Source organism: Cryptomeria japonica, chromosome 11 (genome assembly GCF_030272615.1).
Source record: "Cryptomeria japonica chromosome 11, Sugi_1.0, whole genome shotgun sequence".
In the NCBI taxonomy this organism is placed as follows: Eukaryota; Viridiplantae; Streptophyta; class Pinopsida; order Cupressales; family Cupressaceae; genus Cryptomeria; species Cryptomeria japonica.
Window position 1 is genome coordinate 33,461,997 of NC_081415.1, and position 72,089 is coordinate 33,534,085.

Consider the following 72,089-nt stretch of genomic DNA (forward strand, 5'->3'; position numbering starts at 1 on the left):
ATAGGTCGGCCCCAAGAATGAAAGGAAATTCCTCCAGAAAAGAAAAACCAAGGAGCGTTGATCAATAGGAATATCAACCAAGGACTCAATATCATCAAGCAAGACCCCAAATAGATCCACACAACAAGATATTGCTCTGCACAAGAAGAAATCAACAAATTATCCGTTAAGCTCAAAAAGTACTCTCGGAACCAAAACAGTCAAACCAGAAGAAACGTCTCATCGAAAAAGAATCCAAATGGAATGATAATCTAGAATTAAGCATCAGAACACGCCCGAAGACCAAAAATCTAATTCGCAACGAAAAGCAACCAGCTACCGCAAGAACATAGAACCTAAAACATAAAACTTAAATAGAACAAAACTGAAAGAAAATATTTTTGGTTGATGCAAGATTGCTCATTGACTGGGGATACTCCTGCATCAATTGGACCAGTTGTCTTATGCTATTCTTATTTTATATAGTCATTATACAACAAGAGCTTGGGTATTGTCTTGAACATAAATAACATGATATAATTTGTTTCACACACTATTGTTATTCGGCTGAGGTATGTGAGGAGCTTGATTTAATACATGAAATATCATGCAAAGAGTAGAAAAGAGTTGTTGTGGCATGCTGGAAAGTGTAGTTGATAATTCAATATTGGCTTGTTTTGTGGATGTAGGAACTTTGTTTCTTCTTAGTGTTATATTTCCTTTTTATGGCAAGGGTAGCCATCTAAGAACCTCCTCAAGCAAGACCCATTTATAGAAACAATATTTAAAGAGGATTAACGAAATGGTATATAAACCTTGAAAATAATATGCTTCAATTTGCTTGAATTTCACTACATATGTATATGGTTTAAAATATCAATGATATATGTGAATTACAATCATTGGCTAGCTCATTAAATATAAAATTCCAGAATGTTTGGTTAGCCATTATTGAACCAAAAGTTTTTAACTTTTCTTGGTGTATTCTTTACAAGGACTTTTTTATTTATTCTAGATTAATATGTTTGGTAGGTGAAAATATTCACCATCCTTTTTGTATACATCAAGAAACTCTCAAGAAACTTCTCTAGTTTTACACTATAGCATAATACACTTGGAATTACATCTATGATTTATTTAAGTGTTTTAGACATGCTTATTTTTATTCGCGTATGAATATTTTGGGAGATCTGTTCAAATTCATTTTGAATTGTATCCACATATGACATTATTGTAGAGAAGAAATCTTGTTCAACATTTAGAAAGATCAAAATCTTCCCCTCCTTTTAGAAATTTTTGTTTGTATTTGTTTCTCTATCCATAATAAATTCATTATTTAATCTAACATTATCATTCAAATTATTAAGTGTAAGGGAATAATTTTTTTCTGTTTTTCCATATTTTTAGACAACAACTTCAGAGATAGATGATATAATGTTTAGGCATTATGATAACATCCTTGATAGCTTTCATATATTCTTCTATTTATCCTTCCAAATTTATCTTTCTAGCTTTGTACTTTAGATTATAAGGTAGAATCAAAATATGTGAGCTGCATTTACCAAATCAAATCTTCTGATTCAATCTATGAAGTCAGAATCATTATAAAAAATTAATATTGTTGTTAGTGGCAAGAATCATGAGTCTCATTTGGGTAGAAGCCAAGTATGTGAGCTGGAATTAGCAAATTAAACCTTGCGATTAAACCTAAAAAGTTAAAATTATTATAAAAACTTAATTTTGTCATTGTAACAAGCATGAGAATCATGAGTCTCGTTTGAAGAGTTTCCCAAAAAATTTAAAATAAAAACAATCTTTCCCACTATTTTCTGATAACATAATATATATCTTCTATAATATATTTAGGAGGCGAAACTATTCACTATCCTTTTTATATACATCAAGAAACTGTCAATTGACTCCTCTAGTTTTACACTACAACACAATCCACTGGAATTACATCTAAGACTTATTTAAGTGTTTTAGACATGCTCATTTTTCTTCATGTATAAATATTTTGGGATATTTTTCCAAACTCATTTTGAATTTTATCCATATATGACATTATTGTACAGTAGAAATATTGTTCAACATTAGAAAGATAAAAATATTTCCTTGTTTTAGGAATTTTTTTTTATATTTGTTATTCTATACATACTCAATTGATTATTTAATCTAACATTATCATGCAAATACTTGAATATAAGACAATAAAATTTCTCACCAATATAAATCATTGTTGAGAATTAGGGGATACATCTTATATGCTTATTGAAATTTTTTTAACTTTTTGCTTTGAAAAGGGTTAGTCCCCTCCTCAAGGATATCAACATGGTCATAGTCACATGCTTGTAGGTATGGTTCTTGAGATTCTCAAGATTCTCACTATAATGAAAAGTTATGTATAATTGAAATCTCATATTATGTTTTGGATTCACTTTACTATCTATCTCTCCTAGTCCATTTTTAGTTTCATTTTACACTTTGTCTTATCATTTCCCCACATAGTGTGAAGGTCTTTCTCTTTGTTGTCATTTCTATCAAAACTAATCTTGTGTGTATCTTAACCTTGTACCTTTCTTATGTTTGGACATTTCCAGTGAAAAAATATTTAGACGCTAGCATAATGCAAACACATCCAATGTTTATGCTATCTTTCCATAAAAATTTATTGTTCAACACCTATTTTTGAGCATTTTCCTACGTATGTTGGTTGTAGCTATAATATTTATGGTTGTTGAACTTCAACAATTTCCCTTCTTTTACTCGTTATGAATCATAATTTTTAATTACACATCCAAAATCTCTTACTCCCATTCACTCTTTGAATCTCTCATACTCTCAAGCTATCTATAATACTCTTTATATCATCATACCAACTTAGTTGAGCATTGATTTCTCCATGTGATTACTTAATCCCTACTACAACAAGCTTCTAGAGGTGACATTGTTTTAGTTTTAATAACTGACAACCTCTCGACTTTATTATTGTTATTATAGGATCCTTCTATAGTTCCCATGGAAGCTTGGTATCCCATATCCTTGTTGAATCACTTGCATTTTACACTCTACCTTTTATTGTCACTACTATTTCTATTCCTGAGACACTTAGGTTATGAGCAAAAACTTTATATCATTTTATTATAAATCTTGGCTTCTTATAGTGGTCAAAAAACCTAAAGAGTGCTTTGACCATTTTTTACAAGCTCCTTCACAACACCAATACTATCTCTTTCAACTGTAAGTTTATCAAGGATCAATTCATAGTTTTTGTATTCTCCATACGGTTTGTTGTATAAGTGAGCTCAAAATCTAGTAAAAAATTTCTATTTTGCATATTTGTAGACAACAACTTGAAAGTTGGATGACAAAATGTTCAGACATTATGATAACATCCATGATAGCTTCCATATATTCTTCTATTTATCCTTCTAAATTTATATTTTCTAGCTTTTTAATTTAGATTATAGATTATAAGATAGAATCCAAATATGTGAACTGTATTTCCCAAATTAAATCTTGGGATTTAACCTAAGAAGTCAAAATCATAATATAAATTTAATATTTTTGTTAGTAACATTATGATTAATCCTATGAAATGAAAATTATTATTAAAATTTAATTTTGCGTGGGACAAGAATGAGAATCGTGAGTTCATTTGAAGAGTTTCCCAGAGGTTTATAAATAAAAACAACGCTTCCCACTATTCTCAGATAAGATAATAAGCTTCGTTACTTTTTCAATTTCCATCCCCATTAATTTCCATTGCCGTTTCAGATTCCTCTTCCAAACACATCAAACAAAAGCCCTAAATTCTTCCCAGCGTAAACAGCTGGCCCAAACACTGCACGAGGAAATTATTATTTCATATATTTGTCCTACCTTATCTTGAACAAAACGTCTCAATACACTTATTTAAGCACAGCATACACTGTTATTCAATGACTCGCCAAACAAAAATGGGTGCAAAGAAATTAGCAGTCATGCAGTTTGCGAAGAAGTTTTTAATACTCATAATGTTGGTTGTGATATTTGAAGGCGTGAGAATGGTTTCAGCGCAGTGCGGCACCGATGGCGAGTGTCGTAGCCAGGATGACTGTGCTCCTGGCTACGTTTGCTGCCCTTGGGTGATTTCACGCTGCCCAGATGGTGCAGGCACTTGTGCCAGAAACTGTGCCTGACCACCATATCATATTTCCACTAAAAATAAAAACTACTGACGATCTCTATCTTCATTGGTTATCAGTGGAGAGGGACTATATATTCGCAGATATAATAAATAAACAAGTAGTATGTATTAGTCTCTAACTAAACGTAGAAGAGCCACGAAATAGTCTCAGGCTCCAAGACTGTTGAACATTGCAGACAGTAGTGTTATTTTCGGGGGAAATTTTCATATGATCGCGAAATTTTTTTTTTAAATGAGGAAAAAATTATTTTGTATTGGTGATTTTTTTCTAGGGTGCGAAAATGTCATAAATTTCTAGCGAATAATACCTTGTTCTATGGGGAAAATATTTATTGTGGGAGGCGAATAATTATTGTTAAAAGGAACAAATATATAATTGTATGAACGAAAAATTTTACTCCGAAGAAAAAATTATTTAAATGTATTGGCGATTTTTATCCACCACTTCAAAATTATTTAAATGTATTGGCGATTTTTATCCACTGCTTGAAAATTATTTAATTTGTTTTGGCGAATATTTTGTTATTTATGGTACAATATATAGTTCATTGGCAATTTCATAAATTCATTGTCATTAATAGACAAGGCACACCACATCACATCACATAATACATTGAGTCTGGACTCTGCACGATGTATCAAATAGCGTGGCCTCTTTGACATATAAAGGGTGACACATACCTAAAATCTATCAATGATTTTAAACCGTTCGATGATCGTAGATCAATGGCTGAAGTTTTATTTCGGCCCAATTTTCTAAAGAGAACATAGCTCACCAGAAAGTGCTCGGAATGGAATTAGATTCAATAGACACGTATCAAATGTCACGAATCACGATCGATAATTTTGTTCATTTAATATATATCTATTCACTTACATCAATCCACTCTGTCCCCACGACTTCCAATGTGATACATGGCAATTTGGTACTGGTTCATAACTGTTTCCAATTTTGCATACTCATGCATTTATGGGAAAGATTTGCAGAGATACGAAAGATTCAAAAAACTTTATAGCAGTTAATATTGTTAAAGAAGTAATTATTACAATCAAGAGCTTCAACAATTTATATACGATCTCTGCTTCTTTCATCTTCAATTAGCCTTTGCCATTTGGTAGATAAATAGTCAGAGCTCACGGTATTTTAGGTTTATAGGCTCATTGCTCAGGTTGTTTAATTTGTTAATCTTTTTTCTCAAGATGGACACTCCCATCCGCTTGAGAAGCATTTCTGTAGAGGACCAGAGGGCCTTTCTAGGCTCCGTTAGAGACCCAACCCTCCAATCAGTCTACAAGGAGGTTGGGTCATTCACCAATGAGGTTGTATGGATGGTGTTGGGCAGAGAATTTCTGCAAAATGAAAATAGGTATCGTGTTAACACGAACCTTACATCCCGCTTCTTAGCGTCTCTTCTGGACCTGGGAGGAGACAAGGTGGATATGTTGATGCTGTTGAGGAAGGTTTTTAAGGAAGACTTCCTCGGAGATGATATTACTCTTGTTGTTCTTACAGAAGTAGGGATGGGGATCCCTTGGGCGAGTGATTTATCCAAGCTTCTCCTCCCTGACCAAACACTATCAGTGGTCAGGCAACCATTTCTCCTAAACCTAAATGCGAAGCAGCTGACGCATCACAGAAAATGGGCGCGGATTGGCAAGGACTTCGTCTATAAATGGTTCCTCCTGGATGACTTTCCAAACTACATGTGGATTGAAGAATTCTCTCAGCTTATGCTGTTTGAAGAATTCTACATGGAAGGAGGGCTAGATTCTTAGGGCAAAATTGTAAACAATTCCACTACCTGTGCCCTAGCCCCGCCCCCCTGTAGTTATTTTTTCCTATGTCCTTGAACACTAACAGGCTACCAGTGGCTCACTCATTTTGGCTTTTAAGTTTTTGGCGAACTCAAGTCTAAGACGAAAAAATTGTAAATTTCAAAAGCATAAATATTAATGATAATTTTTCAAATTCTAGTTTGTTTCACTTTGCCTCTTACAGTCTTATGGATATAAAAATGCTTTCTCTAATTCTATTTCATTTTTATTAATTAATTTCTTTCAAATGTTTTTTGTATATGAGCTACATTATTTCAATTATTTGTTAAACAATGGAAATAAATTTAATACCGTGATCTTTTTATGTAATGCTATAAAATAAAAATTCAATTTGTTCCATTAATTATTTCTACATTGATTATGGTTGATTATAATTTTATAAATATATACTATATAGTCATTCAAAATACAAAATTTCAAAAGTTGCAAGATACAAAAGTTTATCAGTAAAGGTTTTTTCATTCAATTAATTGAAAAGTTTCAAGATACAAAATTTGCCCACAGCTTATAGTAAGCAAACAAAAAACCTAGTTCATTGCCAATAGGCCACTCACTCAGTCTCACTATCTCCCTGGGTCGCCTCCTCCCAGTCCCTTCCCTCCTCGGAGATCGATGCTTTGGCTTTCCCTTTTGCCACTTCAGCTTTCATTTTTGGAATGCAGTTAAGTAACCCGAAGTCGGGGTCGCCCTCCAAGCTTGCCAGTAGCTATATGGCCCTTCCTTCTTCAGCCCTATCTCTCAATGCCCTACCAACCTCCATCCTTGCCACCACATGCAAAGCATTCAGGACTTCATCCACCCTTCTTAATTTAACAAAAAGTTTCATCGCTTCCTACCCCACTCGGGCTCGTTCATGGCACTGGTATTTGGTTTCATCCTCTGGGCCACGAATAAAAGGAAGCAATTCCTCCTGGTCATCCCTTTCCTTAATTCGAATGCCAACTCCTGACACCACCCACTCCAAGATTGAATCCAAGTTAATCAAAAACTCCCCATCAATCAATTTGACCAATGTGAATTTTACCTTTTCCACTTCCGGTTCAAATTTACAGGCCCATGCCATAATCAGAGAGTAAACCTCCATGTTAGTGGAAATTAAGTTTTTGATGTTTGTCAAAAAGGGGGAGTGATACTATATTTGGGTAGTAATATCTTACAGTACTAGGGGAGTGATACAATCTTAATACAGTTTTGGGAGAATGAAATAGTATTTGGAGTATAGTATACAGGGGGAGTATACCGAGGAGTGTAAGCAGAGTATCCAAGAGCAGTAAACCAAGCAGTATACAAAATAGTAAGCAAAGAATAGGAACAGATCACCAAGCATGCAAAATCAGATTTATGTACAGTATATTGATAAGGGGAGTATATCTGATATATTATTTTATTGACTATTGTATATACTATCAGTATAGTCAAATTTTTCAAGTATATAGATTATTGAGTTATAACTTTGAAAGTAGTTTTTGTCAAAAATCTCAACTAATGTCAAAAGGGAAGATTTTACTACTTATCAGATTGCCATTAGTTTTATGTCAAAGTTATACTATATACTCTAGTCAGTTATCTATTACCAAAATATTCAGTCGGTATGTACAGTCTAGTTGGTTACAGAAGAAAGCAGTCACAGAATGCAGTATACACCGAGTTTTCTACCGAGTATCTTTACATGTCTACCGAGCAGCAAAGATGACACACCAAGTTGATTTACACCGAGTTAAACATGTTCCCAGATTCATTGAACCTGGACATGCATATGAAAACTTGTTACAAGATCGAGGCACATCTAACCGTTATCACATTGGAAATTGCACTTAAAGATTATGTATGATTTTGATGTCATCTAACCAATAAAATATTTTGCGTGGTTATTCATTCAATAAATCATGTTTGTAAGATCGAAGCAATTAATTGGATCACCGTCATAAGAGATCTATTTATACAACATGAGTTAAAGAGTTAAAGGTGTTTGCATGAGTGTAAGAAGACTATTACAAAGACACAAAGGTCACCGAGAAGTTTTCAGAGAACAGTCGAAGAATAGAGTAAACAGAAGAGTTTACCGAGTTACTATATGGGTTACCGAGGTATGCTATACGCAAGATAATCTATTCTGAGCACATAGAATCTTCTATAACATTCCAAATGTAAAGTTGCAGATATTTGTAATGATTTTATTGTAATATTGTGAAGTTGTAAGAGAAACCTTTAATAGGGTAAAAGACTCTAATCAAGTCTATAAATTGTAAGGCCCCTAACCAGGTGCAGCATTTAGATGAAGTGTTGTAAAATCCTTTAGCAAGGTAGATCTAACAGATCTTGTTACTCTTAACAGGGTAAGCTATCAGAAATAGCTAAACATGTAGCTCTAACCAAGCACTCTTTATTATTGCAGTAGTGAAGTTGTGGGTGCCATCCCCGCCACATTTTTTCTCTCTAACCAAGAGTTTCTGCATAATCAAAATATATGTGTTATGGAGTGAATCATGTATGATTGTTATCTATTTGTTTTAGTTTTATATTATGTTACTGCACTATTCGGTTTATGCATAATAGTAAAGATATTGTTGAAGAAATGTTTTAAAGTACTGATTCACCCCTCCCCTCTCAGGACATTAGCTTTCCATATTGGGCGTAACAATGTTATGTTTTTCTTCTCATTGGCAGTTGTTAAAGGTTGACTGGTTTAAAGTCTCTTTTGTTCTGTTTAATATTTATGGTCCGACTTCTTCTTCAGATAAAACTGACTTATGGGATTTCTTATCTGAATTGTTTTTATGATATGATGATTTTTTTATTGTGCTTAGGGGTGATTTTAATGCTCTCCTTTCCTCAGATGAAAAAAGAGAGGGTAATCCTATAGCTCAAAAGGTTATTGATGACTTTTCTTCCTTTGTTCAAAACAGTGCATTATTTGATATTTTCCCTTCTAATGATTCTTTCACTTGGACTAATAGGAGATCTAAATGCCAAATTGCATCTCTCCTTGACATATTTCTTATTTCCCTAAACTTATATTTGAACAATTTTTCCTTTTCTTCTGAGATTCTTACCTCCTCATATTCTGACCATTTCTCAATTTTGCTCAATTTTGACAAATTGGATCATGTTTCCTCTGTTAGACCTTCTTTTAAGTTTGAGAAAATGTGATTCACTCATCCTCATTTTCTTTCTTTATTAAAGCAATGGTGGATAAGTGCTCTGTTTTGCAAAGGTACTAAGATGTTTCAATTTTATTCCAAACTGAAATTTGTGAAATCTCAAATTATGGCTTGGAATAAATTGGTCTTTAAGAATATTTTTCAAGAAAAAGAGGTTGTTGCCAATGATTTGAAGGTTGTGAATGAAGAGATTATTAGACATGGAACTAATTCCTCCACTAATGATGCTCAAAATAAATTGCAAGCTTACTGGGAGATCCTTTGCTCCCGGGTTGAAATCTATTGGCAGCAAAAGTCTCGTGAGGTTTGGCTTAAAGAAGGTGACAAGAATACTACCTTCTTTCAAGCTGCAGCCAAACTTAAACAGGTTGCTTCTACAATTTTTAGTATTAAATATTCTAATTTTGGTTATGTCCTTAATTCAGATCAACAAATTAGAGAGGAGGGGGTGTCTTTTTTTAACGAACTGTTATCTCCTCCCTTTTCTTCTTCCTCTATGGATCATCATGTGGAGTTTCTTTTAGATTCTATCACCTCCCTTGTTTCTCATGAGGGTATTGAATTTCTTATGAGGCCTTTTTCTTTAGATGAGCTTCATTCCGTTATTTTTTTTATGTCCCCTAACAAAGTTTCGAGTCCTGATAGGTTTACTATCTTGTTCTTTCAGAAATGTTGGGATTTTATTGGTTTTGAGTTATTAATGGCTTTGGAAGAGTCTAGGAGGGGTGGGTATATCCTTAAAAATTTTAACATCACTTATATTGCCCTTATCCTGAAATTTAAGAATCCCCAAACTTTTGTTGAATTTAGACCCATTTCTTTGTGCAACTCTATTTACAAAATCTTCGTGAAGCCTATTTATTTAAAACTTAAAATTATCCTTCCTTTTATCATCTCTCCTCAACAAGGAGGTTTTGTTCCAGGTCAGGAAACTCACAAGGGAGCAATTTCTGCTCATGAAACTTTACATTCCATAAATTCATCCAATATCCCACCTTTTGTGGTCAAACTTGATATGATGAAGGCTTATGATAAAGTTTGCTGGGCTTTTTTGCTCAAAGTTTTGAGAAAATTTGGTTTCTCTGAAAGCTGGTCTAAATTGATCAAGAGTTATATTTCTACTGCTTCATTTTTTGTCATCATTAATGGAGCTCCCTCTGGATACATTTCTTCAACCCAGGGTGTTAGACAAGTAGATCCTTTATCTTCTTTCTTATTTATCATTATGGCAAAATCATTTAGTCATTTGGTTATTAAGAAAAGGAATCTGGGGTTTTGGCAAGGGGTGTTAATTCCTAATCTTGATATTTTAGTCACTCATAACCTTTTTGCTGATGATACACTTTTATTTGGGTCTTCTTCTATTCAAGAGCCTACTGATATTAAATTTATTCTGGATACTTATACTGCTGGATCTGGCCAATAGATTAGCCCCCATAAATCCAAGATCTTCATTTTTAATACTCCTCAGTTGGTGGCTGATAGACTTGTGAATATCTTAGGTTACCTTGTAGACTCTCTTCCTTCTACCTATTTGGGGATTCCTTTCTTTATGGGATCTGCTAAGTCTTCTTTTTGGAATTTGGTTATTGAGAGACTTAAATCTCATATTTTTGCTTGGAAGGCTAGGTGGTTGTCTCTTTCAGGTAGGATACTTCTTATTAAAATGATCCTATCTACCATTCCTAATTGCTATATCTCAGTTCTTCAAGCTCCCAAATCAGTCATCTCCCAATTTGAAAAGATTATTGGATCTTTTCTTTGGAAAAATAACATGACAGAAGATAAAAAGATTCCATTGATTTTTTTGACCAAGATGTCTCTTTCCAAACAAGTTGGTGGGGCTGGGATTCAAGACTTATCTAAAAGAAATAGGGCTTTTGGGGGCAAACTAGTTTGGTCTATGTATACTAAGCCCCTATCTTTGTGGTGCCAAATTATGCAAGCTAAGTATTTGGATTCCCAGAATCCTGCTAGGATCTTCACAATTTCTAATCCTCCACAAGGGTCTCCTATTTGGAACTTTATGATCTCATATAGGGAAGTGGTCTCTAATTTTCTCTCCTGGCAGGTCCATTCGGGGGAGGATATTATTTTTTGGAAAGACTCCTGGAATGGCTTTCCCCCTCTTTCGCATCATGATTCTCTTGCTTTTGTTTTAGTTGTTCTTTCTCAATCATGGGGAGTTAGATTGGTTGATTATGTAGATAGTGTTGATTTGTTTTCTCACAAGGTCTCATGGAAGGATCCCTCTACTCTTCCATTGTCCTTGCAGGAAATTCAAAATTTTAAATCTGTTTTGCAAGACCAAGTGGCTTTCCTTTCTAAGATCAAAGATCAACTTATTTGGTGCCCTTCTACATCGGGAAACTACTTTGTTAAAGAAGTATATTTTGTTGTTCAACAAATGGCCAATCAAAATGCTCATCATCGTTCCTTTTTTTTTTATTGGAATAATTCAGTATTACCTAAAGCTGGTGTTTTTTCCTGGCTCGCGCTGCAAAATAGAATTTTGACTAGTGATCATTTAGTCAAATTTAATATTGCAGCCTCCTTTTCTTGTGTCTTATGTGGTAAAGCTGTTGAAGATGTCAATCATCTTTTTCTTCATTGTGAGTTTGTGAGTAGTTGTTGCCATTTTGTCCTCCAAAAGTTATCTCTTTCATTCCCTTTGCCTTTATCTTTATGGGACATGTTTCAGTCTTGGCCATTTTTGTATTCATCTTCTTTATTTGCTTGTATGTGGTTTATAATATCCTGTTCAGTCATATGGGCTATTTGGTGGGAAAGAAACAAGCACATTTTGAGATGTGACTCATTGGATTTATCTATTTTTCTTGGGATTTTGGAAAGAAGTATTATTGAGCAAGTTAATGCTCATGTTCAGAAATATTTTAATATGAAATCAGAGTTCTCTTCCAGGGATAATTTTATGATTTCTTCTTGGAAAATTATCATTATTCGTATATCACCCAACTTTCCAAGGATTTAGAAAACACCTGTAGATAAAAATTCCATAAAATGGCATCCTCCTAATGCCCCATTTTGTAAATTGATTTTTGATGGATCCTCCCGTGGAAATCCTGGTGATTCAGGAATAGGGATAGTTTTTCATGATTATTTGTGTTCTTTATTAGCATTAAAAGCTATGCCAATCTCTTCTGGCACAAATAATATGGCCGAGGCTTGTTCTCTTTTAGAAGGTCTTGGGGTAAGTGCACCAAGATGGTGAATAGAAAAGTGGCCACATGCCAAAAAAAATAAAAATTCGTAACTCGTGCAGGTTCTAAAATTTCAAAAATGTGCTAGGCTTGGTAACACCAAGCCTAGAGAAAAAAACAATAAAATAAACCAAAAGTTCGGGTTTTGAGGAACATTTTTTTTAAATAAAAAAATTTAAAACCTATATGGGTTTTGAGAAACATATTTCTTTTGTGTAGGCCATGGGTTTTGGCCATTTTCAATGCCAAAACCCATGGAACAACAGCAAGGAGAAGCCAAAAAAGCATCGAACCCGCACGGGTTTGCAACTATTTTTTATTTTCCCAACATCGAGAGCAATTTTCAATAATAGCACCCTGTCGAACAGGTAAGATTTGATTTGCTTGATTATTTTTCTTTGCATTTTAATTAAATTAGGGTTTTTTAATTGATTTAAGTTTTGTTTTTATTATTTTGATGTCAAATTCTTCAAGCAATCCCCAAAAATGAAATAGACAACAAAGACCTCCTCTTGCAGAAGAGCAACAAGAAAACCCTCAAAATCCTGAAAATGCTGCTACTTAACAACCACCACCCTAAAACCCTCCACATCCTCCATTAGATCATGTAGATGCCACACAAGAGGATCTCATCAATCACCTTACACAAAATAGTGCCAAAATTTCTATATTGGTGAATAGGTTGAGGACCTCTAGGCTTGAGCACCACTCAACCCTTGCCAGAACCCTAGAAACAATGGCTAATAGTGAAAATGAGGTATCTAGGGAGGTTAATAAATGGGGTTCATGGAGGGATACATGTCGAACATTTTATGCAGGATGGGTTGTCATATGATCAAGTGAAGAAAAATGGCATATTTAAAGCTGGCATATGTGCTCTTTTCACCGATCCTGTTACTAGTAACAACCTAGAACTAAATACGACTTGGTTTCCTATACATTGGTGTGTTCATGCTAGGTGGAAAGAAGCGTTTTGGGATAGGTGGTATATGGTCTTTGACCAACCACCTTGTAATAATTGGGAGGCACCTCTATATTTTTTTAGAAAGTTGTATTGTGAGTTTATCCTTGGCGAGAAGCCGAATTACTTTGACATCCAATAATTTCAGGGTAGAGGGAGAGGCTCTACGCAGGATAGACCTGGGGCCCATAGGGAGGTAGATCCACAACATAGGAGGTGTACAACTGCTAAACCCATGGTTAATGTCACTGTCCCTATATCCTTAAAGGAGTCTATGGAATTACAAACTCTTCAGGCAGCTGCATCATTGACTGATGTCATTGTTCAGCATGGCACACAACTGGTCAAAGAAAAGGATGTACCAGCACCTAAACACCTCCTTCATCAGCGACACCTCCTTTATCAGCAGCCCTTCCTTCCTCAGCGGCACCTCCTTCATCAGCAACACCTCATGCATCATTTGGCATGAGCCAGCCCATTCAATAGATGTGCCCCATCTGCCAGGGTGTATGTTTTGGTGTAGACACTGATGCGGATGAGGATGGTGGGACATCTCATTCGTGTGCATGTTGCGGGAGTAGATGCCATACTTTCACTACAGAGGATGTGGCCCTCATCGACAAACTGCTCAATATGTTCTACCCTCTCTATCAGACACAGGTGCGTTTAATTTTGTTTATGACATGTTATCAATTAAGTGACTAAATCCTATAAAACGAAATGAATTTTTAGTCTTAGAACAATTTAAATTGACATATAAATAAAATGCATTGCAGAGGGAAATAGGTGGTGGGAGTACACCACATACTGTTAAGTCATCTCCACGATCTCGAGTAGTTTCGCCACCAGAGGTAAAGATTTGTAAATTTGTTAAAAATATAATAATACATTGGATTCAAAATATATTTTGTTAATTATATTTATCATTACTTGATATTTTGTAGGGCTTATCAGTGGCTAAGATGTCCCAACTTGATGATATCATGCTTTCATCCATTGACTTTGGCCAAGATAGCTATGCGGTACAATTTAGACTTATATATTTTTGACTTAAGTGATATATTAAATACATGCTCTTTTCCCTTATGTTAATTTGTTTACATTAGTTTACCCCACCTGCCTTGAGGACATCTCGTATGAGAAATCCATCCTCTAGCACTCTGCAATAGAAAATGATATCCTCTCGGACACCCAAACGACAAAAGGTAATTCACTACAATTTAAATTCAATTGTTGAAATGTATTATGATTAAACATGTATATGTAGATATTGATAAATGCACTTAATTTATTTGTTCTATATACAGAAACATATGGGGTTTATGGAATTAATGAATGCACCTAATGTCGATGAGGTTCAGCAAAGGGAAGAGGTGATATCTTCATATTCACTTTAGATTGCATTCTTTCTTGTTTGAAATAACTAAATCCTTTTATATCTATATCATATGTTATCATTTTTCATACAGGAAATGGTAATAGCTGCATCAGATTCGACTAGGCCTCCTAAGGTTATAGGAGAACTATACGAGGCTTCAGTGTGCATTTTTTCTACATATGTTAAAAATATTTGTTTTATCTAGTTTGTCAACAACTTTGGGTTATTAACTTGTATGATTGTCTTTAAACTATTACAGGCCCCTTCCAAACTTCCTACTGTTATTCTACCATTCCATTTTAGTAGAAGTCCTACACGTATATTATGGGATCCAACATGACCAAGGCAAAATGTATGTCTATCTTAGATCAACTCCTTTTCACTAAGTGCATAACAAAGTTGAGACTGTCTAGTTAATTCATTTTGGATCACTTACCATGGATATAGGAAATGGTCATAACTGATTCATCTGTGACTTTTCCTCCTACGACCATAGCACATCCATCTAAGGCTACGATATGCTTTAGTTTTTTAGTCTATTCATTTTTAGTTATTATGTGTTATTTGACATATATGTCATTAACATGTATTAATGTTGTTTTACCAATTATAGCCTCCTTCAGGACATCCCATGGATCCTCAGCCTCACCGAATTGTAGAAGACAGAGATGAGGTAATCAACATTTCACCTTCAAACAATTTAGAGTTTAGTATTTAGTTATTTTGATGTTATATTGAGAAAATATATCTGATTTGACATTTGAATTGTCCTTGTGCAGCCATCTGTAGAGCCATGTACTACTTCAAAGAGGCTCAATTTGGATGATCCACCATAGTCATAGATACCGATAGAGACATATAGTTATAGTTGTGGTCATTGAAGGACCAATTTTTTATATATTCAACATTTGTATATGTATATATCGACTTTGACAGACATGGCACATGCCACATTTTTGTAACTATTATTGATTTGGCATCTATGCCATTTTTTGATATATGTACACTATAATTGTTCATTTTGATATATATGAAACTTGATATTCGGTCCAATTTTTTCATTGATATATATGAAAGATGATATTCCTTAAACTTAGTTATTTTCTATTGAAATGTGATCAAATTTGTTAGTTGTGTATATGTCTTGAAATGTGATCCAATTTGTTCATTACTTATAACTCATATGGCGTATACTTTTAAACTATCTATTGCTCATATTGTGTATACCCAAGTACTGATACATATGTTCGAAAACTATCTATTGCTCATATTGTGTATACTCCAATGTCTTGAAATGTGATCCAATGGCACTTATGGACAATCTGTTTGAACCTATGGGGTCATTTTCTCTCTGCCTAAAAAATCCTCTCTCTATTTTGGGCAACTCGATTCCATTTTCTTGTGGTGAGATTTTTTCTGTCGCATCAAAAACTGTCAAAAACCATCAATGAGAGGTGGCAAAATAGTGCATCTTTCATTCTGCTTGTCGTGGGAATGAAATGTCAGCACGAGCATGTCTAGGTGGTTGGGTTTATGCTAGATGTGCCCTTGTCTCACTCCCCAAGACGTCCGATCGTTACGACCCACCTCACAGCGACGCTTTCCCTTGAGTGCTCAAAGTGGAAAAAATGGTCAAACTTTGACATAGCGTAACTCGGAGACCATGACACTTATGGACGATCCATTTGAACCTATGGGCTCATGTTGTCGCTTCCTACAAAAATCCTATCTCGGATTCGGCCTATTCCTACTAGACCTTCTAATCGGGTAATTCAATAATAACTCAAAACTTTCCCAAAACACTCGGAAAAAAAATTGCATATTCAGATTCCCATTTACAAGTTATTTAACATATGTCAAAATCAGACTCAGTTATTTATAATAAAATGGTATAAATTTGGGCTCTCAAAATTTGCAAATCAGCCCCATGGACACTTTCATATATAAAATTTGGAATCTTATATAAACGATCAAGCTCATTACTATATATATTTACAAAATTTTGCATCTAAATATGCAAATTATAACTCGTTGTTGTTTTTTTATACAAAACTTAGCATCTAGATATGCACATTACAACTCATTGATGTTTTTATATACAAAATTTGGCATCTACATATGCACATTATAGCTCATATGCATATTACATCTCATATGCATGTAGAGCACATCCAAAAAAGTGAAGTTACAACATTTCACAAAAGATATATACAAAATTGTCAAAATTATTCTACCATATTGTAGAATTATTCTTCTAGATGGCCCAAAATCAATCAAGTGAACCTTCTGGATCAGCTCTAACCCTTAGTGTCTCAAGTATTGCCTCATGGTCTGATTCACAAACTTTTCACAAATCCTTGTTAAGAGGTCTACCATGATATTTAATCAAATGAATATTTGTTGCAACAAGAAGGTTTGAGTAACGAAGAATATGTCTATGTGTCTCAAAGTCCTCAAACAACCAGGCATTAGAAGTTTTTATAGGGTACCTACATTTTATAGAAGGATAATGCCAAAATCAATACAACGACTATTAAATAAATGAGTTTAAGAGGTCTCAATTCAACTTGACACAAAAACGGTACCTTCTAATCCATGTCCCTATCACAACAACGGATCCTATTGGGTACTCAATACCCTCTCCATCAACCACTAAAGAAGTCAATTTCTTTTTGGCCTCAATACAATGACACAAAAAGTAATATGTTCCTTCTTCATTGTTCTCATCCACACTAACTGCATATACATGACCTGCATTAAATAGAAGGATATAAGTTAATACCAAAATCAGCATAAGTTAATACTAATAAATTAAGATTAAAATTATAGAAAATTGCAACCCTTTACCTGGTTCAACTATGTCCGATACATGGTCAAAATCCACTGATGCTTCAATCCGGTTCATTTGTAGTGCTCTAGGAAGTTGATATGTATCTAGGGTTTGCAAAGGTCTACAAAATCATTGGTCAACCCACTCTTTTGATTCACATTCATCCCACCAAAAATGCATACATGAAGAGAAAAAGCATGCAATATGTCTAGTATAAATAACTAGTGATGTTGCATTTGAACTTCTAAATGAATGCATGTCACTTGATCCAGTAAGTGTACAACAATCTAGATAGTTTTCAATGTTAGATTCACTTATTAACCAAAAATATCTAGAAACCATAGACTTATCTGCATTACCTGGTCCCATCATAGAGATACACCATTGCACAATTGTTTTTGCATCTATTAATATTTCACCACCTTCGTACTTCAATTCCTCTCTAGTAAGAGCTCTTTTCACACATGCTCCCACACCATCATGCTCTCCCTTTCCATGCCCTGCCTCAATGAAATTCCAAAAATGTTGCACACCACTTGTCACATGCATCCTAGTCAACTAGTAGAACATCCTTGCATTCTTGAATTGTGCGGTGCAATTGTCCAACCATATTAAGTGTTCATTTTATCTTATATCTCTTTCCCTTAAACTATTATAGAAGACTGTAAAGCATCCTTGCACAAACTCTAGGGAATGAGTACAATCATCGCTGATATAGAAGTGATATTCTCTTATAACCTTTTTGTCCTCCTCCGTGCTATCATGTGCATGCATGAATGCTATTTGTACAAAAATTGTAACTTGTGTAGAGTGGTAATACATAGATTGTACTTCATTTTGTAGCTTTAGTGTATAATTCTCAGCAAAATCAACGACAGAGACAATAGTGCTGAGGGGGAAAGTGTCCTTATAGAACTTGAATTGCTCATCTAACCACCTAGCTCTATGTGTGTGACCTATGTACTCATATACTAGTTTCTCTTGAAACATCTTCATAAAATCAGCTACGCATATATCCCTTTTCACTAAGTCACACCTCTTTAATTATTTTCCATCTTTAACACCATATGTGTCTGACTTATACTTTCCAATAGAAACTAGTTCCTTACCAATTTTATGTGTGCTATCCAGATGTAGGCATCTATGCAACTGTTGCAAACCACCACTTGTAGGAAAAAAATATCTCAAACACATCATCTTATAATAAATGCACTCATAATCTCATCTACATAGTACACTTGAAATAAATTATCTCGGTGACTTAGGAGGTGCTTGTAGACCAAATTCCTACAAAACATCGTTAGTGTGCAAAGCACAACAGATATAGCGATAAATATCATAATGCATCGAAAATTCAACATGGACCCTACAACAACATGTAGTACATGCATGATTAATCTTAACATAAAATGGTTTTGTCATCTCAAAAAATATTTGACTAATTTTAATCTGAGGAAAGCTTTGAAGAAACCTTTCATAAAATTGTGTTTGAGTTGTATCTAAATAGTGTTTTGGATGTGGCTCATGATTACTAATTCCAACTCGCCTTCTAACAACATCTCTTTGGTTGGGTGAAACCCTTGTGTTGTCATACCAATATCTCTCAATTAATGTTCTTAGTGCATCAACATCAACCTTGTCCTTGCGTGGGAGTCTACCCGAGAATTCCCAAAGAGAATTATTGTTAGGATCCTTACTTTTCTCTCACCTCTCTAAGGCATAGTGTAATGTGGTTCTACTTATCCTTAATGACTTGCTTGTTTTGCTTATTAAATGATATTTTTTCATTTCCTTTCCCATTATGGTTGATGTGAGGACACGACGAGTAACATTAGCATCTTTAGTGTGTGATTTCAAACCAATGGCTTGGTATGCATCAAAAATATTTCTCACAATGGCTCGTTCACTATTATTTTCGGATGTTCTTAACCCCAAAATTTTCATTTTCTCTCTAAATTTCATATTTTTTAATCATTTCAACAACTAATTAGCATCTTCCACTTTTGTTTAAGTTTTCAAAATAGTTATTCCAAATTCTTCTAACCGTTCTTCTACAAGTTCTTTCAGAAATTTTATCATGCATTGGCTTCACAATATTTTCATCAATATCTATTAGGAACTTTGGTTTTCTACGAATTATTCTAAGAGGTGTTAAGATTGGTTCATTCTCTTCATTTTCATTCGGTGCATTATGTGCATTGATCACATCAAAATCAAATGGTATATCTTCTTCAATTTCATTAACATGTGCATTCACCGAATCATTTTCAAATGGTGTATGTTCATTGCATTCAATAGGTGCATTCATAATATGTATTTGAATTGGTGTATGTTGATCATTTTGATTTGGTGCATTAATCATATCAATTTCAATTATTGAACGTTCATTACTTTCATTAGGTGCATTAGATGGCATACCTTCACGTAATCTCTTAATACGCTCCCTTTGTCTTTCCTTTGCTGCCTCTCTTCATTCATTTGTTCATCTCTTAATCTTTCCCATTGCCCTATACATAACATCATGATGACAATCCACAATCAAATAGAAAAAAACCAAGAGGGGGAGAGGGAGAGAGGGAGGGAGAGGGAGAGAAGGAGGGAGAGGGAGAGAGAGAGGGAGGGGAGAGAGAGGGAGATTGGGAAAAGGAGAGAGGGAGAGGAGAGAGGGAGATTGGGGAAAGGAGAGGGGGAGAGGGAGAGAGGGAGATAAGGAGAGGGGGAGGGAGAGTGCGAGATTGGGGAAAAGCGAGGGGGAGACGCAGAGAGAGGGAGTTTGGGAAAAGGAGAGATTGGGGAAAGGAGAGGGGGAGAGGGAGAGAGGGAGAGAAGGAGAGGAGGAGGGAGAGCAGGAGATTGGGGAAAGGAGAGGGAGAGAGGGAGAGAAGGAGAGGGGGAGAGAGAGAGGGAGATTAGGGAAAGGAGAGGGGGAGAGGGAGAGAGAGAGAGATTGGGAAAAGGAGAGATTGGGGAAAGGAGAGGGGGAGAGGGAGAGAGAGAGAGATTGGCAAAAGGAGAGATTGGGGAAAGGAGAGGGGGAGAGGGAGAGAGCGATAGAAGGAGAGGGGGAGGGAGAGAGGGATATTGGGGAAAGGAGAGGGGGAGAGGGAGAGAGAGGGAGATTGGGAAAAGGAGAGGGGGAGAGGGAGAGAGGGACGGAGAGGGAGAGAGGGAGATAGGGAGGGAAAGGGAGAGAGTGAGATTAGGAAAAGGAGAGGGAGAGAGGGAGATTGGGGAAAGGAGAGAGGGAGATTGGGGAAAGGAGAAGGGGAGAGGAGAGAGGGAGATTGGGGAAAGGAGAGGGGGAGAGGGAGAGAGGGAGAGAAGGACAAGGGGGAGGGAGAGAGGGAGATTGGAGAAAGGAGAGGGGGAGAGGGAGAGAGAGGGAGATTGGGAAAAGGAGAGATTGGGGAAAGGAGAGGGGGAGAGGGAGAGAATGAGAGGGGGATGGAGATCGGGATATTGGGGAAAGGAGAGGGGGAGAGGGAGAGAGGAAGAGAAGGAGAGGGGGAGGGAGAGAGAGGGAGATTGGTAAAAGGAGAGGGGGAGAGAAAGAGGGAGAGAGAGGGAGAGAGAGGGAGATTGGGAAAAAGAGAGGGAGAGAGGGAGAGAAGGAGAAGGGGAGGGAGAGAGGGAGATTGGGGAAAGGAGAGGGGGAGAGGGAGAGAGAGGGAGATTAGGAAAAGGAGAGGGGGAGAGGGAGAGAGGGAGGGAGAGAGAGTGCAAGATTGGAAAAAGGAGAGGGGAAGAGCGAGAGGGAGAGAGAGGGGGATTGGGGAAAGGAGAGGGGAAGAGGGAGAGAAATAGAGATTGGGAAAAGGAGAGGGGGAGACAAAGAGTGGGAGGGAGAAGGAAGGAAAAGGAGAGGGGGAGAGGGAGAGAGGAAGGGAGGGGGAGAGGGAGAGAGAGTGAGATTGGGAAAAGGAGAGGGAGAGAGGGAGAGAATGAGAGGGGGAGGGAGAGAGGGAGATTGGGGAAATGAGAGGGGGAGAGGGAGAGAGAGAGAGGGAGAGGGAGGGAAAAGGAGAGGGGGAGAGGGAGAGAGGAAAGGAGATCGAGAGGGAGAGAGAGGGAGATTGTGAAAAGGAGAGGGAGAGAGGGAGAGAAGGAGAAGGGGAGGGAGAGAGGGAGATTTGGGAAAGGAGAGGGGGAGAGGGAGAGAGAGGGAGATTGGGAAAAGGAGAGGGGGAGAGGGAGAGAGAGGGAGATTAGGAAAAGGAGAGGGGGAGAGGGAGAGAGGGAGGGAGGGGAGAGAGAGGGATATTGGGAAAAGGAGAGGGGGAGAGAGAGAGAGCGATAGAGAGAGAGATTGGGAAAAGGAGACGGGGAGAGAGAGAGGGAGAGAGAGGGAGATTGGTGAAAGGAGAGGGGGAGAGGGAGAGAGAGGGAGATTGGGAAAAGGAGAGGGGGAGAGGGAGATAGGAAGGGAGAGGGAGAGAGAGAGGGGGAGATTGGGAAAAGGAGAGGGGGAGAGGGAGAGAGGAAGGGAGAGGGAGGGAAGAGATGGCGAGAATAGGATAAAGAGAGAGAGGGAGAGAGAGAGAGAGAGTATAGGAGAGAGAGAGAGAGGGAGAGAAAGAGAGATTTAAGATAATTAAAGGGGGAGGGAGAGGGGGTAGAGGGAGAAGGAGGGGGAGAGAAAGAGAGAGAAGGGGGAGAGGGGGAGAATAGGATAGGATAATATGTGTGTGTGTGTGTGTGTGTGTGTGTGTGTGTGTGTTTGTGTGTGTGTGCGTGTGTGTGTGTGAGTGAGAGTGAGAGTGAGTGTGTGTGTGTGTGTGTGTGTGAGAGAGAGAGAGAGAGAGAGAGAGAGAGAGAAGAGGGTGAGAGACATGAGGTAGAGAGAGAACAAGAAGGAGAAAAGGGTGAGAGAATTAAAAAATAGAGAAGTGTGAGGGGGAGTGAGATAAAATAGAACTCAAGGAAGATAATTAGGGCTCAGAATAGACAAAGACAATGATGGGGGAAGTAGGATGAGAGAGAGAGGAAAAGAAGAGATACATGCATGTTTATATATATATATATATATATATATATATATGCATATATACATATATAGATATGCATATATACATATATAGATATGCATATATACATATATAAACACATATTATCTAGGTATGTCTAAAACATGTGTAGTAAATGATAAGTTTACAAGAATACATTATTATGTCTTCATAACTCGTACGGGTTTTGTGAAACCAAAAAAAAAATGTTTTTAGTTCTTCATAACCCGTACATGTTTTGTGAAACAAAAATAAAAATTTCTAGTTCTTAATAAGCCGTATAGGTTATTTAGAAGTGTGAACAGTACTTTTGTTTCTTCAAAACCCATGCAGGTTTTGGCTTGGTAAGAGGGTCGGAAAACAACCCTAAGGATTGCAAGCCCATTTTTGCCCCTTTTTTGTTTCTTTACACATTTTTCATCCTCCAGCATGATTTCTTGACTTCATCATCATCAGATTTACAAATGTTCAAGTGGGTATCTCTAAAATTACCACCATAATCTCACACATCTTCTTAGTTTTCTGACCATATAATTTTTTAATTTTTTAACATTAGCATAGTAAACTTTAATTTTCTTTATGGGTGCCTTGACAGTCCTCACAGACATATGTCTACCTTTATTTTAATAAATTTTGATATACTTGACCAAATTCAAAATAAATTATATATTATCGTTCTACACTAGATTCTATACACTTTTGAAAAAAAATTGCATTGTTGATTATTTTGATGCAAGTTATGCCCAACGCACGAACAAGTACCAAATTTTCAGGATGCGGTCACTTCCAAAATTCATAAAATATAAAATAATCAATGGAAAACTACAAAAAAATACACAATTTCTAGATCTCACTCTTACCTATCATACTACCAAAGGGTTTTGCAAAATACTAAATCTAACTATATATTTTGTGCAGCGCATGAAAACAGCTATTTTATATTTTTCTAAAAAAATCAGAAACAATTTTTCGTGCGTGAAAGGTTTGACCCTCTTAATCTTATCCAATTTTTTAAAAAGTTAGTATTCTAGAAACTAGATTCAGAGTACTACAATTCTTATTGTTTTCACAACTCCTAGTTTTAAGTGCATGACCTTCAAATAGCTCTTTGAAGTTAAAGTTTACCTGTTTTAGAAAAAAAATGTGGCCACTTATACCACCCTTTTTGTTCACCATCTTGGTTCACTTACCCCTTGTTATGGCTAAGGATTTGAATTTCAAATACCTTCATATTGAAGGTGATTCGTCTATTGTCATTAATGCTTGCAAGGCAAGAAAAGCTGATAATTGGCATTTCCGGTATATTCTTGAACAAATATGGATTCTTCTTGATACGTTTGAGCACCTCATCATCTCACATGTTTATCGTGAAGGTAATGCATTGGCTGATTGCCTCACTAATATGGGTTGTGACAAAACTGTTATTGATTCCGCTCGATTGGGGTGTGATTTGATGAGCTTCCCAAACCTATTAAGTATACCTTGTAGAGAGTCAATTATTTAATCTTTCTTATTATATGATTGCTCATTTATACGAGTTGATATTCTCTTCTCTTTGTGAGGTATTCCTTTTCATAATTCCATTTGGTTTTGATTTGAGGTACTTTTCTTTACTCAATCATCACTTGGCGTTCATTAATGATGAGTTGGTTTTTATTGATGTTGTTCGTGTGTTTGGTACTCTCTTCTGGTGCGAAATCTGGAGATATTTATTTTCACATTGGGAATTCGTCCTTCATATGCCATTTAAAGTTTTGCATGGCATTGTTTTCATAATTATCTTTGTATGCCACTTCTTTTGGTTTGTCAATTTTTTTATAATCTATCTCCTATTTCTTTTCATTTATGGCATAAAAATTTTGGGCTTCATTTCTCTCTAGCATTTCGGCATTCACCTCTTCTCCTTTGAAATTTATCTATAATGGTGGACCACAGATCTCATGTTGTTGGTGTCAGTCATGTTTTGGACCCTTGTGTTTCTTGTAAATTCTCTGCATTCTGTAGTATATATATATATATATATTGGTTGCAGGGCCTTCAAAATATCCCATGAAGATGGATCTGTCCTTCGATGCTGGTCTAGTCCTCTTGCTTTTTGGAGTTCTCTTCTTCATTTACTAGGCAACCTATGTTATTTCTTTTTCATGTTCTTATTTTGTAAACAATCTTGCATGCTCCTATTCTATAAAATGAGCTTGCATGCTCCTATTTGTAAATGAGTTTGCATGCTCCTTCGTTGATCTCTATTTTGAAACTAGCTTCGACTAGAGTATTGTTCACTACTTCTCTTCTATAGTCATGTTGATGAGCAATGACCAGAGTTTTTCTTGCTAGTTTTTTTCTCTGGGAGCTCAGTTTGAACCAGTTTTTAAATATATTGTAAAAATTATTATTAATAAAATATATCAAGTGGCATTGCCACCTTGCTAAAAATAAATATAAAAATAGTATTTCATTTATAATGTATAAAATTAAAACATGAGAACCTTTTAACATAAAACTAATATAAAGTGGCACTAAAAAAATCCACAACTTTAAAATGTAATGATGAAACCTAAGGCATGTAAGGGTAAAATATTTGGTGTATGTTTCAAGACATGGTAGTAAGAGTCAAACTTGACTCAATATCACCAAACATTTTATGCTCAAATTTATGCCCCAAAAAATTCTCCAAAAATAATATAAGTTTAAAAATAAAAATGTTAACTCCATTATTTGAAGTAACAAGTAGTTGATCTTAATCTTGAATAAAAAACATTATAATATTTTAACATTTAATAACTATTAAATAATATAAAAAATTTTAAATTATTATTTACATTTTCATAAGTATAATTTTATGAATAAAGAATTACTATTCATAGATATTGAGAATTAATACTTATAGGCATTGAGAAGTAGAAAAGATTATTTATGTGTCTAATTATGAAAAATATATTAGACTTTATCTATATAGTTTTTTCATATTCATTGACTCATATCTCACAAGAAGTGATTCACACAAACCCATCTCTCATGAAAATGAATGATCTACTTAGCACTCATTACATCTAGGTGATGTTCACAAAACTGAAGTATTGGTATTTTTTGACGTGTCACCCATACCAACACTACTCTTCGTATTGTTTTTCCGCTAAGATTAAGATCGCTTAGCCTATCGGTCCATTTGCAAAATGATCAACAAGTATTGTACCTTATAAACGATTCCTTATAGAGCCCCTCTAGCTCATCCATTATAAATTAAGAAGCATTATAAATAGTGTTATGTATTATGAACCTCATTATAAATCTATAAGTCACATAAAAAAGTAGATATAATTTAGATAAAGACTAAATTTAGACATAATAGATACAAGTCACATAAAAATAACAACTATGTAAAACAAAGCTCATATTTCCAATAATATTGACAATAAGATTAAATATAACTTTCATTTGAGATACACAAATAACAATAGTATACGTAGATATATGCGAGTCACATTAGAGCCTCCCACCATGCATCTAGCATATGAAGACAAAGTAATTTGGAGTCAAAACCATGGAAGCTACAAATTCTTTTTCTTTCATGCCTTTTTTTTGTGTAGTAGATTTTAGTCAGAATTAACAAGGCAATTGAAGAAAAGGCCTTTAATCAAGGGTGAACTTTTTTAGTTATTTGGGACAAGTAGAAAACATATATTTACTAGAAAATTCTTAACTAGTGGGATCCAACAAAACTCACTGTTGGCAACTTGACTTAAGGCTCTCTTAGTTTTGCAACTATGGTTTTAGACAACTGGTAAATCCAATTTTGAATTGATGCACTGCTCATATTAAACAATTAAAAATACAACTCTTAAACGATGAGGAAAACATCAAAATTTTTACTTAACTAGATTATGGGCTACAACTACAAAATTTAAAATGCGGAAGCCATTCACAATTGCTGCCAATGGGCCACATGACCATAATCTATCCAGGTTATAGTATCTCAACATTCATCACTTCATCAATAAGAGAATCCATATCCATGTGCAAAGGAATGTTTCCATCAAAATTCTAGTTTGGAATAAATTCTCCTTCCTCAATTTCTTCATCCTTAAATGCTAGGTCATCTAGATGTACAAGGTCATCAAGTTTATCAAAATGTGAATGTCTTAAATTTTTCTCGAGAACTGAAATCAGGTTTTCTATAAATACATTCTCTCTTTGCTCACTTTCTTCTTCTCTAATGGGATTGTTGGCAAGAGACACTCCATAGATGATAAAATTTTATCATTGATGGAAACTGGAGTTAGATGTTACATCTTTAGTTCTTAATTCATTCACACTAAAAGTCAGATTGAGCTATGGTGAGGTCCGATGAGTTGGAAGAGGACATGCAACAGTATAACAGTTTTGGTTTGTACTTCATTTTGGTTGGATATTTTATGTTGTGGAACTCTAGAAATAATTATGGATGTGTAATCTACTTTATTTAAAGTTAGTGGCCTTCGAAGATGATGCTTGAGCAAGTTGGAAGTTTTTGTGTACAAGGTTTCTATTAGAACATTGTTCATGTACAATATCTTGTGGATATTTATTGTGTGGATCATGCAGAGTAATTTTTGTGATTGTTTTTATATTTGAAGATAATTTTATGACATGTGGGAAGTATTTGGACAATTATTTTTGGTCCACATATGCATTTGAGTTTGGATTGAGTCATCCTGGTATACACATTTCATTTGTGTGTTATGTGATTTTGGGCCAACATGAAGGAGGCATAATTTTTTGTTGTGGATATAAAAGAGTGATTGATATGATCATTTTTTATATCGGTGGTTGTGTGGAAAGTTTTTATGAGTGATTATGGGTATTTTGACATATGAAAGTGAAGGATTTATGCTCCATAACAAAGCAGAACATGAGAACATAGCAGTATAGGAGGGCAATGTAAGATTGTGTATTTTGTGCTTAACTAGAACTATATTTTGTTATTTGCATATTTAATTTATCAGTTCAAATATTTAAATTATCTTTATAACAACTTTGTAAGGTAGTGAGCCTTCTAGGGTTGTAGCCCTTATTGTAATTTGAACAATGATCTCTAGGAAGTGTTCCTGAATGCATGTGCATTCCCCTTATGTAATATTTCTATACTTCTAATAGAGTATATTAATATTGTGGATCTCAATCCCACCATGGTTTTTCTCTTAATCGGGTTTCCACATAAAAATCCTAGTCTTATGGTGATGTGGATGTTCACTTTATGTGTTTGCATATTTCTTTTTGTTGAATTGTATTAAGTGGTTCAAGAATCATATTAAGAATGTTAAAAATTATAGAACATTGATTCACCCCCCCTCTTAGTGTTCCTTGATTCCAACAATTTTTATCAGAGCCTCTCTCCTTAGAAGAAGCCTAATAGCTTGAGGAGGATTCAAGAAAGTGAATTAATGGATTTTGGTAGTCTTACACAATAGCTTCTTGTTGTACTTGAAGATATTGATCAATGACAAGATGAGGTTTGACAAGTGAAAGAAAACCTTAGGGATGCTAAGAAATTCATTGAATCATTGGAAGATCAGCTGAGCAAGTCAAGAGAAAATGGAAAGGAACTTGTTGATAAGATAAAGGAGAAAGAAAGCCAAAACATTGATGACCAAGCCTTGGAGGAAAAGATAAAAGAGTGTAAGAAGCTCACTATAGAGAATGTAGTTTAGAGGAATGAGATAGAAACCATTCAGATGATACTATCAAAGGAGATTGAGGAAAGAGCAAGAAGAATGAGGAGAATCTTGTTTGGTCCTTGAAAGACAAATCTGATGAATGTTGCAGACTTGATTGTGAGAATGACCAACCAAAGCTTGACCTACTAGAATCCAGATAACATGAGTAAGATCTTGAAGGGAAGGTCATTCTTAGATTTGATCTTGATGTAAAAAATGAGTATAAGTAGAAGTTCAGAATCAATTCAAACAAGCTTGATGAGACTCTTGAAAAGAAGAAGAATGCTAATGACACAAGAGGTCTTGGATTTGAGAAAGGTGAAAGATCCAAATCAGCACAACAAAAGAACAATTCAAGAAGGCTGTCACTAAGGCAACCTAATGCTCATAAGTTCAATAATAACTATTTTGTTTGCAATAAATATTATAATATGGCTAGTCAATGCTAGAATAGGATGATGAACAACTTTCAAAATATAAGAAATGTCATATGTTATACATGTTGCAGGTTTGGACATGTTTCTATTCAATGCAGATCAAGGGAAAATAAGATAAACTTCAGGCCTTGACAAAGAAATGTTGCTTGTTGTGCTTGCAACAAATCCGATAACATTGTTAGGTATTGCAGAAGTAGAAATATGAATAGGAGAGGTTCGATAGACAAAATCAAGAATATGAAGCCAGATGAGAAGGGAAAGGAAAAATTTGAAGAGATTAGAGATCAAATGAAAAAAAATGGGTTAAGAACAGTGATAATGATGCATGGAATGGGTCTGCACTTGATTTTGATGCTAGAACTACATCCAATAACTAAGATATGACATCCAACCTTGGGGCAAATTTTCATGAAAATTTTATAAGCCCCCTATTGAAGATCTATGCTTGACTTCAATAGGCTGTAGAAGTTGAATTTGATGATTATAGATTTTTTTAAAGGATTTATGAAAGAGTATGAGAATATTTGAAGATCCAGAGAGTAATTATTGAAGATGCAGAGTATCCAGAAATATTAGGGCAAAGTGCATTTATTGCAGTGAAAAGTTAGGTATGTGGAAGATAAAAGGTGACTTAATCACTTCATTTATCACTTTAAATCCATCCATTTATTTAAAAAGAGATTAACTTTATTTAAAAATCCATCCATTTAAATCTATGGAAAATGATTCGAAGAGCATGTTTTCATCAGTCCCCTACAATGTATTTCATATTGAGGATATTAGGGTTTACACTCATTGTCCTATCAAGGAACTGAGAAGCTCTAATGTGTTAAATCTATACAATAATCAATTGTTTGATATGAGTTCCATGCTCAAACCAAGAATTTCAAGATTTGGAGAACAAAGGTTTTGCATAATTTGTTAGATTTTTATTCTTTGATGAACACGAATGGGTCTAGTATGCATTGAGAAGGATGCATGGCAAATTCAAGAGGTTAAATAAACCCTACAAGATCACAAAGATTGTAATTAGCGTCATTACAGGGTTATGTTCATCTAGAGAGTTTCCCTCATTGTAGGTAGTAAAGAACAAGAATGTTACAAACATAAAAGGATCAAAGTTTGATCACTGATCAATGACAATCAATGATATCTTGGAGCATGGTGTCAAGTTTTCTTCGATGGTGATTGGCTACAAAGGTCTACTACTCCAGAAGGGGGAATTCTATTTCCAGAACAATAATCTATGTTGTATATGAGATGATGAGGGATACTAAGAAGTATGACCTTTATTGAACTGATCCAAAGTGAGCTATTGAAAAATTGGAAGAAGATCAAGGAGAGTAAGAATTATCAATTCAAGTATGCAACCTTGATCTTGTATATATTTTTCTACTTCATGATGAAGTTTTGGGTATTGGTCAGGTGTAATGGGCCTTTGATAGGCTTGAAGGTGTGCATATCTGGGAGTACTTGTATAGCTTTGCTGATTCCAAGATCCCGAATGTAAATCTATCGGATTACTTCAAGAATTTTTAGAAAGAAATGCATGATACAGAAAGGATCCCCAGGTATATTAAGGAGAAGTATTAGGATACAATATATTTTATGGTTGATAATGATCAATGTTTAATGTGCTGGGAAAATGGTGTCTCAACCTTGCATTTACATGAGGTTACTATTTATAATAAGTTTTCATTTAAGCATCAAATTTTAAAAAATTCTCCCAGAAGCTTGTAGTTGGTTAGATAAGCATGCGGTAAAGTTTTGTTACAAGATCACAACTAGTCTAGAAGATATTAAAGTTTATGTTTTGGAGGGGTGTGATTAAAGGTTTAAACTTTATTTTAGGGACTTTAGACTCTCCTAAATGCCCTAAAAAAGTGGGAATAAATGGTATAGTGGTTTATGAGGTAATAGAGAACTTTGCAAGCTTTCTGAGCTTAAAAAATTCGTCAATCAAACACATGGTTCGCAAGTTATGGGCTCTGGAAGTTTGTACTCCTAAAATAGGAAATATAAAATGTAATTGACACATAAATGAGCTATAAAAGGGAGTGATGCATGTTGATGTGTGTTTTAACACATCATAGGGCATCTATAAGGGAGATAAAGTTGGCTACACCTTATTGGGTGGTTTTAGCCCATGGTTTTGTAATACCGTTTGACGGTTTCTTGCATTGTATTTCCTATATATGAAGTGTGTGAGATAGAGGTTGTGTGTAAGAGTATTATGGCTATTGAGATACCTCTGAATCTTTGATTAGTGGTACTCCTACAAAGAGATTTCTCTACAAGTATATTGTAATATGTTTTTGATTGCTGAATAATATATTGGGCAGTTTTTGGAGTGTGGGGTTTTTCTCCCAAAAGTGTTTTGCCCATGTAAATCACTATGTTATGATTTGAATTTTATTATGTTTATTTTCTATTTTGTGTAACTTCTATAACAATTTTTAAAAGTTTTTGTATTACCCTCCTCTTAAGGTTAGTGTAGGAAGTTGTTTTTATAATGGAAGTCATTGAGGCTCGAACGATATGGATCATGCCTATAGAATATGAAGTTGATGGGAAAATTTTGGATCTATATGTACAACATTTTCGAAGTAAACCAGTGGATCCTTCAGAAGAAAGGTTTGATACATATGTACAAAAAATTCTAAAGTTGCATTTGCAATTTAAGAAGCTTGCGATTTAAAAGAAAGTGAGGAAAGAAGTTGAAGCTTATACAGAAAGTATTGGAATTTCTAAGGAAGCAGATCGGGAGGCAAGAGAAAGAAATATCTTATCTAAAGATCAGACTGTGAAGAAGAAGACATGAATGGAATTTGCACCAAATCCCAGACAACCAAGAAGCTCTACTCCCTCCTCCAATCTTGCAAAGCCTACAAAATCCTCAATCAAGTCATCCAAAAAGGGAGTGAAGAGGAAAATTGTTAGATTTGTTACTGTGGATGATGAATAAACTGAATCAAATGAATCTGTAAAGGAGGTTGGAGACAAAGCAACTAAGGCCACCAAAATCACAAGCAAGAAACCATCTGATGGAACAAAATCCAGTAAGAAACTTAAAACATTTGAAAGTGATAAGGTAATAAAGAAAATAAAATTTAAGTAAAATCTCCTATGTCTCTAAATCAAAAAGTAAATGAGGTGGTAAACAATGAGAACTTGAAGCCATTGTCTGAGTAGTATGAGAATTATGATGAAAGTAGTAAAAGAACTTTAGAAGTACTATAGAATACTTTCAAATGTAAATAGAAACGTTCTAATTGAATTAATGTTTTAAATGTTGGCATTCTACACTCTTATAAGAATAGTTGATGTTGTCATTGATGGGAACCAACTGGTAACCAACTAGAAATCATCTGTCAACCCACTGGCAGTTACCGGCACTGGCAATAGACTTCTACATTCACTGGCAGGCACTTCACCGCCAACAGTAATAATGGATATCGACACTCAAGCCGACATGGAATAAACTTTTATTTATTATTTTATCTTTTATAAAAGCCGACATGGCATATTGCAAAAGACTCATATATATCTATGAGATCTTATAGGTCATTTCATATGTGAGTATGTAGTATATGAGAAAGGATGATACATGATAGTTGATATTTTTGTATAAGGTGATATAGTTGACAACGAAGGTATTTTTAATAGACTGGGCTTAAATCAGTACTGAACTTGACATAGTTGACGCTGATCTGAAGTAGTACATTGTATTGGATTTTAATAATCCATTTTGTAAGTCAGTGAGACTTCTATTTTGTGATTGAGCAGTGAGCTCTAGGCTGCTAGCCTTCCGGCATGTGCAGGCCCCTCATTGTAAGTAATATTTATTCATTGGCCAGTGAGTGAATATTGTGGGTCACAAATCCCACCGAGGTTTTTCCCACACTGGGTTTCCTCGTTAAATATCTTGTGTTATGGCGTGTTTTCTATGTTGTCTCTATTGTTCCTATTTACTATATTAATTCTTATTTACTAGTACACTATTTTGGGATGCAAAGTTCTCAATATTGTTAAATCTTCTGCTAACTAGTTAGACACTGATTCACCCCCCCCTCTCAGTTTCTTTGAGACTATAATTGATTCTAACATTAAATACCAAAGAGTTTTTATGATGTATTGTACATGAGGAGAATAACTACTAAAGTGGAAGAATAGAGATTGAGAGAGTATGTATTAGTAAATTTATGCTCTGTCATATCAAAGGAGGAGATTGCAAGGATACTTAATTTAGCTAAGAATGAATTCCAAAGTAAAACCAGAGTGAAAAAGATCATTATTGAGAAAAATAATGAGGTTATTAAGGATACTGAGGTGATTTTGAGAATTTTTTTGCTTGAAAACCAATATGAAGTTAATCTGAAAAAAAGTCTAGATGATTATCCAGAACAGAAGTCAAAGGATGATAATCCTTCTGTTTTGGATGTGTAGGTGGAGGATCATGTAGAGGTGAATGTTCTAGAAGATAATAGAAATGAGCATGCAATTAACAAGGAAGGAGAAGAAGATACTCAGAATCCTTTGGCAATCTCTATGGAGAAGGGTGAAGAAACGCCTAAGCCAGATGATGAGAAGGAAGTTCAGAAGGAGGAAGTTGAGGTAAAGGTTAAAACTATTCTGGTGACAAGAGACACTGAAGAGTCAATGAAGGGAAGGAAGATTGTGGGTGATCTAAAATTCATCCAAGGCCCTATTAACATAGCTCTATGTTCCTCATCCAGAAGCTCCATTTAGCTATATTTTATCAGGCCAAGGCTAACATGAGGACTTGTTGAAATCTCACATGAAGGAAAGTGAGTGACTCACTCAGGAATCGAGTATCCTTGAGAAGGTAATGCCATCCTTTTGGAAGGACTCATTAGATACTCCCTCCAGTTAGTTGAAGAGATTGATCAAATCTATGGACACTCATTTTTATTCATTAGAGAAATCAACAATGGAGAAGTTATACAATGAGTTTAATGTTAAAAGGATAATGACATTGAAAAGGATGATTTCTAGTGATAAAGTCTTATTGGATTCTTTCATTAAGAGAACTCAAGATGCACTATCTGAAGGAGGCAACATATACAAATCATGCCTATCATTATCCAAGTTTACTAGAGAGATTGATAAAAAGTATAAGGAGCATGAAGATCGGCTGGTAGGTATATCTTTGTCGCTTGATCCTCTTTCAATCTCTATAAGAAGCAAGGAATATCAAGTAATATCTCTACTTGACAAGATGAGAAGCTTGAGCCATGAAAAGGAAAGGATCATTGGCAAGGTCAGAGAGATTTGGAGTCTCATCACTCCTAAGTTAGATACATTACTTAGTGGACTACAGGATACTCATAATACCATGACTGCCAAAGAGACTTAAGGTCTAAGGTCAATAGGGGAACAAGCATATATGTTCAATGGCCTTATTAAAAAAATATAATGCCTCAAGAAGGGCTAGGATAGCCACTTGAATTCATTAAAAAATACTTATGCAGATATCTTGAAATTTTTGTAAGGACTCTGTATATATGTATATAGCATTTTAGCTTAAATTTTTTATTTCTAGATCCCTAAATTTGTCATTGATGTTAAAGGGGAAGTATAGGTGAGTGAAAAATGTTGTAATAATCCTATAGGGAGTCTCTTGGAGTTTTGCAATTTTGAATTTTTGGTTGCAATGTATAGTATTTTAGTTTTGGTCTGACACTTAGTCATTTTTTAGTAAGTGTTGCCATCAATGCCAAAGGGGGACATTGGTTGCAAGAGACATTGCATAGATGATCATATGTTATCATTGATGGAAACTAGAGTTGCATATTCCATCCATAGTATTTTAATTTGTTCATACGAAAAGTCAGATTCAGCTATGGCGAGGCCCGATGAGTTTGAATAGGACATCTGGTAGTATACAATGTTTTTGTTAGATATTTTGTGTTGCTAATCTCTAAAAAGAATTATAAATGTGTAATCTACCTTATTCAAGGTTTGTGGCATCTGGTGATGGCTCTTGTGTATAGGTTTTTTAGTTAGAATAGTGTTCATCTACAATATTTTGTGGAGATTCATTGTGCGGAGTAATTTTTGTAATTGGTTTTGTATTTGAATATGATTAGCCAACATATAGGAAGAATATTGACAATTCTTTTTGGTCCACATATGCATTTGCATTTTGATTGAGCCGAATTGGTATGCATGTTTTATTTGTGTGTTATGCGTTTTTGGGCCAACATGAAGTAGACATAATTTGATGTTGCAGATATAAAAGACTGGTTGATATGATCTTTTTTAATATTTTTGGTTGTGTGCAAAGTGTTTATGAGCGATTGTGTGCAGTTTCACATGCACAAGTGAATTTTTTTTGCTTTGGAATAAACTAGAACATCAGAACAGAGCAGTATAGTAGAGTAGTGTAAGATTGTGTATTTCATGCTTAACCGGAACTATATTTTGGTATTTGAAGATGTTGTTTATTAGTTTAGACATTCAAATTATCTTTGTAATAACTTTTGTAAGGTAGTGAGCCTCCCAAGGTTGTAGCCCTTATTGTAATTTGAGCAATGAGCTCTAGGCAATGTGCATGAATACATGTCCATTTCCCTTATGTAATATTTTTGTACTTCTAACAAAGTATATTAATATTGTGGGTCTCAATCTCACAATGGTTTTTCCCTTAACTGGGTTTCCACATAAAAATCTTGGTGTTATGGCATTGTGGATATTTTCTTTATTTGTTTTTATCTTTTTTTTTGTTCGGTTACATTAAGTGGTTCAAGAATCAGATTAAGAATGTTAAAAATTGCAAAACACTGATTGACCCCCTCTCAATGTTCCTTGATTCCAATAAGGATTTTTCTCTAGATGCACACAATTATCAAGTTCATCAATATGTAAAGGTTCTATAGTTTTTTCAAGGACTGAATTCACATCCTTGATATGTCCAAATTCACCTTCCATGATTTCTTTACCCTCAAGGAGAGTACCATCTAGATGCAAATTAGTTTCATTAACATTTGAACATTTAAGAATTTTTTCAGGAACAGGACACAAATCTTTAGAAGGTTCAAATTATTTTTCTTCAATTTCTTCTTCCTTGAAGGGAGTGCACTCTTGATACACAAGGTTATCAAATTCATAAACTTTTGAAGGTTTTACAACTTCTTGGGAACTTGATTCGTATCTTCTAAAATTTCAAACTCCATCAAATTTGATTGCAAAACAACAAGAATAACAAGATACTTGTTAATATTATTCCACACAAGTTGAGCATGCAATGGTTCCCTAATGTTCAGGTCAAAATATACCTTTGTGTCACCCTACTAAAGACATATTTATAATAATACAAATGAAGAAGAAAGGTAGCTCTTGATATCTATAATCAGCTTTAATATCAACATTGTTGAGCATTTTTTTCTCCATGTGATTAGTTAATCACTAATATATCAATCATCTTGAAGGTGTCATGGCATGTGATTATTTATTCATGGTTGTTTCTATTCCTAGCTAGAGACACTCACGATAGAAGCACAAACTTTATCATTATTTTGTACACCTTGACTTCTTATAGTGGTCAAAAGATCTAAAGAAGGACCTGACCATTTGTTGCAAGCTCCTTCACAACCCCAATACTATCTCTTTTCAACTATAAGTTTACCAAGGATTACTCAATTATTTATATATTTTCCTTATGATTTATTTTTCTTTTATTTACACTTTTAAACTTAGCTTTCTAGCTTTGCACTTTAGATTATAAGCTGCCAGCCACGTATCTGAGTTGCATTTCCCAAATGAAACCTTGAGATTCGATCTAACAAGTCAAAATCGTTATAAAAACATAATGTCATCATTATTAGCATGAATCGTGAGTCTCATTTGAGGGGTTTCCCAAAGTTCTATAAATAATAAAAACGTTTCCTACTGCTCTCAGATAACATAATACATATCTTACATATTATCAAATTGCATTGAATTTCCACTGCCGTTTGAGATTCCTCTTCCAAACACCTCAAATAAAAGCCCTAGATTCTTCCCAGCATAAACAGTCGGCCCAAACAATCAAACAACCGAAACAACCAAACACTGGAGGAGGAGGAGATTATTATTTCATATATTTGTCCTACCTTTCCTTGAACAGAACGTCCAAATCACTTATTTAAGCACAGCATACACTGTTATTCAATCACTCGCCAAACAAGAATGGGTGCAATGAAATTAGGAGTCATGCTGTTTGCGAAGACGTTTTTAATACTTTTAATATTGGTGGTGATATTTGAAGGGATGAGAATGGTTTAGCCACGATGAATGTCCTCCTGCCCATTTTTGTTGCCCTTGGCAGATTGCACGCTGCGCTGTTGGTGGAGGCGTCTGTGCAAAAAACTGTGCCTGACCACCATATCATATTTCCAGTAAAAATAAAAACTTCTGTAGATCTCTATCTTCACTACTTACCAGTGGAAAGGGATTACATATTCGGAGATATGAAAAACAAGTAGTATGTATTAGTGTCGAGCTAAATATAGCAGAGCCACGAAATAGTCTCTGGCTCTAAGACTGTTGAATATTGCAGAAATTTATGTATTCATTTGTCGGTTGAGGTTAATATCGTTTGATTGCTTGAGATATATCAAGGCAAACTTCTTAGTTAGATTCGAAGTAGTATAAATCAGTTGAATTTATTAAATGATCAATAAAAGCAATTGGGACGTCATGGTATTTATCTTTTTCAAGGATTGATATATGAGCTGGATGTGCTGTGTTTTTGGGTGTATTGTATTCCTTTGTAATCATCAAATCTGTTCAAATTAATGTGTTGATTTTGTCTATCAACAATTGCATCTATTTATAATTTTAGGATTATATTCAATTTAATCATTCACTTGAAATTTAATACGTTATAGTTTTGAGCAAGGAATAGTATTAAAGCAATGTTTACAAACACATTTAATGCATGTATTATGTTTGTGAAGATAAGTTTGATGAGAATGATGCCATGGAGATTGCTATCAAGGCGGTGAAGAAACTTCTGAGAATGTGTTTATATTTTGTTAATAATATAACAATTTTTTTTTATTGTTATTTATTTTATTTATTTTTATTTATTGATTTATTATTTATTTTATTTATTTATTTATTTATTTATTTATTTTTTATTTTTTATTTTTTATTTTTTATTTTGTCTATACAATGGAAAAACTGCTGTTAGATTTTAGGTTCTATTCCTGTTTGATAGACTTTAGCAGTCTATAAATTTTATTGTTGTTATTGTAATTTTAATTAAGTTTTTTATATGAATAATATTTAGTCTTCTTCTTAGTTGATGATTTGCATTTTGTGAGTGTTTTAAATCATTATCATAATCTTTTATTTTGAATCAAAGTGGGTTGCAGGATTTTTGGTTGTGCAAGTGGCAAGGTTAGATAAACGGTTATCTCCAGATAGCTAATAGTAAAGATTTGTCATTTATAATTTCCTTGTTTACCGAATATAACTATGATTATTGGAGTATGAAAACAAAGAACCTACTATTATTTGAAGAACTTTGGGAATTAGTGGGAGGATACCCAGAACCTGCAGATTAGAATACAGTGAATACATGGACATCACAACAAAATGCTCAGTTGAAAGAAGACAAAAAGAAGGACAAGAGAGCTCTTTATGCCATTCAATTTGTATTGGATGTTTCAATTTTCACTCAAATTGCTAGTATGACAAAATCAAAGGATGTATGATAGGCTTTACAGATTACATATCAAGGTACAAATAAAATCAAATTGGTAAGACTTCAAATATTTCAAAAAGAATTTGAAAATTTGAGGATGAAGGAATTTTATTCCATTCATCAATTTATACCTAGGACTCAAGGTATTGTGAATTAGCTTAAGACTCAATGAGAAACTATAATAGAACAAAAAATTATAGAAATTTGTTTCAGATCTCTTCCTTCTAATTTCAATGTAGTGGTGATAGCCATTGAAGAAAGTAAAGATCTAACTACTTTCCAAGTTGTAGCTAGTTGATTGGTTCTTTGGAATCTCATGAACAACATATGCAGTGTTCTATGGAAAGTTTTGTGTAAGATTTTCAATCTTCTACCGATATTGAAGAAAAGATCAAATCTTCTCCCTCTCAACTTACTAAATTTCAAGGTGAATCTTTTTGTAATCATAGAAGAAGAGGTAGAGGAAGACGAATAAGTTCTATGGATCAAAGGTCAAAGGAGTATCTAGTGCAAATATTGTGAAATATATGGGCAATATAAATTTGAGTGCAGAAAGAAAAAATCTAACTTGAATAAGTCAAGAGAAATTTTTACATAAGAGTCTTTTGAAGAAAAGCATTATACATTCTTCACATGTAATTTTGTAAAAGAAAACCAACAGCATGTCTAGTTCTTGGATAGTGGTTTTTCAAATCACATGATATGTGAATATGATCTCTTTATCAAATTAGATGATATAGTGAGAAGTCAAGTTAAATTTGAAGATGATAAGGAGGTTGAAGTAATGGTAAAAGGTACCCTTGAAATCAAGACTAAGCAAGGAGAAACTATTCATAGTCATGATAATTTGCTTGTACCAAAGTTACAAGATACTCTTTTGAGTATAGGGTATCTTGTAGGAAAGAACTATAAAGAGTTGTTTGAAGATAACTGTTGCAAAAAAATTGATAAATTTGATAATTATCATCTTGTATAAAAGGCATATTATAGAGAATAGATTAGACCCTATCACATTGATTTCTCGTAATTTGGATGCATTCAAATCAAACATAGATGATTCATGGTTACGACATCAACGATATGGTTATCTAAAATTTCAAGGGCTAAGTTTATTTAATAAGAAGAATATGGTGAGAGGACTTCCTCCAATTTAGGCTAAAGAAGAAGTTTGTTTAAGGTGTGCACTTGGAAAGCGTCATTGAGACAGTTTTCGATGAACGAGTCTTGGAGATCCAAAAAACCTCTATAGCTTGTTTATGCTCACATTTTTTGTGACATGCATGAGAAATCATTGGGTAAGAACCTTTATTTTTTGACATTCATTGATTATTACTCTTGCCACACTTGGGTTTATTCTATTAAGCAAAAATATGAAGCCTTTGCATGCTTGAAGAATTTTAAAGTAAAGGTTGAAAAGAAGAGCGGGTATCCTATCAAGATACTTAGAATAAATAGAGGGGGAGAGCTTACTTCTAATGAATTTTCTTTATTTTCATACTAAGAATGGCATACAAAGACAACTTACTACAACATATACACCTCAGCAAAATGGTATTATTGAAAGAGAATTATACCATTATGGAAATGGCACAAAGCATGATGCAAACAAAGAATCATCCAAATAATTTTTAGGGAGAAGCAATTTCCACTAATCTATATATTTTAAATCGAAGTCTCACAAAAGCAATTCAAAGCATAACTCCAAAGGAAGATTGGAGATGTCACAAGCCTTTAATGGCTCATTTTTGAGTATTTGGTTGCTTAGGATATGTGCATGTTATAGTTTAAAAGTGGAATAAGTTAGATTTCAAATCCTAACTTTGTATCATGGTGGGGTATTCTACTACAACTAAAGGATATAGACTCTACAATCCTACCTAAAATAAACTAATTGTTAGTCGAAATGTGATTTTTGATGAAGAGGGAGTATGGCGGTGGAAACAAGGTGTGCAATAAAATACTTCAATAATCATAAACACATGGAAGATAATATTGTTTCTCCTCTTGCCACAAGCTCAAGTGGGAGTTCAATCTCAAATTATAGCTCAAGTGGAAGCTCAAGCTCCAATTATAGTCCTCCAAGATCTCCTAGTTCTTCTGGTAGTACAAACTCAGGTGAAGATTCGCCTCCACTATCACCTTCAGCATCATCTCCAAGAAAGGTATGGAGTTTGGTTGATATTTTTCAGAGGAGTACAAATACAACTCCAGTTGTTCATTTTTATTTGCTTGGTACAATTCAAGTTGAACTATCTACATATGGAGAAGCCACAAAAGAACCTATATGTGTTAATGCTATGAATGATGAGGTGAATTTGATTCATAAGAATAATACTTGGGATTTAGTTCAACTTCCCAATGGATAGTAGATGATTGGTGTGAAATGGATATATAGAGTCAAGTATCATGCAAATGGTTCAATGAAATGACATAAGGAAAGATTAGTTTTAAAAGGGTTTTCATAAACTCCTAGAGTGAATTATGTAGAGATTTTGCTCCTAAAGCTAGATGTTATATAATCAATATTATATTCGCTATTCCAATGCAATATAGGGCCAATAATTTAGATGGATGTGAAATAGACATTCTTCAATGGTTATCTAGATGAGGAAGTTAATGTATAACAATCTATGGGTTATGAAGTTCGAGGGAAAAAACATTTAGTCTACAAGTTGAAGAAAGACTTGTATGGGTTAAAGAAAGCTCCTCATTCCTGGTATACTAGGATTGATAGTTATTCCATGAGGAAATGATTCAACAAAATCCACTCAAAGACTACCTTGTATGTCCAATATTTTGGTAATGATATTCTTATAGTTTTCCTTTATGTTGATGATCATATTTATACATGTAATAAAAAATCTCTCATGGATAAGTTTCAAGTAGAAATGAAACAAGAATACAAAATGTCAGATCTTAGCCTTATGCATTATTTTATTGGTATGGAGGAATAATAAATATCAAAAGGTATATACATTTACCAAACCAAGTAGGTGGTTTATTTGTTGAATTTGTTTATAATGGAGTCACGCAAAGAACTTGCAACCCCCATAGCACTTGGTGAAAAACTAACCAAGGAATTTGTAAGTCACAAGGATAATGCTACATTGTATAGAACTTTGGTTGGTAGCCTTATGTATCTCACAACTAGCAGACCTGATGTTATGTATGTTGTGAGCCTTATCTCTTAATTAATACAAGATCCACATGAGTCTCATTGGCAAGCTGCTAAAATAATTACGAGGTGTGTGAGAAGGATATAAAATTATAGCAATTGTGGCTCGGTATTAAGAAGAAGAATATATTGCACCCACCTCAACAGGTTCTCAAGTAGTTTTGATCAGATAGATATTGGAAGATCTAAATTTTGTTCAACAACATTCAACCATCATCTATTTTGATAACAATAGTTGAATTTCCACGACAAAGAATCCTATGCTTCATACCAAAACAAAGCACATAGAAATATGACATCATTACATTTGTGACTTGGTTCAAGATGGGCAAGTGGAATGATAGTTTTGTCCTTCATCTAAGCAAGGAGCTAATATCTTCACCAAAGCTCTTCCTAGTTTTACTAGCTTTATACATCAATTGGGATTCACCTCCATGGATTATTCAGAGGGAGATTGAAGATAAGTTTGATACTAAAATAAAATGCTCAAGATTATAATGATTGGAGAGATATTTCTATCAAGGTTGTGAGGAAACTTCTAAGAATGTGTCTTTATTTTGTTAGTAAAATAGTAGTTTAGAAACATATCAGTTAAGAATTGTTTAGTATTTCATAGTTTTTGGTCTTTAGAAACTGTTGTCTACGTAGTGGTCTTTGTCTTTATAATTTTTTGTCCATGAAATGGTCTTTGTCTTTAGAAATTATTTTCTATGCAATGGCAAAGTTGCTATTAGTTTTTAGGTTCTATTCTTATTTGATATACTTTAGCAATATATAAATGTAATCATTGTTATTATAATTTTAATTAATTTTTTCATATGAAACATATTTAGTCTTCTTCTCAGTTGATGATTTGTATTTTCTGAGTGTTTTAAATTATTATTATAATCTTTCAGTTTGGGTGTGCAACAAATTAGATTTCCTTGTAGCATCTCATTCAATTTTCTTAAAAAATATAAATCATTAATTTGATAACTTAATCACTACAATGGATTGCGTTATAATGAAATGAAATATGTTGACAACAAAAATGGAATGCTCAATTGAAAAGGTAGCACCAAGCTCAAAGATTTAGAGTTTTGATTCATGCAATGTGTAGGCACTAATAATGGTCAAAGGGACTTTATAGGGATGACAAAATTTGATCAAACACCTAATATATGAAATATTCAAACATTAAGGAAGAGGAAGTATAAGAGAAGAATGTAGCTTCAACCATCCATGATCTAGGGTTTTTCGATTTGTGTACAAACAAAAATTCTTCCAGCTCAATGTTTTTTAGTCAACCATCCACACCTTTTGATAGATATTTCTCTAATTCTTATTCCCTTTCAAAACCTTTAGATAAACATGTTTCATTTTTGGCAATCAAATTCTTCCCATGTTGATAACAATATAAATATAAATTTGTGGAAAAGAAATTAAGTGGAAAAATGTAAGATTACAGAAAACTAGGGTATGGAAGAAACTAAATAATTTAAAATGAAAAATTTTAGAAATCATTTTTAGATGGCAAAAGGACACATTTACTTACTAGGCAGTGGGTCTTAAAATGATTCAAGAAAAAATATAAAATATCTACACCTAGACTAGAGCTACAATAAGTATGAATATTGGCTTTTCCTTCGCTTTGAAATTTAGTGCTTGCCCAAAATTTAGAAAATCAACTTTATAACACCACAACCTTCTCTATTTTGATATTTGTATTCCTCCATTTAAGTGTTAGAGTTTAAACAAAGAGTGGGAACTTATCTAAGGCGATCAAAGAATTAGGAACTAATCAAATTTATGAGCTGCAAATCTTTATGATATTTTGAAACTTTTCTTCTTTATGTGTTAAAAATTGTCAATGGTTATATGGGAATCAAGAACTAAGGACCTTCTTCCTCACTAAATATCACTTTTGAATTTTAAGACATTATTGGGAACTACCCATGTTTTGATAACTTTTTGGTGGTTATAAATGTTTTGAAAACCTATGAAACTCTATTAATTCTGTTGCAGTTTCTATTTTTTCTCTAGTATAAATAAATAAATCATAGATAGGAACATTTTGAAGATTCCTTTAGTTCCTATAACATTTAATATTCCTAGCGACATAAAATATCGAATACTTGTGAAGAGATAAATTAGATAAGTTCTTGATGGGATAGGAACCTCCAAAAAAGGATTTCTTAGTGGCTTGAGATATTATAACATGTCCCCAATTAGTGTAGAAGTTTTGACATTCATGAAATACTTAAAAAAAATGGATCTTAAATAAATTATATATTAAATAAAATCTTGGCAATGGAGAAAGACTACAAGATCAAAAAATATATATTTTTTAAAATGATGATTGTGTACTCTAACCAAGGACTAAACTAAGGGAACTTACAATTTTAACATGTGATGAAACAAATTCAATTGTTTCAACTATGGTAATACCACTCCAACTATAAGGATTATAATTAAACATGCACTCTAATGTTATAATATCTCCAACAAAATCTAAACTTGGGTTTCTAAATCATAAGAATTGTATGGGCTAATGAGTTATGCTCAAGCCTATTGCTATCATATTTATAATGAATCAAATAGATATTAGTATGGAAGAGCTTAAATTTTTGTAAAATATATCAATATTTGTGTTGTAGCCCAAACCCCTAACAAATATTATAAAAGTTATTTGTAGAAGATTTAGTTTTAATTGGTGCTTTTCTTTTGATATACATATGTCAAAGATATTAAGAAAGAGTTAGTTATGCATTGCTTGATTATAGCATCATCCTTAGAGAATATTTAGATTCTCACTATCTTTTCCTAAATCTTGGTTCGCCAACATTGAATATCCATCAAGGAATCTAACTAAGGAGAACATGAACCTCTATTAGTTTAAAAACTCATATACAAAGACAAACAAGTTTCAATAAGTAGAGTTCAACAAATTTAGATTTGTAGATCATATATTTTATTACATGCATAAGTTCAAATCTATATTCATAAAAGTAAATTAAATTAATGCATTCAAATTTCTAAGTTAATAATAATACTCTAACAAATTAAAAAACTCATAATCAAAATGAATGCCTTACTACATTTACAATAATATATACTTCAAATATACTATTATTGTATTTAATTTAATCAATTTCAATATTTATTATAATATGCAATAGCAATATCAACTAATTCATCCAAATTATTTACTTATTATTATATTTCTGTAATTAACCTAGAAATATTTATCTAAAAATTATATTTCTCCATATGTATTTTATATATTTAATTTTTAGGTCTAATGTGTTCACTTCTATTTTGTAAAAATAAATAATATTTCTAAAATATTACATAGAGAGAGAAAAGTAAGGCCACTAATATGATCTCCAACCCATAAACTACAAAATGTTCACCTTGAAAATGAGCAATTGCGACCAATAACTTGCTGATCATTATGACCGACTAAAAATAATGGTCATATTTATGTTCTGAATAATTGTCTTGGATACATATGATGAGTACTAAGAGAGGGCGGGGGGGGGTGAATTAGTATGCTGAAAAACATAACCAAACTCTTAAGCAATTTTACTGCAGACCGGTACAGTAGTCTAAACAGGAAACCGGTAAAAACACTAACAAGACAAATATTAAATAGAGCATTGACCCAAAGAAGCACAATCACCATAATGCAAGATATTTTGACATGGAAACCCAAATGGGAAAAACAACGGTGAGTAAAACACACAAGTCAACTATCTGCAAAATAGTAACCAGACCGGTTAAGGCCTTACAATGTTCTTCACCAGAGTAGATCCTGTTAGGAATCCAAATCTCTCTTAGGAGATAAGTCCTGTTAAAGACTACCCTGTTAAAGGATTTCAGATCCACAACTATGAACCACCTTGTTAGAGGATTTACAATAGGCTTGATTGGGCCTACCCAGTTAAGGGTTTCAGACTTGTCGAAGAGATTAGTAATCAACAAGTGAATGATCTAGAAAGTAGCACAAAATGCTTGATTAGATCCTTGACCGCTCTCTGTTAATGCATTGCAGCATTACTTCAGTCTTCTATCCTTTGCATGTTCAATCTATATCGCACGATGCTTCTATATCAACTTCACTTCTTCAACATACACATACATACTAAAACCCTAGACATGATGTCCTTAAATAGGAAGCTGATTTCATGTTGGTCCAATCGGATTGGATTACAATTTCCAAGGTTCAAAGAATCTAGACACATTACGACACAAAAACACCACCAAAGTGTCGGTTAATGATAAATCATCACACTTTACAAGTTTACCGGTTGAACATAGTATAGCGATTACCGGTTAACCAACAAAGACTCAAAAATTGGAACATAGTGTTCTGATCAAAAAAGATTAACTATTGTTAGGGATCCTCATTCTGTTTGAGGTCTTCATACCGCTTGAGGTCTTCTATCATGCTTTGACCGGTAAGCTTCTTATGCAAAACATCGATAGTCTTCTACAAACAAAGACTATATATACAATGGAATATAATACCAGTGTGAAAAATACAAGACATATTATCAGTGGAGAATAACTCTTACATAAAATAAATGTGTGTCCATCAATGACAAACACAACTTAAACATCATCAAAATACCAACAATCTCCCCGTTTGGCATTGATGGAAACACTTCGGAAAATTTTGACATCTAAGTGCTTACAAAACAAAAAAAGATGCCATAATCAAAATTACTCCCCCTAAGCATATACACTACTCCCTTTGCCAAAATTACAAGCATGTACTACTTCAATTCCATTACCCATAAAATTTTCAATTCAATACTAGTCCCCCTTTGCCAACAATGACAAAGTAATACAAAACATAGTGGGTTTACCAAAATCATATTGCATAACATAAAACAGATTATATGACTATGACAATAAGAAATAAAACATCTCAAAAATAGATTTAAAGTTTTTCAGAAAATCCTTCATGTCTGTTGACCAGGTATCTAGGAGGCAGAAATTTCACTCCGTGTCTTCATCTGAAAAGATAACTCCTCCATGTCATTGATGTTCCTCAATTTCTGTCTAACAATAATAGCCTCCATGTTAAGAAAACACTTCTGAAGAATCTGCAACTTCGGTAGCAACAACATTTGTAACTCCTACAGATCATGATTCTTCTTGTAGACCTCTGATTCAATCTTTGGAATCTGATGTCGGTGAGTCCTAACAGTCTGCCCATACACTGTGAAGGAATCATATGGCAATTTGAAGTTGTCAATATACTTCTTTAACTCCGATTGGAGTTGACACTTTTTCTTCAAAGCATCATCACATAATAGATTGGGCTGGCAAATTTTTCTCAATAGTTTATGTTCTTCAGCCATTGCTAGACAGATATCATCCCTCTGGTTGATCAGCTTGTCTTTGTCTTCATTAAATTGCTTCACCAGTGCAAATTTGAGTGCCTTTTCATGTTTTTTCTTTGTAGTGGCCTGGGCAACATCTTCCAAACATTGTTCTTGATCATACACTATTGTGCAAAGAAGTTTTAACTAGTCCAGAGAGGAATCAGTAGTGGGGAGACTAGTACTGGGAACTAAGTTGGAAAGAGTGTCAACAACAAATTGAATGACACCTTGTTCTTTCTTCCTCCTCACTTCTTCCAATCTTTCTTGACCTAGTTGAATAATCCTTAGTAGCTCATTTTCATGTACCGATTGGGTAAGATAGGTAAGAGTCAAATCACTGTGACTGGTGGGATCAACCTGTTTGGTTTGGTCATTGGTTGCCTTAGGAGTTTGTCCTCCTTCCTTGATGGGGTTTGCCTAGCTTGCTCACACTTCACCTAGTTGGTGTTACACAATTCCACCAACCTCTCTAGGTCTATTTATGCTCCAAGACCTCCAAGTCCTTCTCAATCTCTTATAGGGCTTGCTACTTGCCAATCTCAAGGTGTTTCCAACAAGTGTTTAACTAGGAACCCAGCCATTACCAAGTGACTTCCACATGCTCAATTGTGCTATCTTCACAACAACCTGTCAAATTCACCCCCATACTATTGTGAGTCATTGCAGAGGTGTGGAGGTAGAAATTAACATGTAATCAATTCCACTTGGGTCCATTTGTGTTTTTCATTCATTATCTTTCCTACCGATTTCACTATTTTGCCTAGAAATGGGGCTACAAGGAGTGAGCCCCTATTAGGCTTCCAAAATCCGGTTTTCAAGGGTTTTTAGGAAAATGGTCCAAAAGACCCTACAAAAGGGTTTTCTTCTCTTCAAACACTCACCCAAACCTAAGATATTTTGGTGGCTTTGGTTTCCCAACTCGCCATACAATGCCCTAACCCAAAAATGAGGGTTTAGTATGGTTTCTAGGTCTTTTAACCGATAGTGACTGATCAATTTAGTGAAATAGGAAAATAAAGGGCATGTCAAGGCTTCTCGTTGTAATGGAAACTCTTTATGGACTTCATGGACCTCTCTAAAATATTTAGTTGTGGTTTTGTGTTCACCTCTGCACTATGCACTCAAATTTCACCATGTCTTCTCTAGCTGGGTTTCTCCTGGACTCGCCTAGAACAAGGTGATAACCATGTCAATATTCACTTCCACAACTTCTCCCTACATATATAAACTATACAAGTGGTTTCCTTCTATTTTCCAACCGACCGTAATGGTAGCACAGAGGGATTTTATGGAGAAACCATTTTACATGGAATTGCTATTTACAAGCCAAAACTAGCTGATTGGAAACAAAACAATGAAAACACTAACACACCTTATCTACAAATCTTGAAATGAAAAAAATGACACTGAAACACAACAAAGAACTTCAATCCATATCTGGATCAATGGATTGAATCCATTTTTATTCACATTTTAGGTAAAAATAAGACTAAAATAGTGATAACAGTCCGGAAATGAGTAGTTTCAGATTCTTGATCGTACAAAATCAAACTTCCAACCTTGGTAACCATGCATGAGGAGGTTTAAATAGTATTCCCCATGTGTGGAGAAATTTTAGGGCATTGTGATATCCCTAACTCCACCACTAAGCACTTTTAGGAGAAAAGTTGTCATGACAACTTTTACAACTTTTCACTTTTTTCTTTACCAACCTATGCAACCTATTTCAAGTCATTACTCATGACTTTTTAAGAATTTGTAAGACCATTCTAAACCTCTATAATGAGCATACCAAGTTATGCCAGTTTTGACCTTCAAGAAGGCCAATTTCCTACTCATACTACTACCTATTCACGAAGTGCAAACCTAGGAAGAAAACCAAGTCAACTAGGCCTACACTTGACTCAAATCAAACACCACACTCACTCCTTGGACTCTCTTGGAGTCTTTATTAGGAACCTTACTTGGCTAAGGTTAGTACAAGCCAAAATTGTGAAAGGACTATGAGCCTAAGTCCTAGGTGCTCCTACACCATTCCTTTGATTTGTTCTCCTCTTGTTTCCTCTTCTCCTGCTCTTCTTTTTCCTTGGCCTCTCTCTCTTTGTCTTCTTTTTATTTCTCCGCTCTCTCCTTGTCTTCTTTTTCTTTCTCTGCTCTCTCTTTCTCCTGTTTCTCTTTCCCTTGTTTCTCTTTCTCTTGTTTCTCTTTCTTCTCTTTGTCTTTCTCTCATTTCTCTTTCTCTTGTTTCGCTCTCTCCGCTTTCTCTTTCTCATCTCTCTCTTTTTCCGCTTTCTCATCTTTTTCTCTCTCTTCTTCAACTTTCTCCTTTTTTGCCTTTTCCTTCTCTGCTTTCCCTTTTTCTTGTTTCTCTTTCTCTTCTTTTTCTTTCTCCATTTTCTCCTTATTTGCTTCCTCTGGTTGAGTACCTTCAGCATCTAGTGCATCCACATCAATAGGGTCATTCTTATCAGTTATTCTTTCACCCTGACTATTCAAGGTGTCATCCGGTTTAGATGTGAACAATACAACACATATTTACCGGTGGAGAATAACTCATAGATAAAATAAGTGTGTCCATCAATGACAATCACAACTTAAACATCATCAAAATAGCAACAACATTATGTTGGCATTTTGGAGGAATTGATTATGTGTTGTATTGGTGTTTTCTCATTGATGCAACACTAGTTGTTATGGTTGGTTACCGACAAACAGGTTTTGGTTACCAGGAGAAGATCTCATGTTACCAACAGTAGAGACTATCTATTGGACACTTTCGACATGTTTGAATCAATGGAATGTGTTTGGTTATATGTGTTACATGCTTCTAGAGCATGTCTTGGTTAGATTGTATTGACTTGGTAATAGGATGCTAGCATACACTCTAGTAGAACCTTACTGGCATAGGTTTAAGGCTCTACTAGCAGAGCTTTTACTGAGAATATTTGACAGGATGCATTAGTGGTGTTGTTGTGTCTTTCAAGATGCTAAAGATGTTCTCTTATTGTGCTTCAACTAGTTGAAGACATCACTTTAGTGTGGTGGATCCACAATAGGTCTGGTGCCTATCTAGGTTATGGACTGGTATGATGTTAACATGTTTTTTACATGTTACCGAGATGATTTATAGAATGGTTAATGTTGTTCTGGTCTAAAGCCGACATGGCATATCATTTTAATATGGATATATGTAATGATCTTATTGTAATATCTTTTAGGTGTCCAACCTAATTGGTTTAGGCCTTAGGATTGGTATATATTAATGTAAGATCTCATTGTAGATCAGGTATCGTGGTCATGAAATGTAATATCATATGCAAAGGAGTTTTGGTCGATCATTGAGGATCAATTTGGGTTGAACAAATAGGTCGAAGGCCACCGGTATTGAGCTTAACTGGGACTATAATCAGGCATGGTAGATGCTATCTCTAGCAGTTCATTCTACTGGATTGTTGTCCAAATATCTCGAGGTGGTTTTAACCTCTTTGTAGTTAGTGAGACTCTTTTGTAATATGCAGTGCGCTCTAGGAAGTGTGTCTTCCTGCATGTGCAGGACCCTCATTGCATCACATACTTTCTGTTGAAGTATCATCTGACTGTGGGTAGGCTTCCCACCGTGGTTTTTCCCTTTACCATATTTTCCACATCCAAATCATTGTGTTATGTGGTATAGTTGTGATTGTGTTGATTATCTATTTTATTATTGAGTTGTATTGTTTATCGTTATCTGTCTCTACCAGTATCTATTTCTCCTATTCTAGTATTTAATGTTTATGTGCTCCGGTTTAAGGTTGTATAGTGGATCAATTGTTGTAATCTATTAACAACTGATTCACCCCCCCTATGAGTTGTTCACTGGCTATCCTAACACATTTATCCAAACAATAAAATTAACTTAGTAGATATTTTAAAAAAATACAAGAAATATCTTCTCTGGTTAGTTCATAGGAACCATCTAAGTAATCGGTTTGTTTCCCTCCTTCCCCTCCAATGTTGATCAAACAAACAGTCCCTATTATTGTTCATCTCATTGACCCCTCTAGCTCCATACCTGTGGTGTCTTCTGGTTTACGTCGTGACTATTATTGATCCTGCTTCTAATTTCTAGGGCTTGGAGATAGGCGTTTTGATATTGGGTTTCAATAGCTTCTCTAGTTAGTTGATAAGAACCTTCAAACAAATTCTCTTTATTAATGGTGTCTCAAACTTGTTGGTAGTCCTTGGATTATCTCGTGATAGAGATTTTTATGGTTCTTTTCTTCCATTTTTATTTGGCTAATTTCTTATATATTTTATGTTATATTCTATTAATATTAATAAATTCGACTTTTTCCCTTGATCAATAAAAAAAAATACAAGAAATATCTAATTCATTTTTTTCATTATTTAAGAGTTATTTAGTTTTTCTTTTATAATTAAATTTTATTTAAACTATTTGAAGAATTATTTTATTCTTGTATTTTTTTTATATATTTTTTTTAGAAAAACCACCATTCATTACTTTCAAACATTCTTTTGTTCTATTTTAATTTTAAAAATGTATTAAAGAATGTATATTTATAGCTTAATTTTAAATAATTTTATTTATAGAGATCAATATATACTTTAAAATTTTAATATCTTTATATTTAAAAATAAATAATAAATTTTATCCCAAGTAAAAAATAATTAATTTATAATACATACTATGGTTTTTATTCTACTAGCATGGGAAAGGCCTAGACTCGTTATATGGTAGCCATTAGGGCAAAAGAAACACAAGATGTGAAATTGAGCAAATAACCAAAAACTAAGAGTTCACTGGAGTAAGGATCAAAAAACAAAAAAATAGCAAAGAGCCAGCCAACAACTAGCTATTGTTAAGATATTTCAAGCTCCTGATAGCCTTCCATTATTTTTGGAGGAACTCTAGATGATCTTCAAAGAAAATGCATATGACCAGAGTCACGGAACCATCATTTGCATCTACCTTGTCAAGAGAGTTGGGAGTGTGTAACTGTTGGCCATTTGGAGGAATTGATTATGTGTTGCATTGATGTTTTGTCATTGATGTCAACATTAGCTATTTTGGCCGCTTTACTGGTATCCTTTTGGTCCCAACTAAAGGATGTTTGGTTTTTTGTTGGATTAGATCATGATGATCTGGTATGCTCCGATATACTTTGGCTTAGATCTTCTATTCATGCTACTCTGATTTATGTTCAGATAGTTGGTTTTGATTTGGTGATTGGATGCTATGTAGTATGTTGGTAAGCCTGGTTTGTTGATCCGGTGAGGGTTTTACTGGTAAATCTTTGTTGAAGATATTTTGATATTATGCATAAGTGGTGTTGGTGCTGCTTCTAGTAGAGATTCAAGATGTTGATGGTGATCATGTTCGAGACTTGGCTGATTGGGATCATTGCTTTAGCATGTGTGGACCTAAATTGGGTTTGGTATTATCTATGTTATGGACAAGATTAATGTAACATGTTGTTTGATCTTCTTGATTTGTTTCTGAGATGTCTTATGGGTTGGATATTATTTGTTTGGTCTCAAGCTGACATGTTTTGTAATTATGTAATTTCTTTATTGTCTAGTGGCCGACCTTATTTTGTGTACTTGAGGGTTTGTATATATATGATGTAAGATCTCATTGTAGATCATAGGATAGGATATGGGAATGGTATTAATAATCATTCACGCAGAGGATTTGGTCGACCATTGGTGATTGAGTTGTATTTATGTAAGAGGATTTAGTCCTTCGGTATTGAGCTTAATCGAAACTGTACTCAGGCATAGGAGATGCTATCATTGTACTTCATTCTCTCTTCCCGATTGTAGTCTATATTTTTATGTAGTCAGTGAGACTCCTTTTGTAATGAGCAGTGTGCTCTAGGCTATTGGCCTTCCTACAAGTGTAGGCCCCTTAATTTGTAATCACATACTTACTGTAGAAGTATTATCTAATTGTGGGTAGGCTTCCCACTGTGGTTTTTCCCTTTACTGGGTTTTCCACGAACAAATCTTAGTGTCATGTGGATGGTATTTATTCTCTAATTGTTGCTTGTGCTTAATTGCTATATATGCTATTTCGGTAATTGGTTTATGCATTTCGGTATTGATCTTTTGGATTTTGGTATTAAAGTTTTAATTGATTAAGGTTTCGGTAATCTAGTGACAATAGATTCACTCGCCACCCCTCTTAGTTGTCTTTTGGTTATTTGAACTATCTAACAATAATATCTATTATTTTCCTTTTTGTTCATGTTGCAAGAGGCTATGGGCTGAGAGAACCACTTCCCTCCTCAATCTATTGTCTTTCTTTCTCACCAGCTCTTGTTGAAAGAGTTGGATTGTAGTCTCCATATTCTTCATTAATTCCTTGTAGCACTTGATAATCTCTTTCATTTTATTTGTTACTACTTTCTAGTTCTTTTCTAAATTTGCAACCTCCATATCAATATGATTATTATTATTCTAACCCACATGTTTTTTAATGTTCTGAATCTCTGTCTCTATCATTGTCCAATTTGTTGGATATTGTTGGTCATTTCAGCTACTAGGATATGTTGTTGTCATTTATGTCAACATATTACTTTGATTTTCTATGGTGATAGCAAATTGGGAAGATTTTTTTATCCGGTTTGTAGTGCTGGTTTGTTGATCACTGTTTTGAAGAGCTCATTATATCCTCCGGTATATTCTAGTGAGATCAGATCTTGTGCTGAGATTTTGGGATATTGTTTTGGATTATCTTGTGTATATTCATTCCAGATGGTTTGTGATTTGGTTCTTCACAAGTTATCTTTCTTTGTGACAGTTGTTGATTGATTGTCTTCTTGAGCTTTCAGACTTTGATCAAATAAGACCTAAAAAGTGGTTGTTGTGCGATTGTTCAAATGACACTAACATGCCTGCTGGTGTTTCCTAGTAATTTCCTATTTTTTTTGGCGATCTGCATAGACCGTTGTGTGATATTCAATGGTTTGCATTGACCGGTGATGATTTGTATTTAATGTAGTATTTCTGGTGATGTAGAGTGTTGCAGTTGATCTTGGTGTGATTTCCAGTAGAGTTATGTGTTTGGGAATTTGATTTAGGATCATGTTATGTTATGTAAACCATTATATTGGTCAGGTGGTCAATCTTTATATCATGCAATGTAATTTTGTAATTGAGGGTTGATTGTGTAGCTGACCTTGTTATCAAGATTGATGAATTGTATATATAGGTGATATAGTCATGTAATTTAGGTGTTGATATTGTGTCTGCATTATCAGAGAGAGGATTTTGTTGAACAAGTTATTTATCCTTTGATGTTGAGTTTGAGGTGATATTGGTGTTGCAGAGTAGATATATGTGCTTAACTAGAACTGTAATTAGGCATTTGGAGATGCTATTCTTTCAATTCATTTATTGTGGATTGTAGTCTAAATCATATTATAAGTCAGTGAGACTTCCCTAAGGGTTGTAACCTTTCAGACCATTATATTTGAGCAGTGAGCTCTAGGCAGTGTGCCTAAATGCATGTGCATTCCTCATTGTAAAATTTTCACATACTACTGTAGAGTATCATCTTAATGTGGGTAGGTTCCCACTGTGTTTTTTCCCTTAACCATTTTTTCCATGTCAAAATCCTGGTGTTGTGTATTGTGCTGTTAATTTTCTTATTTGTCTTATTACTATAGTTTATCAAATCTATTTTTGGTAGTTAAGTTTGTGTATTCGGTGAAGACTCATTCACCCCCCCCTCTCAGTCCACCTTCTTAATTTCTGCTAACACAATGTTCAAAGGTTTTAACCTTTTTCTCAGTCTACTCCTACAACCATTCATGGAGGGATTCTTCCAATCATTCCTGAGAATTTTTGAAAACCAACATCTATAAATTCTAAAATTTTCTCTTGGCCTCATGCAATTGGGTCATCTACCACTTTGAGAGCTCGATATGCAGGTTGCCTAGATTGCAAATCCACTCTTATTTTTATTATTATTTGAGGAATGAGATGCATTGGGATTGGGTGGAGTTAAAAATAGGAACCTCTTCCTGCTCGATAGAATGAACATTAGAAAGGGGACAAGGAAGATTATTTGAGGAAGGAGCAAGATTAGAAGAATCAGAGTTGGAGGTAAAAGAAGTGTAAAAAATCTACAAGCAATAGGATCTGTATCTATCACAAGAGAAACATCTATTCAATTAGAAAAACTCACTTTTTAATGTTTAGAATTCTTTAGGGAAAATCAACCAAAATTTGTCAGATATCAAGGGAATCAGGGGCTCAGACGAGAAGTTCAAGGTGGGGTTAGTAGTACGGACCAAACTGGCTAATGATGAGGTTGTATTCAAGGTAGGAAATTTAAAGCTGATATGTTCTGCTAGAATGGATGACTTAATAAATTTTGGGCATAGGGGTAAGAGTCAAGCTATGCTAACAGAGTTAGAGGATCAATCCCTAGTGGAGGGAGGCTTCCTAAAACTAACAACTTTAGAAATGGATTTCTTTAAGGATTTCTTTCTCCCCTACCTTCAGAAACGTCCTCATAACTTCCTTTTAATCCCCTTTTCTCTTTTTTTCCCATTTGTACAATATAAAAACTAGAAAAGAGACCCTTGTGATAGTAAGCACACTATTTTCCAATATTTTTTTTAAATCTAGAGAGAGATTGATCATATCCCTAGGTAAACTCTATATACAGGGTTATATTTCCTTTCACTAAAATTAATCATCATATGATCTTTAGGTCTGATTTGACCCAAATTCCCAGCCATTTTCCTAGACTAGAAGGCAACAAAAAGGACAATGAAAATGAAAGCTAGAGGAAGAGGATAATATCTAAAGTTTCTAGTACTGCACCGAAAAGAATTAAAGGGCCTAAATGAATGCCCATATATAGTATGAGCAGGCCATCTCAATGATGACAAATTAATTTAAAATTTGATTTATATCAAAATGTAATCTTTGGAAAATTTGAATAAACAAAGAAGGAACATCTTCGCATATAATGACATTATTATACTTAGTTGCCAAGCTAGCCAGAAGGTCTGCAAGCCAATTTCCTTCCCAAAACATGTTTGTAAATAATGTGGTTACAGGAATTAAGTAGTGCGTCTATCAATTGATTGTAGCGATCTCATTCAAGAGGTTGGTCACGTTTGACAAGTCACCTTTGATAATGATGTTTTTTAAGCCTTTTATTTTTGGAAATGAGAATATCATGAAAAGTTGCAACCACCTCAACTATTATGGCATCTTCTCCCCGAGGTTGATGGTGTTTGCCCAAAAAAAAAAAAAAAAAAATTTCCCATAACATATATATTATTGTTGATATACGAGCATATCTATATTTTAAAAATATAGGTAAATTATGTTAAGAGATATCTTATAATAGAAGGGAATGAGGATTGCAAAAATATGAGTATTATAAAAGAGTTTCAAAAATACGAATAATAATAGAGTTGATTTTATTGATTGTTTGCTTTTAAATATTATGGTGCACTCTTCAACTATCATTTGAATGCAACGGATTCATATAGTTGGAAACAAGTGGCAAGGGTTCTATTTTATTTGGAGTAATAAAATAATACCTCCACAAAAACCAAAAGATGGCATATTTCATACATTTACCCATCATTTGCATGTTAAAATGTTTCAAAAATGAGTTTTTGTTTACAAAAATTTTGATGTCCTTGTAGATGCCTCTCGACATAATTATTTGTTTGTATTTATTCTATATTTCTTTATTTTACATTTTATATTTAAGTATATCCACTATTGTTTTAATTTTTTAATTTAAATTATCTTTTAAATACATATCAATAGTACTTCATTTATAATACATAAAGTTACAACATCATAACTTTTTAGCATAAAACTAATCTCATCATGAGGTATATCAGTCTTGATGGAAGATTTGTTAGTATTTTCTCGTATCATTTTATAATTTTATACCATTTTAGGCATGGTAAAATTATCTCCATCTTGTTCTACTTAGTTTCGTCCTAGGAAAATAGTTTACCCAAACATGCTGAGTGTCAGGATAATCCTGTGCTTCATGAGCGGATTATCATGTTAATCATGGACTATGCCAAAGATCATGAAGTGAAACCTTCCCCCATGGATAAAACCCATATTTCTTCCTCTAACCCTGAGGTGCGGTCTGTTTATGATACAAAGATGGATGAGAAGGATAGTGGCAATGCCTTGGATTGGCATGATATTAAGGATTCAGAGGACCTTGAGTATAGATCAGAGAAAGAAGGGGAGCCTATGGTGACCCTTGGAACTAACAACACTAGTAAAAGCAATCCTCCAAGGTGGGCAACAAGAAAGTTTAAGTTCAACAGCAAGAAAATGCAAGACTTGGAGCCACCCATCAAGAAGAAAACAAAATTGACCATGTTGATTGGGTTGAGAGACAAGGACTATGAGATTATATTAGACATCCCCATCAATGTGGACAATGAGGAACAGGGAACCATGAATAAATAAAATGAAGGTGGTCAAAAGGGGGAGAAGGTGTTGGAAGACTTGATTTGGAGGTCACTAGGGGCTAGGAGAGATGTTGGAGGTGAGTTGGTAAGGAAATTGGAACCCTGAAAGATAAGATTAAGGACTGTATTGATACTTTCATGGATTCCCGTCGGCCTAGTAAAACTGAGAGGCTCATAATCTTGACTTGGAAGTTATCTCATGATGTCAAAACTATAAAGATCAACCACAAGCACAAAATTGATAAGATGGAATAGTATATGGTTGCCATCAAAGATAGTCTGAATAATCTGGTAGAAGTTAGGATGGAGACGATGAGTAACGGTACTAATTGTTTGAAAAAAAACAAAGCCATGATTGCAAACTATAGAACCTGACCCTTAGCTAGTGATCACCCCTTGGGGGGAGAATAAAAAAAGAATACTTTGGAGGGTGGCGAGATTGCTGCTAGAGTTAAGACTATGTCAGGTCCCTATACTAGGACTAGGAGCCAGATCTAGGACCAAGGTATCTCCAGATTCATCATGGAGGATCTAGATAAAATCAACAAAAAGATTATTCAAAAGAGTTTTGAACCGGTGCACTCTCTCAATTGAGTTATTTTTCTTGTTTTTTGGGGATTTTCATGTTGTTTTTGGCTTTGGGTCTGTGCGGGGTTTGTCCCTTATTTGACTTTTGTTTAATGTATGTTTGATTGTTGGCCTTGGTCTGTAAAGCTTTGGGTTTCTAGTCCCTGTAAAACCTGTTTATCTTTATCAAAAACATAAAACAAATCGAAAGTGGCACTAAAAAAATACACAATTTTAAAATATAAGGATGAACCCTAAGGCACATAAGGGTCAAATGTTTGGTATATGGTTCAAGACATGGTAGTGAGGGTCAAACTTGACTCAACATCACCAAAAATTTAAGGCTCTTAGTTATGCCCAAAAAAAATCCACTAAAATAATATATTTGAATAGTAAATGTTAATTGTATTATTTGAAGTAACAAATAGCTTTTCTTAATCTTGAATAAAAAACATATTATAATATTTTTACAGTTACTAATTATAAAATAATATAAAAAATTCTAATTTATTATTTGCATTTTCATAAGTATAATCTTATGAATAAAGAATTATTATTTGTAGCAATTCACAATTAATGCTTATAGCCATTGACAAGTAGAAAGTATTATTTATGTGTCATATTACGATAATTATATTAAACTTTATCTATATGGTTTTGTCATATTCATTGACTAATATCTCATGAGTAGTGATTCACACAAACTCATCTCTCATGATAATGAATGATCTACTTAGCACTCATAAACCCTTTGTGACCAACTATGCTTTGTGTCTCTCAACACTTCCATCGGATCCTTAAATTTTTTTGAACACCCATTTGCATCCCACTAGCTTACATCCTTCAGGAAAGCATAGTAGATCCCAATTATTGTTCTTCTTCAAAGATGCCATGTCATCATTCATGGCTTCCATCCATGAATCTTAATCATCCATACCATAGCCTCTCTAATAGTTCTAGGCTTATCAGTGTTTGTAATCAAAACAAAAATACAACTAAATATAACAATGAACATTCAAACCTATCTAGTTAATACCCATATCTCTCAGGTTGTCGCCTATCATGAGTATAACTCCTCAATGGCTGAGGTTGAGGTTCTCCATCTTCTTCTAAACTTTTAGAGCTGCTAGAGCTCTCCTCATCATCAAGTCCACCAGGAGATCATAGTTCTTTCTCAGAGGTAGAAGGAATTTGAGGTACCTCCTTATTATTTCTCTCCTCTTTATTTGGTTGTAGCTCAATAGTGGAAGGTTTCATCTCTCTAAAACTAACACTTATACTATAGATGACCTTCTCTATTACTAGATCCCAAAGCTTGTACTCTTTTACAGTGGCATGAAAGAAAATAAAGATATACTTCACTACCTTATTCTCCAATTTAGATCTCTTTTTATTTGGAACATGAGCATAATATTCACAACCAAATACTCTGAGATGTCCCATCGAGGGCTTCTTTCCTGACCACACCTCCATAGGTGTCTTATCAATAAGCCCTGATGTAGGATATCTATTTGCCAAATCATAGGTAGTGTATACTGCTTCAGCCTAAAACTTTGGTTCAAGGCCAACACCGCTAAGCATACTCCTCAACCATTTTATCAGCGTCCTATTCATCTTCCCTACAACTCCATTGTACTAAGGAGAGTTATCTTATGCCTCTCAATCCCATGGTCCTTACACAATCTGTCAAAATCTACTAAGAAAATATCACCATCATTGTCAGTCCTCAAACACTTAATCTTTCTAAAAGTCTAATTCTCAACAAGAGAATTAAACTCCTTAAACTAACTAAGGAGTTCAGATTTACTTCCGAGAAAATAAAAAAAAATGTTCTTTTACTATAGTCATCAATGAATGAAATGAAATATAGAGATTTCAAAATTGAAGGAACATTAGCAAGGCCGAAAAAATCAAAATGTATCAAGTCCAACAACCTAGAAGATTTGTGAGAACAAGAGTAAAAATGAACATGATTTCTTTTACAATAGATGTAGTGTTCACATAAATTGAACACATGATAATCATCATGCCCCTCTATGAGGCATTTATTTTTTCATGGTTTTGAGACCCTTTCCACTCATGTGACCAAGTATTTGGTGCCATAACATTTTCTTTTCCACTAAGAGTTTCATCTCCAAGGCATTGGCACCCTTAAGTACCCAAAAAGAACAACCATCAAATGTAGAAGCAATGGTCCTCTTTACAACTTGATTTGATGATGAGAATGAAGATTCTAGATCCCTCTTCTTGGACTCCATAGAAGCACTATTGCACTCTATCGTGGATGCATCTAGCTTATGCAAGGTTCTTATTTGAACACCCTTAGCAAGAACCATAAAACCTATAGTCATCTTACTTCCACCTTGCGAGAAAACAACTTGCACACCCACATCTGTCAAATTACATACAAAGAGTAGATTTTATGCCAAACCTGATATGTATATTACACCATTGATCTCTTCACTCTGCCATCATGGAATTTAATCTTGACTATTTCATGGCCAACAAATTTCCAATGATAGTCATCACTGAGATATACCTTTCCACCATCATATTCTTCATACTTTGAACACCAACCCCAATGTGAGGTCATGTCAAAAGGTTCACCTGAATCTATCAACCACACATCTTTCACTGCATGCATTTTCAAGGCTATGATAAATGCTTCACCATCATTGTGAGAGGATTTTTTTGAATGAGGATCACAAGGTCTCTTCTTCTTTTTCTCCTCCATACATTCTTTACAAAAATGGCCAGTTTTGTTGTAGTTCCAGCACTTTCCATTGGATTTTCCAGGAGACTTAGATCTCCCATGGTATTTTGATATGCCTCTTTCATCTTTCTTGTCCATCTTATTGCCTTTATTTTTTATCTACCATGAATTGCAAGAGCCTCCTTAGCTAACTTGGAACTCTTCATCCACATCTATTCAAAAAGTAACAATGCTACCAGCCCATCCATCTTGAATTTGGTGGTTTTACTCCCAATAGACATAACAAGGTGGTCTCATGGATCAAGCAAAGAACACAATAGAAGCATGTGATGATCCTCCTCCTCAATCTTCTCACCAATAGAACCCAATTGAAAAACAATCATATTGAATGCATTGAGATAATCAACAATTGATCCTGCAGCTAACATCCTTTGATAATACATTTCTTTCCTAGAAAAATATTGTTTTCCAAGGATTTAGCCAGATAAACATCTCCAAGCTTATTCAAAAGTGTAGCTACAATCTTCTCCTCATGGATATTAAAGAGTACCACATTAGCCAAACAAAGTCTTATCAAATATTTGGGCTTCTAATCCATATTCCCAATCATCTTGCGATATGATTTTAGGTTTTCTTCTAGATATCACATCTCATAGATATCTATCCACAAGAATATCTTCCATTTTTAACTTCCAAATTTGGAAGTTACTACCATTAAACTTCTCTATATCAACTTTTAAAAGTGTGCTTGCAATATTATTCTTGCAACAAGATTTCAAAAATAATCTACAAAATCTCCTGCTCAAACTAAGATTAGTACAAAAAATCCACTACCCAACCATGGAACCAAAAACTACATAGGCTCTTATACCAACGAAAAGGAAGCTAAGGTGCAAAAAACACTTCCTAATAATAATATAGTGGGGGAGACTATGGAAATTTTCTTTATAGATCTTCTATTAAAAAAATATATATACATTTAAAAGTATATGACAAACATGTATAAAGATAAATCATAGTGAAAACCGTTTTGGGTGAAAACCCCACACTCCAAAATCACAGTAGTACTTTGTATCTTTGAAATCAAAATTATTACAATATAATATCAACACTTAGCTTCTTCAATAGGAGTTTACAACTATAACCCACAACCTGGATTAATTTCAGTAGCATAAGACTTCACCTGCAAAATTCACATGACTAATACTCTCTAAGGCTACCTTTTATAGAGAAATACAACTCAAGAGGAATCTTCTAGATGAAGCAACAAGATGGGGTCATTCAAAGCATTTGGCTCTATTTTTCAGCCACCATAAAATATGCAAATGACATATGTACATCTCCAAATGACTCCCTATTCAAACCTCCTAAGTTGGGCACCCAAAATTTCTATTCGGAGGTATGATGGATGCTCATACACATCTTACAACCATCATAACATATAACACTTGTAATTATAAGAGAACCCATCATAAATGAATAATATTAGCTTATTCTCTTACAATTCATCATAACATAGTTTGGGCACCCACCTTATCCATACAAAAGGTATCTCCTACCACATGTCCAATATGTCATAGAATCTATCATACGATGACACTTCAGAAGATCCTCAAAGTGGGAAGCCTGCCTCAACAACTACAACATATGTGTCATATAATCATGACAAGTAGGATGCCACCAAGCTTGTGGATCCCATTAGACAAATAAACATTTGTAGATAAATAATAAATAAAATAATAAACAAAAAAATAAAAAATAGGAAAACGTAAGTGTCAGGGAGAGTTAAGTTGGAAAATATTGCATGAGGGCGGAGTTGGTTATGTTTTAGTTAAAAAAATAGTAATAATGCAAAATCAATGTTAAAATTTGCAATGGTTGAGAAACTTTAATCACAACATTAAGATGCCCCTTGGGGATGACCCTTTGGTGGAATGGTGGGGCTTCTTACCTGTAGTGCCTACAAGCTAGGTTCAAGCCCCACGAGTTCGTCTCTATCGTGTTAACAATGGAGCATGCTTTACCTTGGGGAGAACCTTGGAGAAATAGTGGGGCTTGTTACCTGTAGTGCTTACATCCTTGGTTAAAACCATAAAGTTTAGGGGATGACCCTCTGGTGAAATCGTGGGGCTTCTTTCCTATAGTTCCTACAACCTAGGTTCAAACCCCACGAGTTCGTCTCTACCATGTTAACAATGGAGCATTATTTACCTTAAGGGAGAACCTTGGAGAATTAGTGGGGCTTCTTTCGTGTACTTCTTACATCCTTGGCTCAAACCATAAAGTGATTAGGGGATGACCCTTTGTTGAAATGGTGGGGCTTCTTGCCTATAGTACCGACAACCTAGGTGCAAACCCTATGGGTTTGCCTCTATTGTGTTAAAAATGGAGCATGCTTTACCTTGGGGAAAACCTTTGAGAAATAGTGGGCTTTCTTTCTTGTAGTTCTTACATCCTTGGATCAAATCATAAAGTTTAATGGTGTTGGATTTTATACTAGGCCAGTTGCCTATCCCTTGGGAATTCAAACCAATCATCTAGCAAAACCTATGGGTGCCCTTCAATCGATGATATTAGCCTCTAATATGGGGGTCAAGATGTTATGGTTGGATGGTGACTTTAAAAACATTATTAATTGTCTCCTTGGTAAACACCAACCTTCGTAGACAATTAAAAACATTATTCATTCCACCAAGGAGTTGCTTCAGGGATTTAAAAAATGCCACATTATCCATGTTTAGAGAGAGGCCAATAGGTGTGTTGACTGGGCGGCCAATGAGGTAGTATGGAGCGAGAAAATTATAACATGCGATTGTGAAGGGGAGCTCCTGTGTGCGGCACGTGATATCTTAACTTATGACAGATTCAATGGTAAGCAAGTCCAAATTTAAAATCATTTCCTGAGGTGGTAGGAGAGGTCATGGAAATAGGAGCTATTTTTATATGCAACCGAGAAGGAAGTACATTAATTATAGTAGGTTTACTTCACATGATTTATGGGTTTTTTTCTCCCCCTTGAGCAAAGGCACTAGAAACTTTGACAGAATTCTGGTGGTTTCTCACAGAATGTTTATTGAGAAGAAAGGTATTTGCTGGAAATTATAGATGATTGATATCAAGAACATTATGGGTGGAAAATGCAAGAGAACAAAGGTTACTACCATTGATAAATGGAGGAATCGTTCGCGAGTCTAAGCAGTTCTTCAAGCTGCCAAGATAGTTGATTTCATGGAGCGCATGCACGTGAAAGGACCTGAAATTACAAGAATCTTCAAGAAGGGCTGAAATAAAGGCACTTTGACCATTGGAAACAGGAAGGTCAAAGTGATTGAAACTATGATCACCAAGGCAATGGGTGTTCCGATGGACGACATCAAGTTCTACAGGGATAAAAAGATTTCAAACGCTGCTGTGAAGAAATTTATGAAGGATGAGGAGGAGAATGTTAGACTAGTGAAGGGCAGCCATACCTACTTATCGCCAAACGTAATTAAATTAATCTGGCAAAAGGTTTTGCTTGCAATAATAGAATTTATCACTCTCAACGGTAGATATACTAGGGTTTACAGCGACCATTTTGTCTTACTTAATTACTTTAGGTATAAAAATAAAATTTCTATTCCATATTATCTTATCTGCACCCCTAACGCTGGGATCAAGGATGCAGGGTAAAAGCATAAACCTGTGCCACACTTTTACAATGGAAAAGGTTAACAGACCAATAACTGTTCAATTTCATCACCATAAAAGTATCATTTGCATTTTGAATTTGAAGGCGATGTAAACTAATGAAATGTGTAAAATTTGTTGAAGTTTAAATCTACTATTTAAAAAAAAAAATTCAATAATTTATATATTTTTTTATCTTTAAAGTCTAGTGTTTTTTTGCTGAAAAATGCTGAAAATCAGGGGGTTTAGTTCCCACCACAAAAGAAAATGTAACTCAACTTATTTTTTTTTTATTTTGATATCCATTATAGATGACATATATATATAGTGCATGAAAAAAAAAATGATTTTTGATGTATATTTTCTTTGTTATAGCATTTGGAAGTCGAATACGCCAAAATTTGATGGTTTTTGTCTCCCACCACAGTTTGTCTATTCAATTATGATAATAAAAAAAATAAAAATACCCTTTGGGAGAAGACTCTCTCTTCTAGTGAAACATATTTTTTTCAAATTTTTTTGAAGTGATTCGATATTTTTTTTGTTTTTCAAAATAGCTTGTTATAGAAGAAAAGATTACTTGGTCATAGTAATTTTAATTTTTATATATTAAATATAATCAAAACATTATAAAAAATTATATGAGTGAATCGTGAATTATATCTCTACAAAAGGGTATTTTTCTTTTTTTTAATAAGTTTAATTTACCTATTGAATTTTACTACAGAAGTGACAACTTTAAGAAAATCATCATTTTTGTTGATGTGGCTACCACTTGGCATTCCACATAAATAGTTCCGGCCAGAAGGGTTTCGGTCGGAACTATTCAAAATATTTATGATTTTTTATAGTGCAATGTATTGAAAGGATGGAAACATTCCGATTGGAATGTTTCCGGCCAGAAATCCATTGCCACGCGAGAGCTATGTGGCTGCCAAGTCGGTCTGGCCAGAAGGGTTCCAGCCAGAATAGGTACTATTAGCCTAAAGTGCGACATAGATCCGTTCGATTACCCTGTAATAACCAACCCCAATATCAACCCAACAATGCATGAAGGTTTGATGGTGATTCTGTATAATCACATCAAGAGCACTACTGTCCATCTGAGTATTGCTGAGATCTTCAAGGCGGAAGAGGTTGTCAATGACTCTGATGATGAGGAAGGCGAAGGATATGACAGGGAATTTAGAATAGAGGATGACCCCCCAAATTATTGGGTCGAGCAGAAAATGTAAATAAATAGAGGATGGGAAACATAATAAAGGGTCGGCCAAAAAGGAGAAGAGAGGGGAGGATGAGGATAACTGGTATGAGGAGGACAATGAGACTGATTATGACATGGAAACTGAAAGAGATGAGGTACAAACCCTCATGAACCAGAATCTAAAAAGAAAGACTCCTAAAACTAAAGATGTGGGAACGAAGAATTAGTCACCCCTCATGATTGATTCTAAGGATAAGGGCCTAATGGGGGAGGATATTGCCATGAAAAAAGCACAGAGATCTGATGTCAGGGAGGTGGAACTAGAAGTGAATCTTTAGATTGGAGGTGACAAGACCCAGAAAACCCATCACCTTGATATTGACCTCTGTATCAATATTGGTATGTATAGCTTCAAACAACTACTCCTCTGGATGCATAAGGAAATTATTGGCATTAAAACCAGGCAAGCCTAGGAAGAAGGAAAAATTGAGAGTCTAGAAGCCTTAGGGTCAGGTAAATTCAAGTCCCTCCCTGATTGTCTTAGCGATCTCACTAAAACTATTAGTAATGCAGAGGAGATCATCAATGCTAATCGAAATAGCTTTCTTTCCCTAGAGAATAGAGTAGGGGCCATTGGAAAAAGAATTGATGGAGTTGAGAACACGCTCAAAAAGATAGGTGAGCAAAGCTATAAGATTTTTAAGGCTGCCTCAGCTAGTATGAAGACTCTTATTAGTAAGCTTGTGAGTAACCTTGGAGATAAGGCTTTGGCAGACATCATTGAAGTAAAGGAAGATAACCATGAGGATAAGGAGACTGCGATTAGGAGAAGAACGTGGGTGAGCACTAGAAAGATGCAAAGCCATAGCAAAAAATTTGAGGAAATCAAGCGGGCAACTGATAATATGGATAAGATGGAGATGGAAGCTACTGAAATGCTTCAGAACTTAACCTAATTTTGGGCTCTTGTCCGTCTTGTTGGTTTTTGACTTGCTGTCTCTAGTTTGTTGGTGTTTTGTTCATTAGCTATCCTTTTCTTTGGTGTTGTCTTTTGCATTTTGCTGCACTTTAATGCAAATCTTTTGATCTTTTTGGCTATAATGGGTCTCAGGGGCCCATAAAAACATGTTTTCCCTTATTAAAAAACATTAAGATGCCCCTTATAAAAATTTGATTGAATAAGAAGAAAAAACTAAGCGTAACAAGCTCACATACCATTTAAATATTAATATTACAATTAGTTGAAACAATGAATAAAACTAAAAGAGATGAATGATTAAAATTGAACATAACTAAATTAAAACATGGCTCCCATCTAAGAGTGAATAGGAAAACACAAGTGTTGGGGAGAGTTAAGTTGGGAAATATTGCATGAGGGTGGAGTTGGTTATATTTTATTTAATAATAATGGTGAGTTTGTGCTTGGTGATTCCATATTTTCAAGATAAGAAACCAATAATTATGTGGAATGGACAACATTACTAGCTGGTCCCAACGCAACTTAAGGGATTATCATATTGTTGTCAGTGCAATAAATAAAGGTCAATTTCCTAATTAAAACAATTCTCAAAGAAATGGTTAAGGTAATCAAAAGTTAATTCTTTCTAGATTTCTCATTACTATAGGAATCAAAACAACTTAGGACACACTCTTTTGTATAAACAAGGGGCTATGCTTGAAAATATTTTGTCACTTATGTCTACCCCAACTATAATGAAAATAATATTACCTCTAATTGAAATCTTAATCCGAAGTTTGGACATTCATATGGTAGAGTTTACTATTCTCATGGCTGGTGTTCATTTAGTTGTCAATCTAGGAATGTAAAACTTGAAATGGGTTTGCAATATGTATGCACTAAGCTCCTTAAATGATTATTCTTAGTTACTATAGGAAAAGGTAGGAATGGAAATCATAAAAGGCTAAATGAAAGCTTTACAAAACTCTACTGAAAAGATCTAATAAAAATAACAGGAATCACACCGTTTTGCCTTGGCTACAGGAACAGTCAAGGGATCTATTTCCAGTGGCTGCAGGAACAGTCTAGTCATGAACTTCTACTACAACTAAGTAAAAACTAACTAATCATAAACAGAGGATCACTCACCAAGTGGGCCCCCTTGGATGAGTGATATCAAACTATTAATAGATCAGAATAACATATTTTTATTCATTTCTTCTTGAAAGATGATTACATATTCTAAAACAGAAAAATTTAGAATGCATGACAAAAACTCTGCTCAATCCTTTTCCATTTTGTCTCACTCAGAAAAGAAGGAAGAGCTTATTATAAAGAAAAGACAAACTACAATGGACAACTCTAGCTATGCCCAGAAGAAGAGGTAGATAGCTGTCAGATGAAGGGGATAACAGAGAGCTTGGCTGCAGGAACTGTGGATCTAAAACCGAACCACAGTCTTTGCACACGAAAGATATATTTTGCAAATTAAACATGCACCAGAGCTAAACTCCCATGGTGAAGTACAACTGCTCTGATTATGCCATAGATCACGCTCGCTTGAATCTCCTTCAATTTGACCTCCAGCTATCTAAACGTAATTCTCCAGTCCTTAGGCACGAAGGAAAATTCTCCACCGCGGCATCAATTATTATCTACACTAAAATAGAAACAATGTACAAGGACATGCATATGCATCTTACTTAACTAATACATTCATTAACTCACATATGAAATCATCCTAAATAATCCGCATATCATAGGGACAAACCATTTGGCTGCAAGAATAAACTGGCATGGCTGCAAGAATTAACAGACAAGGTTCAAACATGATTCCTTAACATTAGTTTTAAAACATGGATTACATATATTCAATTCACAATATTTTACTATCACAATGCAACCCAAAAGATACCAAAAACCTAAGATTCCTGGTAAAAAACATGTCAATACACCGACTTATCAAATTGAAAGTAAGGATATTTAAGATTGGGTTAATTTAGTGTCAATTAATTAATAATAGAATTGGTGGTGTAGCCATAATCTAGTGGGTCCTCAAAGAGAATAGACCAGATCATGCAATAAGAGTAACACAATTGAAGAAACAATAACACATTGAAAAATAACAAAATCAGGTTTCTATACCATCGTATATTCATCATATATCATCCAATAATCAACTAGTTACATGGAAGGTAACAAACCAAAATATAATCCATCTGGATCTCTAAGAGACCTCCAAATTATCAATCCCGTAACTAGGAACTTCTAAGCTCTAATTTCCTACTAAGGATCACATATAACAATATTTATACCCTCTGAAATATATCTGGGTTCGCCACAAAAGATTACATCCACCAAGACAGGAAAATGAAATGTGTAAATAGGTCGGCCACAAAAAATGAATGGAAATTCCTTTGAAAAAGAACAACCAAGGAGCATGGATTAACAAGACGATCAACCAAGGACTCAAGATCATTGAGAAAGACCCCAAATAGATCCACATACCAAGAGATTGATCCCATGAGAATAAATCAACAAATTAGCCGTGAAGCTCAAAAACTGCTCTGGGAAGCAAAACAGTCAAACTGGAAGCAACGTCTCATCAAAATAGAATCCAAATGGATTGAGAATCAGGAATTAAGCATAAGAACATGCTTGGAGATCAAAAATCTGATCCACAATGAAAAACAAATAGCTACTGGAAGAACACGAAAACTAAAAAATTGAACTTGAACAAAACAAAACTAAAAAGAAAAAAAATTTCGTTGATGAAAAGATTTCTCATTGACCCAGGATGATCCTGCATCTGATACCCCAAGGAGAAACAGATGTTCCATGAGAGGAAACTCATGAAAATCAAAAAGGACCTGGGATATAGACTTCATGCTTGTTTCTGATCCAAACATCTTTTTTATATGCAAGCCGCTTTTTTAGCTCCTCTGAAACTTTAACCGAGTTCTCCAACTCCTCACTCTCTTTATTTATTTTATGCTGCTTTAGTGATCTAGACCTGTACACTATCTCTGACTGATGCTCCCTTTCCTCTGTAACTCTTATTTATTACTACCAAAAGACATCATCAAGTCTACCACCATAACCTTACTGTCATCCATTTTTTTCTTACTATCAGACTTATCTATCTGATCCTTCTGCAATTCTATGCCACAAGCTCTTATCCAACTTCTTCATATTCATCTTAAGACTTTGGATTCCTTTGTAAACTAGCCAATGCATTCTGGATCTCGTTCCTCATCTCATTCTTGAAATCCTCCATCATTTTCTCTATCCTCTAAGACTTCAACCTTCTAGGTGGCATCTCCTCCTTTGCTCAGGTGAACTACCTCAACTCGACAATCTGACTATCAGTTTCAATTGTCTCACACTCAATGATTTATCAACACACTCACAGTCTGCCTCCACTCGATGATCTATTCACGCAAAGGAGTACCTCAAGGTTCGCAACAAACTATTTCACGAACTGGTTTGTAACCTGCTCTAAAACAACTTGGTGCAACAATAATCTGGTTAGTCCTCAAAGAGTATACCAGATCATGCAGCAAGAGTAACACAATAAAAGAAAAAACAACACATTAAAAAAGAACAAAATCAAGTTTCCATATTATCATATATTCATCATAGATCACCCGGTAATCAACCAGTTACATGTAGGCTAACAACACATAATACAATCCATCCAGATCTCTGAGAGACCTCTGAATTATCAATCACATAACTAGGAACTCCTCACCTCTAACAGCCTACTAAGAATCTCATATAACATTACTTATACCCTCCGCAATATATCTGGGTCGGCCACAAAAGATTACATTCACCAGCACAGGAAAATGAAACGTGTAAATAGGTCGGCCCCAAGAATGAAAGGAAATTCCTCCAGAAAAGAAAAACCAAGGAGCGTTGATCAATAGGAAGATCAACCAAGGACTCAATATCATCAAGCAAGACCCCAAATAGATCCACGCGACAAGATATTGCTCTGCACAAGAAGAAATCAACAAATTATCCGTTAAGCTCAAAAACTACTCTCGGAACCAAAACAGTCAAACCAGAAGAAACATCTCATCGAAAAAGAATCCAAATGGAATGATAATCTAGAATTAAGCATCAGAACACGCCCGAAGACCAAAAATCTAATTCGCAACGAAAAGCAACCAACTACCGCAAGAACATAGAACCTAAAACATAAAACTTAAATAGAACAAAACTGAAAGAAAATATTTTTGGTTGATGCAAGATTGCTCATTGACTGAGGATACTCCTGCATCAATTGGACCAGTTGTCTTATGCTATTCTTATTTTATATAGTCATTATACAACAAGAGCTTGGGTATTGTCTTGAACATAAATAACATGATATAATTTGTTTCACACACTATTGTTATTTGGCTGAGGTATGTGAGGAGCTTGATTTAATACATGAAATATCATGCAAAGAGTAGAAAAGAGTTGTTGTGGCATGCTGGAAAGTGTAGTTGATAATTCAATATTGGCTTGTTTTGTGGATGTAGGAACTTTGTTTCTTCTTAGTGTTATATTTCCTTTTTATGGCAAGGTTAGCCATCTAAGGACCTCCTCAAGCAAGACCCATTTATAGAAACAATATTTAAAGAGGATTAACGAAATGGTATATAAACCTTGAAAATAATATGCTTCAATTTTCTTGAATTTCACTACATATGTATATGGTTTAAAATATCAATGATATATGTGAATTACAATCATTGGCTAGCTCATTAAATATAAAATTCCAGAATGTTTGGTTAGTCATTATTGAACCAGAAGTTTTTAACTTTTCTTGGTGTATTCTTTACAAGGACTTTTTTATTTATTCTAGATTAATATGTTTGGTAGGTGAAAATATTCACCATCCTTTTTGTATACATCAAGAAACTCTCAAGAAACTTCTCTAGTTTTACACTATAGCATAATACACTTGGAATTACATCTATGATTTATTTAAGTGTTTTAGAGATGCTTATTTTTATTCGCGTATGAATATTTTGGGAGATCTGTTCAAATTCATTTTGAATTGTATCCACATATGACATTATTGTAGAGAAGAAATCTTGTTCAACATTTAGAAAGATCAAAATCTTCCCCTCCTTTTAGAAATTTTTGTTTGTATTTGTTTCTCTATCCATAATAAATTCATTATTTAATCTACTATTATCATTCAAATTATTCAATGTAAGGGAATAATTTTTTTCTATTTTTCCATATTTTTATATTTGTTATTCTATACATACTCAATTGATTATTTAATCTAACATTATCATGCAAATACTTGAATATAAGACAATAAAATTTCTCACCAATATAAATCATTGCTGAGAATTAGGGGATACATCTTATATGCTTATTGAAATTTTTTTAACTTTTTGCTTTGAAAAGGGTTAGTCCCCTCCTCAAGGATATCAACATGGTCATAGTCACATGCTTGTAGGTATGGTTCTTGAGATTCTCAAGATTCTCACTATAATGAAAAGTTATGTATAATTGAAATCTCATATTATGTTTTGGATTCACTTTACTATCTAT